The sequence below is a fragment of the Astatotilapia calliptera genome, chromosome 5, assembly GCF_900246225.1.
Source record: "Astatotilapia calliptera chromosome 5, fAstCal1.2, whole genome shotgun sequence".
In the NCBI taxonomy this organism is placed as follows: Eukaryota; Metazoa; Chordata; class Actinopteri; order Cichliformes; family Cichlidae; genus Astatotilapia; species Astatotilapia calliptera.
In genome coordinates this window covers 1-70015 of record NC_039306.1, presented here as the reverse complement: position 1 = coordinate 70015, position 70015 = coordinate 1, and the positions used below count along the sequence as shown (strand labels likewise).

At 41.9% G+C, this 70015-nt stretch overlaps 7 protein-coding genes across 10 annotated transcripts in view; 5 read left to right on the top strand and 2 right to left on the bottom strand.

Annotated features, from left to right (window-relative positions):
• Positions 1-3125, top strand: part of LOC113021778 (V-set domain-containing T-cell activation inhibitor 1-like) — a 6214-nt gene extending 3089 nt beyond the window's left edge. Inside the window, exons 2-3 of the mRNA XM_026166494.1 lie at positions 887-923; positions 2619-3125. Of these exons, the coding sequence (XP_026022279.1) occupies positions 887-923; positions 2619-2685 (104 nt within the window). The 3' untranslated portion in view covers positions 2686-3125. The remainder of the gene's footprint in view (positions 1-886; positions 924-2618) is intronic.
• Positions 3126-16528: 13403 nt separating this feature from the next.
• Positions 16529-19789, top strand: LOC113021777 (butyrophilin subfamily 2 member A1-like). 3 transcript variants are annotated; one of them, XM_026166491.1, is made up of 3 exons: positions 16529-16703; positions 17486-17764; positions 19544-19789. In XM_026166491.1, the coding sequence occupies exons 1-3, from the start codon at positions 16607-16609 to the stop codon at positions 19660-19662; spliced, it is 495 nt and encodes a 164-aa protein (XP_026022276.1). In that variant the 5' UTR covers positions 16529-16606; the 3' UTR covers positions 19663-19789. The 3 variants fall into 3 exon arrangements, 2 of the variants coding, with proteins under 2 accessions (XP_026022276.1, XP_026022277.1); XM_026166492.1 differs by having other exon boundaries at positions 17467-17764; XR_003272355.1 differs by having other exon boundaries at positions 16530-16703; positions 17181-17764.
• Positions 19790-24428: 4639 nt separating this feature from the next.
• On the top strand, positions 24429-32841 carry LOC113021773 (butyrophilin subfamily 2 member A1-like). Its single transcript, XM_026166488.1, has 5 exons — positions 24429-24687; positions 28254-28592; positions 28681-28959; positions 29892-30023; positions 31499-32841. Exons 1-4 carry the CDS (start codon positions 24612-24614, stop codon positions 30008-30010), a joined length of 813 nt encoding a protein of 270 aa, XP_026022273.1. The 5' UTR covers positions 24429-24611; the 3' UTR covers positions 30011-30023; positions 31499-32841.
• A 1694-nt stretch (positions 32842-34535) lies between these two features.
• On the top strand, positions 34536-40937 carry LOC113021774 (butyrophilin subfamily 2 member A2-like). Its single transcript, XM_026166489.1, has 5 exons — positions 34536-34829; positions 36361-36693; positions 36782-37060; positions 37992-38123; positions 39598-40937. Exons 1-4 carry the CDS (start codon positions 34754-34756, stop codon positions 38108-38110), a joined length of 807 nt encoding a protein of 268 aa, XP_026022274.1. The 5' UTR covers positions 34536-34753; the 3' UTR covers positions 38111-38123; positions 39598-40937.
• Positions 40938-42655: 1718 nt separating this feature from the next.
• Positions 42656-45810, top strand: LOC113021776 (butyrophilin subfamily 2 member A2-like). The gene is made up of 4 exons (XM_026166490.1): positions 42656-42935; positions 44467-44799; positions 45330-45608; positions 45683-45810. Exons 1-4 carry the CDS (start codon positions 42860-42862, stop codon positions 45685-45687), a joined length of 693 nt encoding a protein of 230 aa, XP_026022275.1. The 5' UTR covers positions 42656-42859; the 3' UTR covers positions 45688-45810.
• Positions 45811-50132: 4322 nt separating this feature from the next.
• Positions 50133-54786, bottom strand: LOC113021772 (CD276 antigen homolog). Of its 2 annotated transcripts, XM_026166486.1 has the most exons (6): positions 54413-54786; positions 52847-53185; positions 52637-52672; positions 51557-51841; positions 51325-51447; positions 50133-50903 (listed from the first exon to the last, which is right to left on the bottom strand). In XM_026166486.1, exons 1-6 carry the CDS (start codon positions 54477-54479, stop codon positions 50815-50817), a joined length of 939 nt encoding a protein of 312 aa, XP_026022271.1. In that variant the 5' UTR covers positions 54480-54786; the 3' UTR covers positions 50133-50814. The 2 variants fall into 2 exon arrangements, with proteins under 2 accessions (XP_026022271.1, XP_026022272.1); XM_026166487.1 differs by lacking the exon at positions 52637-52672 and having other exon boundaries at positions 50134-50903.
• Positions 54787-66223: 11437 nt separating this feature from the next.
• LOC113021614 (GTPase IMAP family member 8-like) lies at positions 66224-69755 on the bottom strand (the record flags this gene model as incomplete). Its single annotated transcript, XM_026166318.1, has 3 exons — positions 66224-68265; positions 68360-68392; positions 69044-69755. Coding segments are annotated over 3 exons (2667 nt in total), but the record flags the coding sequence as incomplete, so codon positions are not given.
• Between the last annotated feature and the right edge of the window lie 260 nt (positions 69756-70015).

Below are 70015 nucleotides of genomic sequence, written 5' to 3'. Positions count from 1 at the left end.
TAACATCTCAATCTCAAATCAATCTCGTTTTGCATTTCAGAGTAAAAGCCTTTTGACTTTGTTTATAGGAGCTTGTCTTTCCATAACTTCAGAATGGCATTAAATGGAAAGTTCCAGCGAACTCTCTCCAGAGAGAGAGAGAGAGAGCTGTGCATGAAGTGTGATTTTATTGTGGTGGAAGCAAAACGGCAAAAGTCAGAGGGAATTAATGACGACATTTATCAAATGTGAATCGTAGTTTGCTGCTTCTTTTGCTGCTGGTTCAGTGAATTTTGGATGGAGAAAGACAAAACCTGCAGCTCAGAATCAGCACAAAAAAGACGTAAACACAAAGCGCGGAGCCGCCAATGCATCAGAATCTTTGGGCTGTTGGCTTGATAGCCCTGACTATCTCTGATTGGTTTAGACCACGATAGGAGCATAATGTGTCAGTTGTTGACCACATGGAGACTTTCAGAGTTGAGGAGAATTTATATTTTTTATATTTATATATTTATATTAAATTTTTTTCACTCGAAAAGTTGGTCGCACCGGTGTGACCTAGGATTTTTTTAGTCGCACCATGGAAAAATTTGGTCATATTTGCAACCAAATTGGTTGCACTCTAAAGCCCAGTTACACGTAGTTTTCTGCTTTGTATCTGTAAGCAGACCTTAACAACAAAAAAAATTTGTAACTCGTGTATTTTTTACAAACATAAATCTTTTTTACACACAAACAAATGTGCATCTGTAGATGCACAAACATAAAATGTTCACATATTTTAGCTCACAAGGTTACAAAACTCAGTTCACAAATACGCATTTTACGCATTTTATTTACAAGTACAAGATATTTATGACCACAATTTGAGCCCATAGTCATGTGCCTACTATTTGTCTTGCAGAGCCTGTGATGAGAGACAGAGTCTGGAGATATTCCAGGTGAGTAATGATGCTGTTGTCTACATCTGTAACTTGTGTAGCTACACATCTGTTAGCCTCAGCACCTGTCAAACATGTTTAAACTTGCTGTCATGATCCAAGCAGCCAGGAACACACAGGCACAAATGTAATCTTCAAAAAAAATGGGTTTCATTATACCCCCAAAAAGGACAAGATGATTACAAGAGGTCAGGTAACTCAGAAAGAGCAGAAATATAATCAATATAACATATACCTATATAAAATAACAAACAATGCAAAGCAAAGTCTATGCCACCATTTGGGCTATAGCTTAGTGCTGTCATGCATTATAGGTAAACTCAAAATATCAAATTAGTTAACTTATGATCACAGAAGCCTTAGAGCATAATGTAAACATAAGACAAAAGACCAAATGAATATTACCTAAGTATCTCAATTGTGTGGTTGCATGCAGCCATCACACTTGCCATAAACAATTTATTTATTAACATATCACTGAAATGTGTGGTCCTGTCAGTAATGACAGATAAGGAGAAATCTGTCCTGAACCTGACTTCAGTATCACTGTTTATTGTTGTCGCCTTGAAGACTGACACAGCACCCGACCTTTTTTAAAAATGTGAATAGGCTGTTGCTGAAAGTGTTGTGGCGTACAAACCTGGTATATCATCATTCTGTTGCTGCATTTGCACGTCATGTTTAAGCTGACGCACATACAGTATGACTCTCCTGCACTGTAAACACCTGAGAGCAGCAAATATATTATAAACCTGAGAATTAGTATAACTGTGATGTGGATTTGAACATGGCAGTGCAGGTCCTGGTGTCAGGCACATGCTGTGTAGCTAAGTTATGCTGGTTATGCTCGACGTGTCCGTTGTGTTGTGCATTGATTTTCACATCACATCATGTGTCACACAACACAATCTTTGTGGTGCGTCCGCTGGTCTCATGATTTTGCAACTTAATAAGTTGTTGCCACGGCCGCTGCAGTGAACCATGATGTTTAATGATGTTCCAGCACAGAAGCTCAGAGATATAAGGATACATAGATGGAATCGTTGGAACAGTTTGAAAACTTGAGTTTGTGGAAAAAACTTTGCACAACACCCTCGACAAAGTCTTGGCTTCTGATTTTGACGATTTCACACACACACACACACACACACACACACACACACACACACACACACACACACACACACAAACTGTACATTTAAGCATTTTGAACAGGCCCAAGAGCTCCTGTGTTGCAGAAAGTCAGAGTTTGAGTGTGAGAAGTGTTTGTTTCCTGATCCTGTAGCTGCTATGTTAAGCTAACCCTGTGCTAATGTTGTCTATGTCTAAGCCCTCTGTGAACCCACATCAGTGTTAGTTTTTCTTTTTATAAGGACTTTGTGAGGTGCTGGGATCGATTTGTTTCCTAACATATGTTTGATGAATCAGTCAGTTTAAAGACCAATTACCATAATTGTAGTTTTTCTTCAGAAGAAATCACACATTTTTTTTATATTCAAAGTAATTGAGAGCAGTGACACATTAATTTGTTATTCACGTTGTAATTTAGCTTAACAAATACAAACATTTCTTTGCAGTATTCAGCGTTGTAGTTCTGTGGTGTTAAGCAGGTGCTGATTCTTTATTCTTTCTGAGACAATAAAGGAGGTGATAAAGACTGATCAAGTGATTGACACAGCCTTACTGTGTTCACAGGTGCAGCTCCGAAGCCACTCATTCATGTCCTGAACATCACAGAGGACGAGGCGCGGCTGAAGTGTGAGGTCAGAGGTGCTTTTCCAAAGCCTAAAGTAGAGTGGAGGGATGGGGATGGGAACATCCTCCCTGCTGAGGAGCCACAGGTGTCACACACAGGAGAGCGCTATGACATCACCCTCCTCACCACGGTGAACAGGACAAACACAAACCACTTCCACTGTGCAGCCACGCAGGAGGAGCTCAGCCATGAGACTAAGCATGAGCTCTGCATCACTTTCTCTGGTAAGATTTGTTTTTTGGCATTTTGTAGAACAAATACCTGTAGTTGTTGTTTCTGACAGAACGCTTGGAAGAACCTACTTTCTAAGTAACTTGTAGGTTTGTCTACGTGGGAGAACTTTTACTGAACCACAGCAAATATTTATTTGATGTTCCTTTTTTAACATCAGAATTGATAAGGGCTTTGTTTTGACCCTTTTGGAATTTTAAATATTGTGTAACTCTGTTAAATTAAAACCTTAATGTGCTTATTCCTCAAATATTGAATTATTCAGAATCAATCAGAATCAGAATACTTTATTGATCCCTGGGGGAAATTATTTTTTGTTACAGTGCTCCATTTTAAACCAACATTAAGACAAGACAGACAATACGCTAACTAAGAATAGTACAATATATACATATATATACATACATACATACATAAGTCACTTATAAATAAATATTTGGAAAAGAAACATGTGTAGTTGTAGCAGCAAACAGTGTGTTAAGTGGATGCGTTGTACAGGGAGCCACAGGCAGGAATGATTTCCTGTGTCATTCAGTGGTGCTTTTCGGTAATCTCAGTGTGTGTGGGATTAAAAAGGAAAAACACACACATGACTGCATTTACCTAGAACTGCCGAGGACGCCATTGTTACCCCGAAGAAATTAATGCTTGGTTGCCTAGCAACATTATTGTTTATAGACATTGAAGGCTTCTATAATGTGAGCCAGAGCTCTCCATATGAGATTGATAAATGAACACATATGGGACTGTAGTTAAATAAAAGATGAATAATTACTGTCAAGCTGAGGATGAGATTTGAGCAGAGCCAGAGCAGGAACGCTGTGACTGAATGTGCGAAGAACGGGTGGCTTGGTGGCTTTGCAGAACATGCAGCTGAACTGAACAGAGTCCAGATTGTGGAGAACTAATCCGAGCTAATAAAGAGTGAAATCAAGAGCAGAAAACAGGTTTTCAGGCCTGAGCTGAGAAGGTGAAGCTGCAGACTTAGACTTGTTTGTCAAACCTTAACCAGTGCAGGGGCCTCCCTACACCCTGGACTGCATTGTGTGATCTTGTGATTGATTGGGGTGCACTGTAGAGAGACCAGTCAGACACAGGCATTCAATTTGTGGCTCGGACTGCCGCACCATTTATTTAGACACTGGGGCATAAACCACTCCAACTCTGCTACTGCTGGCCCTTGCAAAGCAATCACAGTAAACACTGAGCCAAGATAGTGGCCACGCGAACAAGAAACTTACAACTGCGATGTCGTAGTTGTAAGTGAATTGTTCAAAACTAATTCAACTAAAACTTCAAGCTAATTTTAAAGCTGTGCTTTTCCTCCATATTTGCTACGACATTCAGTGGAATCTATGTGAATTTTATTTTTGGTTAGTACATCATTACGTAAAATTCATGAATTGATTTTGAATGTCATTGGAATACCAACCAGAATTCTTGTAAAGAATACTTTACAACTCCACAACTTTTTTTTTTTAGTGCAAAAAATACCCCATCAATTAAACAAGCAGCTGTTTTTTAAGTGCATTAAAGTTATATAAAAATGTAACAGTGCAAATGCAAATTCTTTGCTGACAGTTTAACCAAAAGGCATTTCCAGTGGAAACTCAGCATAACCATGTATAATATCCACAAAACTTAAAAATAGTTTATACACACACAATACGGTAATATTATGTTGAAGTGCAGTACGTATCACTCCGCGAGGCTCCTGCCTACAATAGCTGTAATACTCCGACAATCCATCAAGCGGTGCAGCTTTGTAGCTTAGCAAAGTCATACTAAAAAAATTTTGACAGATTTTTGAGCGCCGTGTAGCACATCAAATCGTTTTGGTAATAACTGTAATAATGACGGCCTGCTTGCATGCTCTACCAAAAATAGTGTTTTGTTGTGTATCTGACGGACAACAGCTAAACCAGTTCCACACCACTGGAGTTGCAGCATTTTTGCAAACCAATTCTGGTTCATCCGTTTCATTCAACGATCCGCATTCGCCCTTCTTATTCTGCGTCACTGCCATGCTTTTTCCGCCATGTGCGTATGAAAACAAAGGCACTGCGCATGCGCGTTTTACCCATATTCTTTCGCGATATTTCATTTTCTTATCATTGCCCAACATTACAGTGAATGGTATGATTTGTCCCAGTCCTATCATGGGGCGTAGATGATCACAAGAAAGGGATGAAACTACACAGGAGGAGCTTTTTAATGATCTGAAGGTAGCTGGAACCACAGTCACCAACAACACCAATGGTAACACACTAGACTGCAATGGACTGAAATCTTGCAACTACAGGACTGTCTTAAGTTTGCCACTGAAAATATAAGTGAGTCAGAGAAGGCATGGGCCAAAGCTTTTCTGCCGTGTTTGGAGGAAGAGAAATGCTGAGTATGACCGAAAGAACACCATCCCCACAGTCAAACACAGAGGTGAAAACATTCATCTTTGGGGCGTTTTTTTTTTTTTTGCTAAGGGTACAAGATGACTTCACTGAGGGGCCAGTGGAGGGTACCAGGCACCCCAAACCTCTCTTCTTCAGCAAGAACATCGAAGATGAGTAGTAGATGGATGACAATGTCCCAAAACATATCACCAAAAAAACAAAGGAGTAGCAATGGAAAAGGAAAATAAAGATTGCAGAGTGGCCTGGCCAGACTTCAGATATCAATTCTTTAGATAATCTGAGGAGGGAGCTCAAGCATGGAGATGCTACGTAACTGTAAAGAAACCTGAAGGATTTAGAGTTCCTGTAGAACGCAGTGGGCCAAAGTACCTCCTGAGATGTGTGCAAACTTGATTACAAACCATGAGAAATGTCTTATTGTTGTGCTTGCTAGCAAAGGTTTCTCCACCATGTAGTAAGTCATGTGTTGCAGGGGGCCAATAAAATGAAACAACCATAAAGGTTAGACACTGTTTATTTCTGAGCAAACTTACAAACTCAACAGGGGATTTACCTCACATGCTGTACATGCTGTGACATTGCATAAGCTCATTGAAAATATACTGTGTTTCAGTGCTAAGTCAAAGCTAAAGGCAGGTTCACAAAATATTAGTGTGTATGAGACAGATTGATCAAAAGATCAATTTGTCAGATTAGAATCTCCACAGTGTTTGGTTGTGTTCATTGGATTTAAAGTTTCAAAGCTTTTAGGAGCGTTTCTTTTGAGGTTTATTCAATTAATTATATGATTTAAATACATTCTCTGCATCACACAAGGTTTTTGATGTCTTTCAGGCACATGTGGAAAAGTTATCACTGGATCGGCTCTATGGTTCAGTGTAATGCTAGGTTTTGCTTTAGTTCTGGCTGTGCTTGTGACTACAAAGACTATCTCAATACACTTTAACAGAGGTAAGTTGAAGTAATTATTTAATAATATGCTGTGTAAAGCGACCAATATGTTAAATATATTAATGAATTGTAACATTAATATTGTATTATTAATTGTATTATTACGAGGGCAATCCCAAAAGTAAGGTCTCCTATTGTTTTAGAAATACAAACAACCATTTATTTTCCATAATATTTACATAATTTGAAGGGTTGAAGAATTATTTATTTTTCTACATAATCACCATTTCAGTCAATGCATTTTTGCAGACGCTGTGGCAGTTTTATAAATGCCCATGTCATACCAGCTCGCTGTCATGTCCTTCATGAAGCCTTGAACCTAACGTTTCACCTCATCGTCAGAGCAGAATCGCCTTCCGGGCAAATGTTCTTGGGGAATTTGGGGAGCAGGTGGTAGTCACTGGGTGCCAAGTCCGGGCTATAGGGTGGGTGATAAGGTTCCAACCAAAGTTTTGCAGGACAGCGACGGTTTGACAGGCAACTTGTGGACAAGCGTTGTCGTGGAAAATGCTTACGCCCTTGCTTGAACCGGAGAAGACATTCCTCTTCTCCGGTTCTGTATTGCCCTTCTGAGTTTTTTTCAGTATTTCACAGTACCTGTCAGCAGTTATTCTGGTCCCAGCAGGCAGAAAGTCAACCAACAATACCCCCTTTCGGTCCCAAAACACAGTTGCCATGACTTTATCAGCAGACTGTGTTTGTTCGAATTTTCTCGGCTTGGGCGAAGAGGTATGCCGCCACTTGTATGATTGTTGTATGGTCTCAGGTGCAAAGTGGAACCCCTTGGTTTAGTCACCAATGACAATCGAGTCCAAGAAGATGTCCTTTTCATTTGCATAGCGGCGAAGAAATTCACGGGAAGAATCAACTCATTGCCATGGTCTTCTGTCAGCCTGGTACCCGTGTTGCACACACCTTCCGATATTGCAACTTGTCTGTTAAAATCCTGTGGATGGTGCTTTGGGAAACCTCAAGAACTAAAATGCAGTGAGCATCCAGAGTAATCCGCCGATCTTTTCCTCAACCTTCATGACTCTTGGGGAATTGATGGTCTCCCGCTCCTTTGTACTGAAATTCATGCCAAACAACCGGCTGTAAGCTCTCCACACCACCACAGCAAACTGGAAGCTGGTTCCACAGAAGAGGGGCCTGAAAACTGAAGGCTCTGCCTCCCATTCTACTTTTAAATACTCTAGGAACAACAAGTAGGCCTGCAGAGCGAGAGCGAAGTGCTCTAATAGGGTGATATGGTACTACAAGGTCATTAAGATAAGATGGGGCCTGATTATTTAAGACCTTGTATGTGAGGAGCAGGATTTTGAATTCAATTCTGGATTTAACAGGAAGCCAAAACAGGAGAAATCTGCTCTCTCTTTCTAGTCCCTGTCAGGACTCTTGCTGCAGCATTTTGGATTAACTGAAGGATTTTCAGGGAGTTTTTAGGACATCCTGATAATAATGAATTACAGTCGTCCAGCCTGGAAGTAATAAATGCATGAACTAGTTTTTCAGCGTCACTCTGAGACAGGATGTTTCTAATTTTAGAGATGTTGCACAAATGGAAGAAAGCAGTCTTACATATTTGTTTAATATGTGCGTTGAAGGACATGTCCTGCTCAAAAATGACTCCAAGGTTCCTCACAGCGTTACTGGAGGCCAAGGTAATGCCATCCAGAGGAAGAATCTGCTTAGATACCATATTTCTAAGATTTTCAGGGCCGAGTACAATAACCTCAGTTTGATCTGAATTAAGAAGCAGAAAGTTAGCGGTCATCCAGGTCTTTATGTCTTTAAGACATTCCTGCAGTTTAACTAATTGGTGTGTGTTATCTGGCTTCATGGACAGATAGAGCTGGGTGTCATCTGCATAGCAGTGAAAATGTATGCTATGTCTTCTGATGATGCTGCCTAAGGGAAGCATGTATAATGTAAACAGAATTGGTCCTAGCACTGAACCCTGTGGAACTCCATAATTAACCTCAGTGTGTGAAGAGGACTCTCCATTTACATGCACAAACTGGAGTCTATTAGATAGATATGATACAAACCACTGCAGTACCTGTAATACCTACTGCATGTTCTAATCGCTCTAATAGGATATTATGGTCGACAGTATCAAACGCTACACTGAGGTCTAGCAGGACAAGCACAGAGATGAGTCCACTGTCAGAGGCCATAAGAAGATCATTTGTAACCTTCACTAAAGCTGTTTCTGTGCTGTGATGAGCTCTGAAACCTGACTGAAACTCTTCAAATAAACCATTCCTCTGCAGATGATCTGTTAGCTGTTTGACAACTACTCTTTCAAGGATTTTTGATATGAAAGGAAGGTTGGAGATTGGCCTATAATTAGCTAAGACTGCTGGGTCTAGAGATGCTTTTTGAGTAAAGGTTTAACTACAGCCAGCTTGAAGGCCTGTGGTACATAGCCGATTATTAGAGATAGGTTGATCATATTTAAGATCGAAGCATTAATTAATGGCAGGACTTCTTTGAGCAGTTTTGTAGGAATGGGGTCTAAAAGACACGGAGGTTTGGAGGAAGTAATTATTGAAGTTAACTCAGAAAGATCAATTGGAGAAAAAGAGTCTAACTTAACATCAATGGTACTAAGAGTAGCTGTAGATAATATTACATCTGTGGGATGATTATTGGTAATTTTTTCTCTAATGATAAAAATTTTATTTGTGAAGAAGTTCATGAAGTCATTACTAGTTAACGTTAAAGGGATGGTTGGCTCAAAAGAGCTCTGACTTTTTGTCAGCCTGGCTACAGTGCTGAAGAGAAACCTGGGGTTGTTCTTATTTTCTTCAATCAGTGATGAATAGTAAGATGTTCTGGCTTTGCGGAGGGCTTTCTTATAAAGCAGCAAACTATTTTTACATGAAAACTATTCTTAAACTTAGTTACAGCGCTTTCAGAAAGACATCTACTGTGATAAAGTCTACTCTTCACCGCTGTGTAATCAATTATTGTAAAAGTAAATGTTATCAGGAAATGATCAGACAGGAGAGGGTTTTCAGGAAACACTGTTAAATGTTCAGTTTCTATGCCATATGTTAAAACAAGATCTAGAGTGTGATTAAAGTGGTGGGTGGGTTCTTTTACATTTTGAGAGAAGCCAATTGAGTCTAATAACAGATTAAATGCCATGTTGAGGCTGTCATTTTTAGCATCTACATGGATGTTAAAATCACCCACAATAATTATTTTATCTGAGCTCAGAACTAAATCAGATATAAAGTCTGAGAAATCAGAGAGAAACTCTGTGTAAGGCCCAGGTGGACGATAGATGATAACAAGTAAGACTGGTTTCTGAGTTTTACAGCTGGGGTGGACGAGGCTCAGCATCAGGCTTTCAAAGGAATTAAAAGTCTGTCTTGGTCTTTACTTGATTAATAGGCTGGTGTGAAAAATTGCTGCCACACCACAACCTCTGGATAGTCATATTTTGGGGGGTTTAATAAATTTGTCCATATTTCTAGAAATGAGAGCTGCTCCATCCAAAGTGGGATGGATGCCGTCTCTCCTAACAAGACCAGGTTTCCTCCAGAAGGTTTGCCAATTATCTATGAAGCCCACATCGTTTCTGGGACACCACTCAGACAGCCAGCAATTTAAGGAGAACATGCGGCTAAACATGTCACTCCTGGTCTGCTTCCCAGCAAAGCCGCGCATGCTTATTTGGGAGTGGAGGAAGCACCAACTACAACAATGTGGCCAACAGCTGTACAGTTTCTCTATGTCACCACTGTTTTTGAGATCTTACTTTTGGGATTGCCCTCGTATGTGGTTTTTAAAGTATTCTAATCTGATTTTAGAGTGATGCTTTCTGCTCGTTTTGCATTTATTCTGCTTCAATAACTTTTTAATTTTATAGGTTTATGGTAAATGGTAAATGGACTGGTTCTTATATAGCGCTTTTCTACTCATCTGAGCACTCAAAGCGCTTCACACAACTTGTGCATTCACCCATTCACACCCATTCGCACAAGCACAGTTTTCTAAGTGCTTTGTAGCTAACATTCACACACATTCATACAGAGCAATTTGGGGTTAGTATCTTGCCCAAGGATATTTGGCACGTAGACTAGGGGAAGCCAGGAATCGAACCACCAACCTTCCGACCAGTGGATGACCTGCTCTACCACCTGAGCTACAGCCACCCCAATACCGTTTAGCTGCAGGTTTTCTTTGATTCCTGTCAGTTTCTGTCTGTGTGTGTTGAATTAGAATGAAATTAAAATGTTTTTAGAATAGCAAATAATTTCTGTAAGATTTCTAAAAGTTAACTTAATGAAAATGTGTTTTCAGGCTGCCTTGGGAGGGCAAACAGTTCCTCAGAGAAGACAACAGCACCAGATTCTGAGACAGTCCCAGAAGAATTAAAAGGTCTAAATATCTGTAATCCTTGAAGCATTATGTTATGCTATGCTTTTGGAGAACTGCAAAGGGAACACTAATAATGTTGATACCTTTAAGACTAAAGTTTGATTTTGGCTTCTGTGAGAAATCGTGGCTCAAGAGTTGGGTGTTCGTCTTGTAATCGGAAGGTTGCCTTTTCGAGCCCCGGCTCGGACAATCTCGGTCGTTGTGACACTTCACCTACCGCCTACTGGTGATGGCCAGAGGGACCGATGGCGCGATATGGCAGCCTCGCCTTTGTCAGTCTGCCCCAGGGCAGCTGTGGCTACAACTGTGGTTTGCCTCCACCAGTGTGTGAATGTGAGAGTGAATGAATAGTGGAATTATAAAGCGCTTTGAGGGCATAATGCAATCCATTATTATTATTATAAATCTTTGTCATTGTCAGCATTTATGCATATATAATTACCGTGTGTTCATGTCCCGGTGTTTGTATGTGGTGCTTTGTGCATTCCCTCACATCCGTTCCAAGCATTCAGCTCCAAGCACTTGTTTGTTATTTTGCTTGTTGTTTTAGTTTATTGTGTTTGGTGGTTATCCTGGATGGGGGTACGCTTGAGGGTTCGGTACCCTTGAATTTGCGTTTAAAGTTGCCTCGAGCCCGGTACACCACTGAAGACTAGACAGGTAAAGTTTTATTGTTTTTGTAGCATTTCAGGCTGGGAGTTGCACATAGTAAACAAGTGGCACCAAACTCGGCAAGAGGTTTGAGACAATTTGTTAATGATGGTCTGTAGCTGAGGCGGATGGGTCGTTTTTAAGTTGGCATAATGTGTGTTGATGGATGCTAATGAGATCCTCGTGTGGTGAGTAGGGCTGAACGATTATGGAAAATAATCTAATTGCGATTTTTTTGCCCCAATATTGCGATGCGATATGCGATTATTTTTTAAGGTCTTTGTCTTCTGTATTATTAAACAAAGACAAGCAATACATCATATAGTATGGCCAATACTATATTACATTAATTTTAAACTGTTCTTTCCTGGAAGACAGACCTCTGTTATGATGACATGAGGTGATGCATGAATTGATGACTGACATTTTTATTTAACTTCTTCAATCACAACAGTATATTTGAACATACACGATAGTTTATTTTTAGCTTACAAACATCTGAGCATAAAGTGCTGACAAGGAACCCTGGTGTAAACATTAAAATGAAAGTCAGTACAATGTGCAGATTGCAGAAATGTATATAAACAAAATCAGTGGCTTTACCACACTCAGTTTTTCGACATCTGTGAACTACTAGACAGTCATTCAATTAAAAAATAATATTAAATAAATAAAAAATACACACATCTTACTGATCTCTGCAGTCAGTAACATTACACATAAAGTGCAAACATAATAGCAATTGTATAAACACACACACAAACACGCCTTTAAACTTTAAAGGCGTGAAATTGGACGGTCTAGTTCTGATCAGCGTCACCGCTGTCTCGGTGGAGTTTAATAAACTCGGCCGTCTGCTTCTTGCTATCTAAAATATAACCAGACACTGGTGTAAATTCTCGACTGTCTCATACTTCTGTTTAATAAGTTTTCTGTTTGACGTTTAGTCAGCTGTGTGAAAACCAAGGAGGAACCCACCCGGGGGATTAATAAAGTTTTATTTTATCTAATCTAATAACTTTAATCTCAGCCAAACCGATTTACTCACGAACAAACAAAACACTGAAAAAAGCCCAACAATAACATTTTTAGGTTGTCTAAGTGACTTATATATCATGTTTAACCCGAGCAGCGAAACTCCGCGGTGATCTGAAAATGATGTGCCAGGAGTTGTGCCGTTCTCGGCCACATCAGTAACCCTCGAGCTCCCGGCTAGCTGTCGAGCTGGTGGGTAGCAGACGCCTCTGAAAACGTCGAAGCACTTTTGCAAATATGGGATATCTTGATAAACCGAGCAGATATTTGATGTTTACACAGCTACTTTCTCGCCTGAAAATATGTTAAAAGTTTATTTTGTGACCCAGAAAGATTAGTATGAGTAATTTTAAAACTTAGTAGCGGCCGCCATTGCTGGAAACTGGAGTTTGGCTGGGCCGCGCTATGAATTCTGGGATATGGTAGTAATTTGGACAGCCTTCGGCGCGTCGCTGTGACGTAATCGGTCTACAAATGCGGCCTCAGGAGGATGCAGCCCATGAATTGTATAATATAATCGCAGTATAATCGCAGCCTTTGCGGTTAGAAAATTGCACTTGATCATGTCGCGATATTATCGCAAATGCGAAGTTTGATGTATCTGACTGTTTTTGTTTCGCTTAATACGCCTTATAATCCAGTTCTTCTTATGGTAAAAAAAAAAAAAAAAAAAAATGACAAAGGATGAACTGAAGCTCTGCCATCACGTAATGTCGCATACTGCTGTTTCTGATGTCATTTAAAAAAAAAAAAAAAAAAAAAAAGAAAACAGAGATTTTCCGTTTTCGTTTTAAAAAAATAATCCCGTCCACATGTAAAGGCAGAAATGAAGGAAAACGCTGCTAAGAACATGTCAAAGCAACAGGTGGCGCTATATTCCTAACCGTGTAGATGTTGTTGGCCAACAGAAGTCTAGAAGTCTAGAAGCCTCGGTGGGAAATAGTAAACAAAGCTGGGGCATAGAAGCAGAAGCAGAGTCGTATGTGTGGAGGGACAGTAACTGTGTGTGTATGTAAGCATTTAAACACTGCACTCTCACCTTTGACGCTGCATTTTCTCCGTTTTTCTTGTCCACACGTAAACGCAAAAACTCAGTTTTTGAAAATATTCACCCTGACAGGCGTTTTTAGAAATCTCCATTTTCAGTGACCGAAAACGCCGTTTACGTGTGGACGTAGCCTAAACCTTGATTTCATTCTCAAATTTTATTCTATTTTTTATCTTTTTGATCAGTGTTTGAAAACTATCATAACAGCATCATAGTAACATGTAAAAGAATTCATAATGACAATTTTTGTCATTTTAGTGAAAAATGAATTGGTGCATAAACAGTCGCTCATATATCATTGTGACAAGTTTATTTTTTAAAAAATTTTTTTTTCTAAACCACATTTCTTGTATATTTTCGTAAATAGAATGTGCATCTTTTGCACCTTTTTCAATAAAGATACTTTTCTAAATAATTGCTCTGTGTTGTACGTTTGTTTTGTACAGAAGTAATGTTTATTAGTGAAACCATATTATCTTCAAATTGCACTGTCCATCATTACATCTGTTTGCTCTCCACCTTCAGCTTCTTGTGGATGCACCTGTAGATGGAGCACTGAGCTGTGATGCTGTGTGAAGCAGCAAAAGTAAAACAAAACAAAACAGCGCGTTGTACAGCAAAGTGAGGAAATCCTTAGAGGAACATTTTAACTGTTGTTAATCTGCCATCATCACAGAGAGAAACAGAAAAAGTGATGGATGTTAAATTTAATCTCCCGTCACACTGAACAACCTTTATTACAAACTGCTGGGTAACAACAAAAATAACGTCAACATCAAATGTGGAACATCGCAGAAACAAAAGGATGACACGAATTTAATAGAAAGATTTTAAAAAGTAACAGTATTATTTTTACATTTTAAAAATGACAAAATCAGGCTGATGTGGAGCTGGTTAAGAACTAAAATGAACCATCTTTGGCACAATACTCCCAGCAGTTTGATCAGCTGTAAAGACATCTTCACTGAATTTGGAGTTCATACTCAAGGAAAAGAAAGACATCTTTAAGTGGTATAAGGCCTCCAGACAGGCCAATAATTTCTTTTATTTTCTTTGTGAGAGAAAATGAAATGTTTTTTTCTGAAACTGATGTAACTTTGAGGCTAGTTTTGGTTTAGAGTAGCTGCCCATCTTTAATCAGTTCAGTTTAATTAGTAGTTTGTTTGTTGTTTTACTACAAATTAGTGTGAGTCCGTTTCGTGACCGACAGTTGAGATAACAGTAAACGCTGGAGGAACTTTCACTGCTGGGGCGGCTGTGGCTCTGGAGGTAGAGCAGGTCATCTACTGATCAGAAGGTTGGTGGTTCCCCCCAGTCTGCATACCAGATATATGAGCAAGATATGAACCCAAGTTGCTCTCCGATGCATCAGCTGGCATCCATCAGGGTGTAAATGGTAGTTAGTAGGCACTTAGCAGCATAGAAGACAGTGCTTGTGTTGCGTTTGAGTGTAGAAAAGTCCCATAGAAGAATCCGTCCATTTGCCATCTCGTTTTTTGTCTGAATCACTACAATCCATGACCTTACCATACGCAGTTAAAGTGCGCCATCCTGTGGTACTTACTCCACACTCCTGCTATAGATGAATCATTCACTTTCAACTCACTGCACAGACAGTTATTTATTTTTTTAAAGCATTATAGCGTCAAACCTGGAGGCAGGCAAAATTACAGTTTTTACATTTTTACTGAACAGTTTTGAATTTTAAAAAAATCTCGTTGAACCTCATACAAAGTGTGCACTTGCTGGCCACTTTATTAGGTACACCTCCTCAACTATGTGTTAATGCAAATTTCAACCAATCACACTACATACAACTCAATGCAGTCAAGCATGTGCATGGTCAAGACAACCTGCTGAATTTCACAGCTAGCATCGGAATAAGGAAGAAAAAATATTTATGCAACTTTCTCTGCTAGGAAGGCAACAAGAAGTAAAATAACCTATTGTTACAACCAAAGTGTGCAGAAGAGCATCTAAGAACATGAAGAAGCTGGGCCACAGCAGCAGAAGACCAGACTAAGTGCCACTCTGTCAGCTAAGAACAGGAAACAGAGACTGCACACACACACTCACCAAAACTGGACAATAGAAAGCTGCAACAATGTTGCCTGGACTGATGAGTCTCAGTTTCTGCTGTCACATTTGAATACTTATCAAAGAGAAGTGTGTTAAGAAGTGTCACTGACAATCTCTGACCAATCACAGACACGGACAGGTCTACTGATAGCAGAGCGACAGATTTTACACAGCAAGTAAAGCTATGACTTCAGAAAAATATGAAGAGATAAAAAAAATAAACAAAATAAATAAATTTCCTAAATATGGGATAAATGAAGGTTTTCCTGTTATTTATATTACAAGTTAAAAGCAGCAGAGTGTGAGCTTTGAGTGCTTTGGTCAGTAAAACTGGAAAAGAGCTGCTGTGTTGGTGATACAGTTTAGCCTGAAGACAGAATTTCAGCTAACAGGAGAAAAGCAGGTCTGAAAATATTCTTTTTTTTAAATTGATGCTCTTCAGGAAAGTCTTTGGACCCTCCTTCTAGGATTTCACAGTAAGCTGTTGTGATCTCTATAATCTCTGGATCTCGTCCAGCCTGCCCCAGGTTAGGTCTTCAGTGTATGTTGGTGATGTGCACCAGTGAAAAGGGAACCTCCTTCATAACACTGAAAGCCACAGATCGTTCCTCCTAATACAGGTTTATGGTGTCGTTCACGCTGTAGCTTCCAGGTCAGGAAGACTGAAACAGCTCAGAGTCAACAGGAGAGAAACGAGTTCAGACCTCGAAGGCTTTAATCTGTAATCTGTGGTTCTTACAGCGAGAGCTGGAGACGTGTGTTCACATGTTTCATGACACTCTGAGGAAGGACCGGCGCTGAAACATGTCTGTTTTCTTCTTACTGACGTTTAATATTAAACACTTTATGCCTGTAAGTGTGAGCGCTGAAGTTCTCATTCATCAGTTGCATTTATGTCGTTATGCACTCATTAATAACCTGGATTGTTGAACATGTTGATGTTTTTTATGCAAAGCTTAACAGAACTAACACACACACACACACACACACACACACACACACACACACACACACGCTCCTCCCACTCGTGACTGAAGCTTGTTTCCTAAACTTACTCGACCAGAGTATCCGCTGCAGAGCGTCAGTAGCGTGATCGACGCAGCACAGAGGAACGTTTTTACTCCGCGTCATGTTTTCTTCTGTTTTTAAGGCAAAAACTCTGCAGCTTTTATTTTTGTGTCTCTTTCCTCTGACTGTGACTGCAGTAACAACAGGACATGAAAACGGTAAGAACACTAATGCTGAGACAGTAAAGCTCTTCTACTGATTTAACACAGCAGCGAGATGTATCCAAAAATGGTGAATTATCCCTTTAATGTTGGTGTGGATTCGTTTTCCCCACTCATCTTTAGATGGTTCAGAACTGTCAGTGATGAGGTAAACAACAACTAGATTTAAAGATACAAGTGTTGAGTGTTTCCTCACTGCGGTCCGAGCTGTCCCGTCACAGTGGAGAGAAACACTGAAATATCTGCTGAACAGCAATGAAGGAGACGTAATTACTGCTTCAAACAAATTCAGTTCTCAAATCACCACGATGTTGGTGTGAAAACTCAACAAAGACATTTCTTTCTACTAGATATCACTAAGAATTGGTCTTCTGCTATTAAACACAGAAGAAATCATTGGACAAATCGCAGGTTAATGATGATGTCGCAGGTCATGCTCAGCACACTTCAGTTTAACAGCGTTCTACTCTGCAGAGGGAGGAGAGTGACAGCTTATCTTCCAGTGCTGCTGTTTGTTATCGTGATGACAGCAGGAGGAGTTCAGGCACGTCGGCTCGTCACAGCAAGCTCAAACACAGCAGCTGGTCTCTGAGTGGACTCTTCATCCTTTTCAGTCTGTGACATTCTCATTACCATCACTCAACACTGTGCCAAACCACCTCAGTGTGAGCTGAAGGCTAATGCCACTGGGAGGTCACTAAACCAGAAACCACCTTAAAATTCACCTGAATGCTGAAACATCACCCTCCTTGTGCTGTAGCTTCATGCTGTGTTCACAGGTGCAGCTCCGAAGCTATTTGTTGGGATCCTGAACATCACGGAGTACAGGGTGCAGCTGAGGTGTGAGGTCAGAGGTGCGTCTCCAAAGCCTAGAGTGGAGTGGAGGGACAGCGATGGGAACATCCTTCCTGCTGAGCAGCCACAGGTGTCACACAGAGACGGCCGCTATGACATCACCCTCCTCACCACGGTGACCAGGACAAACACCAACATCTTCCACTGCGTGGCCACACAGGAGGAGATCGGCCATGTGACTGAAGAAGAGATCCATGTTCCAGGTGAGGCCACAGACTCTGATTTGTAGGGGTGCAACGATATTCGTATCGATATTGAACCGTTCGATACAGTGCTTTCGGTTCGGTACGCATATGTATCGAACAATACAAAATTTTTAATTTATTTTATCAATTTTCCTTCTGATGATGCTGTCTGTGTTGAGCGCTCAGTGAATCTGCGTTCGACTACTCCGCCTAGGCTCGACAGTGCAGCCTAGGCGGAGTAGTCGAACGCAGATCCACTGAGCGCTCAACACAGACAGCATCATCAGAAGGAAGAGCGCAGGGCAAGCTAGCGAGACAGAAGTTAAGCTCTCCTTACAACATGGACCTCCCCCACTCTCATTCAGATCTGGCGTTTGGAATTATTTTGGTTTTCATGTGACATATGATCCTGAAGGTAAGCGAGTCATGCACTAAAGTAAAACAGTATGTTGGATGTGCCACGCAATGCTCAATTACATGGGTGGGAGCTAGTGTGTTAGCGCAGTTAGCTCGTTAACGTGTTGGCCGTCTAGCCCCATGCACGGAGTGATCGGCGGTAGCTCGTTAACGGAGATTTGCCGTGTTGTGGCGTTAAGGTCATTTCAACGAGATTAACCTGAAAGCACTAGTGGGAACACAACGAATATGACTGCACATTTACGCCGACATCATCCTAGTGCAAAGACAAAAACAACAAGCATGCTACTAACTTTAGCTGAGTCATTTAGACAGCTGTTAGCACATGATTCTCCTTATGCTGCTGAGAATATAGCCCAGAAGAAGCGGATAGTATAGCTTTTATTTTGGAAAGAGACATTTCTCTGTAATAAACTCTCTTTTTCCAAAGATGAGTGATTCCTCAATCAGATACAGGGCTCGCAATATCGCTAGCCCGACGTCCCGGGGCTAGGATCTTTTCAGTCGGGCTACCAAAATCTATCTCTTCCCTGCCCGTCGGGCTATTGTAGGAAGGAAAAATATATGTCAATGCTTTTGCATTCTTTCAGAAATGTAGCTGGGTAATTATGTCATTGGCATCGGTGAGCCACTGTCAATATGTGACATATTGAAGTCGCGTTTGAATTTGCGCTTGTTTTTTTGCTTTCACTTTGCAATGACAGCACTGATCTGTGAGTGATGATAATTTGTGCACCAATTCCTCTGACATTGTCTTATTAATCGTTAGCTTACTATGCAAACATGACAAGTGAAATCTCCCGCAGCTTAAACATGTGAGAGGTTGATCGCGCAGAGAATCGCTGAGCTTATGTGAGTCCGTGTGTAAAAGCAGCAGGATATATATTTTAGTTCTGCTGAGCCAAATAAGACAGGTCAGGGTGAAGAAGTGACAGCCAAAGAAAAGCTTACCACAAAACGGAGAAGTTATGACAAATCAGACTATAAGGCAAAAAGAAAGTGCAGCTTTATGGTTTCATGGACAAAAGAATTTCTGTGGCTGCAATATGATGAGCTAAATAACCAGGGCTGCACATAAGTGGTCCGCAGGTGCGCATTCGCTGTCAAAATAAAAAACACGCACAAGGGTTAGGGTTAAATTTAAAAACTGTACTTTTGAGTTAAAATATATATTTATAATTTTAATAAATGACAAATTAAAAATGCATGAACATTTTTTTTGTATCGAAAAAATATCGAACCGTGACACCAAAGTATCGAACCGAACCGAACCGTGAATTTTGTGTATCGTTGCACCCCTACTGATTTGATTGCTAAAGGTTGTAATTAGTGTGTTTACAAACTATCTTTGTAACAGCAGGCTTCTGTAATGTGTTTCAGATCAGCTGTTCGAGTCCTGCGATGGAGTCGGTGTGATCGTTTCTGTATTTGCTTCTGGATTCTCTGTCACTGTGTTTGCGTCTCTGTTGCTGTTCTCAGCTTGTATTAAATGTTGTTGATAACAGACAGCAGATACTTTCATCTGTATTTTTTATTCTCTGCTCTTCTGTTTCCTCTGGTTTTAAGGCTGATATGTTATTTATACCAACATTGTATTAATGAAAAATAAAGTTGGGTAAATGATGACTCAGTGGATAATGTGGATATGGATGTGGATAAGGTTTTAAAACATGCTAAACTGCTTTAAAAGTGTTTAAACATCACGGTTCACATTGAAACACATTCATGTTTTTATCCCGACTGGATACAAATTGAGGCTCTGCCCTTTATCTGCTCATTATTATGATGAATCCTGATATCAGAGCTGTATTTATAATGGCCAGATGCAGGGTGGTGGACTGATCCCCGGTGGCTAAAACTGGTTTTTGGTATACGAATATCACCTCTCTGATTGGGAGGGAGCCTGGGCTCGCCTCAAGGCTTGGGTTCAGGAACTCTCTGGAGTGAAAGGGTGGGGGAGGGCGTGCTTGTATCACCCTGGTTAGGTGCATGTGAGCTGGGGTTTTCCTACAGGTTATACTGGAGGTCCTGAGTGTCACATATAATTGTACACATGAAAATCAGCTCCGAGTACTTGACCTGCTTGGAGCTCCTGGTGGATGCTTGAAGGTGGTGCAGCTGGAGAGTCTTATTTTTACTACTTCTTGTAGGTACTGGCAGTGAGAGCTGGGTGTTTTATTGCTGAGCTAACCGCAGCTTTTCCATAAAGAACGCCGTGTTTGAGCATAAGGCGGTCGACACAGTCAGTCACGGTTGATGATCAGAGTTTGTAATCAGAACAGTTTCTTCTTACTAAACGCAGAATCCAGCACATGTGATACATGAAACTTTTAATAACTTGTTGCTTGTCAGTAATGGAAGCTGTGATGATGAAGAGGGAACTGCTGCCAGGTCCAGTTTCATTGAACAGCCAAGTTCAATAAAAGTACTAAAACACTGCCTTCATGTTACATTCGGTTGTAATCCCTGTGTAGATGCTGACAGTTACCTGCATCACTGCTCAGGCCTTTAAATTCAGCTGTGATATTTAAATGAGTCAAATGTTTAACATAGTCGTAAATGAGAGTGTCGGCCTGATCCTCTGAGCTCATTAACAGCTGTTTACTCAGAGAGACGTGGTTCCTCACAGGACAGCCACCACAAACATGATTATAAAAAATATTATGCATCACTGAAGATTAAATATTACATATTATTGCCTGCTAATAGTGAGGATCTAGATGATAAATATAGGAAAAAATTCTGAGAAATAAGCTTCCTACAAAAGGTATCAGGGTGAGGGGTTCAGTCATTCTGGAGTAATCAGTCCTACAGATTGAAAGAAGTCAGTTGAGGTGACATCTGACGAAACCCCCCCCCCCCCCCCCCCCCCCCCCCTGCATGTTTTGTGGGTGAGGCTGGAGCCTCCGGGGCAGACGCAGTGTTGATTATGTCTCTTAGCTGGCGTGAGAAAGTCTCTGTGTCCTTCCAGAAGAGTCTGTGGGATATTTTGTGATGACATCCAGCAGAGATGGAGGCTGTTTATAATGGAGCGTGATGATATACAATAAATAAAAACACAGTATTTACCCACAGGAGCTGTGTGAATCCTGAGCGTGTTTTCAACATGCTAACTATGCTAAATCTTTGATCACTGTTGTGCATGTTTCTCATCTTTAATAATCAAACCTAGAAGTGAAAGGCCAGCCTCTGAAATATGAGAACTGTGTTTAAAACTGTCTGTAATTCTAAAACGGTTCAGACTTAAGCTGCTTAAGTAATGAGGCAGCTCAGCTGCTGCGTCAGCCTCTTATAACCGTCCACATTACAAAAACTTGCAGGGACGACTCTTTGGGCCACGAGTCGCTGCTCGTTTGAACACTTTTGTCAGACAAACAGCAGCAAAGTGAGAAACAGCAGCAGGCCACACAGCTCCACAGCTGTGGATGATTCAGGACACAAAGCACCTGTGGATCTTTTCTCGCCTGCTGAGGTCCTAATTAAACACAGCGTTCAGTGTTACATGTTTTCTGTGGGGTGAGCGGTGTGTAATGCAACAAAAAGAAAATGAGCTTTCTGAACACTAAAACACGACCACACGACCCTGCTGTGAGAGTCTAATCCTGCTGACTCCACTTCAGGCTGCAGCTGGTCTGACTCAGTGTTCCTGGTCCTGGTTTAAGTGACCGTTCAGGTCTCAACATCTGCAGAGCAGGTAAAGGCTGATGTTAGAGTCCAGCAGCAGGATGAGATCCTTCCTTGGAAGCAGCTGAGTGTGGAGAGGAGATTTATGTAAACCAGCTGAAGGTAAAACTGGAGCAAGGACGGGTCTGAACTTAAGTATAAGTATAAGTATATTATCTGAAACTGAAGGAGTGTTCAGTTTGAGGGTGACTTTGGGGTCCTTAGGGACTAGTAGAGCGCTATACAAATACAGGCCATTTACCATAAACTGCACATGCTTACAGCCACCACTGCCACTGTGCAGTCCTGGTAAATGTGATGCTGTTCTATGAAAGCGTTTGTTCGTACGCTTTGACTTCTCGTCCGACCGGCTCAACAGACGAAAGCATAAAAAGAGTCATTGTTTATGTTTCTGCTTCCAGCTGCCTGCCAGCTGTGGTTTTCATAACAGGAAATATCAAAGTTATAAAAGGTTTAATGCACTGAGTGCTGTCACACTTTTAATGTGACACGCAGAAACTTGACATGTTAACCACGTACTGGATTTGACAATCTGACACTCACTGTTAACTCTTTCATTTTCAGATGAATTTACAGGGACAACAACCCGTGAACCTTTTTGCTGCCTCGATGGCTGTTATGGTTGAAGAGATGATCCTCTCACTAACAGCGAGGTTTGATTTTCCAGCAGTGGAAGTCAATACTGACACTAATGAACTCACTGAAAATCCTCATAAGATGCAAGAGAACAGGACGGGAATCTTTAAGGGTCTCATCGTCGCTTGACTAAAGATTTTCACACATTTTATAAAAAGCCAGAGATTTTTAACACGACATAACGACTACAACCCTGACTGCACAATGATGACCCTGAAATAATGAAGATGATGGTAATAATAATGAAATGGCTAACCCAGAGTCTGGACATGAAATCAATCGTGAGTCTCGGGGAGATCATCGAGGACAAACCCCGGATACGAACACGTCTGTAACATCAGGCGCTGGTGTACTGAAGACCTAAAATGCTGCCTGTGTGAGCGAACAGAGGTCACTAAATCTGACCGTGACCTCGAGCACTGTTTGGACCCCTCAGGTGATCAGTGTTTGATTAAACACACGGATCATAAGAGGAGTGATGCTTGTGAGCTGTGGACAGACAGATGATGAGCTTCTCCATGACATAAGCTCGGTGATCGCTCAGTCAGGTGAGCAGTTGTTCACAGATTTACAGATTTAATTATTCAGATCTACAGTTGGTGTGTAATCAGTCAGATTAAGTCCTCACGTGTAGCACTAACAGCAGGTGTGTTTCAGTCCTGCCACGGACGCGTGAATCAGTGCCGTCATCTGTGGAAGGTGTGCTGGTCGAGCAGGAAAGGAAGAAGATGTTCGTGGAAGTTCATCCAGTCAGTGCCAAGAACTCTGCTCATCTGAAACACGTGTAACAGTGCAACACAACGTTTGGATCTGATCATGCCCAGAACTAACAGGTCAGCAGTTACACAAACTGCACCTGTAATGCTTCAACATTTACCGTGCTCACAGCATATCCATTCACTGTGGACCCCTCGCTGATTAGAGTGGCCTGTAACAGTGACCCCGGCCTTTTTTCTGGGTTTTCCTAATCAGCGAACACTGACGTCCATCCTTTATCCTGAGCTTATCTGGGTTATAACAGCTCTGACTGTCTGTGTAAGCTCAGGTCAGGTCACGAGTTTGAAATGAAGGGCACGGGACTCCTTTGGGTTCATCAAGCTGTTTCATTTTATCCCGAGTCCCAGGTTTTTAACCCCTAGAGGAGATCTCCCCATGGAGGGGTTCTTGAGCGTATGAGACCCATGCTGGAGGCTAATGAATCTAACTGTGGGTAAAATAAAAATCAAGGTGGAATAAAGCTGTGAGTCATTAAAGAGCTTCATGAGGAGCAAGAGAAAAGAAGTTGAGCTTCACAAACACAGTGTTTGCTTCACGTTTACTTTGTTGGTATCTGGTCCCCTGTTATGTTGTAAGTTATAAATATGATGACGCACACTCTTTACAGCAGCCAGGACTGGTTGGCAGCTCCATCACTGCTGTCTCTCCTGCTTCAACCACCAAACATCAGCAGATGTAGTTTGGACAGACAGTCGTTCAGGCTGTAGGCTGTTGTGTAGATAAACTGAGTCTGCCTCTCTGTGTGTGTCTGTGTTTGCGCTCATTGTGATTTCTCTGCTTATGGCCGTGAGCCCACAGCTCCTGAAGCAGGACCGCGCACGCTTAAAGCCGCCACTCCCACTACGAACTTCTGGGAAATGTGGCGCAGCTGCTTTGTTTTATCAGTGAATGCAGGTCTTTGAAAGTTGAACCTGTTCATCAGAAAAAGGATACAATCGTGTTCCTGAGAGCTGCGATTTCACAGAAAAATTTAAAGTGATGAACGTTTTAATGTGCATGTGAATACTTGCTGAGTGAGTCTGCTGTTTCTACTTCCAGAGTTAGGTGTCTCTCACACACACACACACACACACACACACACACACACACACACACACACACACACACACACACACACGCATGCGCGCGCGCGCACACACACACACACACACACTGACAGTGAAGACTTGTTGGTTCCTGCTGCAGTCTGTGTCCGACCATCTCGGTGTGCGAGCCTTCCCAGGTCTCAGGTTTTGGTCTCCGGTTTGCAGGAACTGCTCCGACTTTATTTGGTGCTTTAACTGCAGAGATTTCACCTCCTAACCAGCTGCTGCCGTTCGGATCACGGGGACGAACAGATTTATTCAGCATCATGTTTTTAGCGGAGCTTTTATCTTTGTGCGTCTTTCCTCTGATGATGTTTGCGGTAACAGCAGGACATGAAAACGGTAGGAAATCATCAATAACTCTGATCATTTCTCACAGAGTCTCCCTGATTCTGTGCTCTGACCTCCTTTATAATTTATACCAGCTGTACATGTCTCCAATACCTTGAATCCAGACTATTGTCTCCCATTCATGTAATTAAAATGTGATGGCGTGCTGTGAACTGCCTGCTCTCACAGCAGTTTGTGGATCCAGCTGCTCCACATGTGAACTGACCAAGTGAAAAAACTCCCCTACAGTCAAAGACACCGGACATAATCTATGAGCTCTCTTTTTGTTTTTGAGATTTGGTTTGTGTATAACGTCAGACGTTTGTTCTAACATTTGTTTTATGATGAAAGTTTTCTTTAAGGACTTGATTCTGTGATCGTTCCCAAAGATGTGACGGGATTATTTACATTAATTTCATGTTCTTCTGTTAAGATCGGTGGGTTTAAACAAGTATAAGAAAAGAATTCAAACTTTAATCTCAAGTATATAATGTACCTAATAAAGTGACTCACTGGACACTTTATTAGGTACATTGTTCAGCTCTCACTCAATTCTCAAATCACGTTAGCCTTTCTCATTGTTTCCACACACGTCACTGCACCTTGAGGCGGCTGTTGTTGTGATTTTATATAAATAAAATTGAATTGAATGAACTTCTCATTAGAAACAGATCCTGATCCATCACGTTCCTGAATACTTACCAGCATCACATTTGTGCTTCCAGTCAAATCACATCAGTGTGACGCTGAAACTGCCTCTCAGGACAAAGCAACATGAACACGTTTATAATAATGTCACACTATTAAGCATCATTAAGGTCATTCATTGTTTATACAGCATACTCCTCTGTAGCATGTCATTATGAATACAGATTGTTTTCTGACTATGATCATTACCACAGATGAATAATCACATCTGTAATTAGAGGCGACATATTAAGGAGGAGGAGTGATTTATAGATGAATTGGCAGAGGTGGGACCAAGTCATTGTTTTGCAAGTCTCAAGTAAGTCTCAAGTCTTTATCCTCAAGTCAGAGTAAAGTCTCAAGTCACTGGTGTAAAAGTCCGAGTAAAGTCTCAAGTCTGAAACTTTTTGAATTTCAAGTCCTTTCGAGTCTTTAAAAAACAAAAACAACAAAAAAAAAGTTGCAGTTATATGTAAATGTAAATATTAGACCATGTGATTTTTAAATCTGTTTTTCTCAACACATGACAAAATAGTGAACTTAGAAAATATACACAAATTGTGAAATTGCACCTCTATAAAATGCAGCTCAATTAAACTTAGCTGAGATAAGCTGCATGTTATTCTTGGATGCGGTTGTAGGACCGGCTTTAAAATAGCATGACAAAAAAATTACACACATGAAAACCAGACAGTACCATCAACGTAGCCTGGACAACATTTGCTAGTTAGATGAAGTCAGCTATCTCATGGTAGCAAAAGAGAAGCTACCGTTCTTTATGCAACTTCAGCTGTCGGACAAAGTTGAAGTTGTTCCGTCTCTGTCTGGGATTCTCTGCTTGCATGTTTTGCATATTGCATTTCATTTTTTTGTTGACTACTTCATAGTTTATGTACCTGAAAAAAATAACTCCTTGCAGCATTTTTGAGCGTTTTTTTTTTCTTCTTAAAAAAAAATCTGGTTAATTTGATTGGCTGTGCTACAGCTCACCCACACATACGTACGGAGTGTGGTTGGAATAAATGAATGAATGAATTGAATTGATGGTGCACATTTTCTATATACTATGTGTGTTAAATTTTAGAGATGGGGGTGAAATATCAAGTCTTTTCAAGTAAACCGGTTCAAGTCCAATTCAAGTCCCAGGTCACTGGTGTAAAAGTCCAAGTCACAAGTCTTAGAACATTTTTTCAAGTCAAGTCTAAAGTCATAAAATTAATGACTCGCGTCTGACTCGAGTCCAAGTCATGTGACTCGAGTCCACACCTCTGTGAATTGGTGAATGATGAATTAAGCACTTTCTAATAGCTTACTAATAACTTAATGATACTTAATGATGCTTAATAGAGAGACATTATTAAAGTGCTGCTGACACGTTCTCAGAAGAGGTGCAGCTGCAAAAATAGAAACACAGACTCTCAGTCTTGTGTCACAGGTGCCTGACATGGCACTGCAATTACACACGAGCATATGCTATATGCTATATATATATATTCACCTACCACTTTATTAGGTACACCTGGCATGTGTTGGGTAGCACCTATTTTTGCTTTCAGAGTTTGATTCATTCTTTGTGTCACAGATTCAGAACAAACTGCTCGTTGGTTTCCGGTTTAGAAATGAAGAAATGTTTATAGTTTAACTGCATACAACATCTGTGTATTAATATAAAATAGAAAACATTTTCTTAAATGAAAAAATATATAAATAATCTCATGTACAGTCAAAGGTCAAAGTCAAATAAAATAATATATCTTCAATCTGAACTAAGGCATAAAAATGTAGCTTGACTCTTCTTAGAAAGCTTGCTGACATTAATTGGAGTCAAGTACTATTAATTTATAATAATATTTCAGTATCCAATTTAACCACCCTCAGCTCAGTGTCTCAGAGTCGTCTGTGTACATTTTTACTGGCTTTTAAAACCAAACTTTTATTTTATATTTTCAAATATTCACGCAGTTTGATCAATAAAATATTTTAACTAATTTCACTTTTAATCTAAAAAATGGTATGAAAGACAAATATAGTCTAGTACACCTCATGCCCCCCTTTAGACTCGCCCCTGTTCTCCATGTAAAACAGGACGGCTGCTGTCGGCGAGCTGCATCATTTAAACGTCTCAAAGACTGAGGGAACAGGTCATCTGCATGTGTGTAAAACAAACATCGGAGGATGGAGCAGCTACAAAGTTTGCTTTTCTGCATGTTAGAGTTTGATGATCAGGAGCTTTGATGAAGGACTTTAAAGGTTTTAATGTTGATCACAGAACAGATTTGTATCTTTAAATCAGCCTGAGCTCTTCGTCTCGGTCTTCACTGTGTGTAAATTCCACGTTAAACTATCGCAGCCTCATCATCACTGCTACTGCTTATCAGTTTCTGTTTATAAGTGGAGGCTGTTTGGCTTTGATGTTGTCAGACCTTTTTCTGACAAGCTGCCCAAAAATATGTTTGCAGGTCTGTTTTTTAGTCACAAATACGGGTTAAACACTTGTTACAGATCCGAGCAATAAACAAAGCATCGAAAGAATTCATGTTGACAATTTTTTAATGAATTTACAGTTTTTCTTGATTGACTTGCCTGCTGCATGACAGCAAAGTCCAAATTTTCCAAACAGTTAAGACACAGGCACAAACTCATCATCAAGGTGACACATTTGGTTTGCAAAAGATGGTTTTGACTGAAAAAACAAACGTTTGTGATGAGCTGTGAGACTCAGACGAGTGGATCAACACACTAGCAGATGTCTTCAGCAGTGAAGCCTGTGCAGGAACAATATGAGTGTGTGTGATGTGCTGGAGGAATGTGATGTTTTAATACTTATCTCTGAATGATCTGCATTTGTTCTGTGTTTAAACATAATGATTTAAATATGTTTCATTCTTCAGGGCGAGGAACCGTCGTGGTGGCTGTATCTGAAGGAAACTACATCATCTTGCCGTGCTCGCTCAGCTCCCAGGAGAGCCTCGTACGAACGCGCTTTCACTGGAAGAAAGACGATGAGCGGGAGGTGTTTGTGTACGACGCCGGCCTCCATCATAATAACAGATGTTCAGGTCAAGATGAGCACTTCAGAGGACGCGTGTCACACTTTTCAGACCAGCTGAAGTTTGGTAACGCCTCCATCATCATCAGAAACACCAAGGTGGCCGACAGTGGAGACTACACCTGTGATTTTCCATTTCATCAGCCGGACAGAGAAACATTTAACGTCACCCTGGTTGTTGGTGAGTCTTTCATTTCTGCAATCATCCTAAGAAGTTATTCCAACCTGAAACAGTATGGAGTGTCCACTTTCTCCTGCTGTGTTCACAGGTGCAGCTCCGAAGCAGTTTGTTGGGATCCTGAACATCAGCGAGGTCAGGGTGCAGCTGAAGTGTGAGGTCAGAGGTGCTTCTCCAAAGCTGAGAGTAGAGTGGAGGGACAGCGATGGGAACATCCTTCCTGCTGAGGAGCCACAGGTGTCACACAGAGACGGCCGCTATGACATCACCCTCCTCACCACGGTGACCAGGACAAACACAAACCACTTCCTCTGTGCAGCCACGCAGGAGGAGCTCAGCCACCGAGCTGCTGACGAGATCTTTGTTCCAGGTTTGATTCCCGCTCATCATGTTTCCATCTGTGATGCTGATGTTTGTATGTTTTAAACAATGCTGTGAAAAAGTATTTATCTTCCTTCCTGATTTCATTGTTTTTTGCATATTTGTCACATTTAGATGTTTCAGATCATCAAACAAATATAAATAACAAAGTAATACAAAAGGCAGTTTTTAGATTATTTATCCAAACACAGACACACACTGTGATTAGGCAAATCTTTTGGAAAGCTGAGTTTAATTTTCCTATTTTAAGCATTAATGCTGCCAGAGCTGAAAACCAGAAATGAATAAAAAAAGACAAAAAACTTTTCTGAAAAAGTGAATTAGACCAAAATCTGACAAAGCAGCGCATCATGAAAGAGAAGCTGAGACAAGTCAGTGACATCTATCGGTGATGTTTGGGTACAAACTCGTGTTTAAGGCTTTATGGCTCACACAGAGAGTCATTATCTACAAACAGACAGGAGTTGGAAAAGTGGTGAAGCAGGAGTCGCCGACCTTACAAAGTTACACTGAGAGCACATCGGTGGCTCATCCAGGAGGTCAGTAAAGAACCCAGAACAACAGGCAGCACTTGTGTCAGTTTAGGAGAACAGACCAGAAAATCCTCCACACTGGTGTGACACACTGTTCATCAGTTATGACAGACGCCTGAGCGCTGCAGAGGGAAATACAAGCACCTGTTTTCACACAGGTTAAAGGTCAGGGTGGGACGTTTTTGTTCCTTTAATAAATAAAAACATCACTTAAAAAATCTTATTTTCTGTTTACTCGGCTTATAAAATAAAACATCAGGAAGGAAAAAAAACGTTTTCACAGACGTGTTTATATTTTTTCATTGATCACAGACGCTGATCTTATTTCTGTGGGTTGAAACTAAACCTGACCTTTAGTGTAACAGCTGGATTGTGTCGTGTGTTTCAGCCCAGCTGTTTGAGTCCTGCAGTGGAGACACCGTGCTCATAGTTTCATTTGTTTCTGGGATTCTTTCTGCGCTCGTCGTTTTGTCTCTCTGTGTGTGTTTCATCTATACTACAGCGTAACTCACCTTTAAAGGTACGTTTGAACATATTCACACCTGTGGACCTCGTCAAGAATGATGCAGTAACAAATAATAGAGACATGAATGAATAAATGACCAGAGAAAGAAAAGCTGACCTCAAGCTGTCAAACAAAAGTCACACTGAGTTTGTTTATTTTGTTTTTTAATGTACAAAAAGTATCAGATGAGGGAACGGTGAGGGAACGGTTAGGGAATGGTTAGGGAACGGTGAGGGAACAGTGAGGGAACGGTTAGCGAACAGTGAGGGAACGGTGAGGGAACAGTGAGGGAACGGTTAGGGAATGGTTAGGGAACGGTGAGGGAACAGTGAGGGAACAGTGAGGGAACGGCGAGGGAACGGTTAGGGAACAGTGAGGGAACGGTGAGGGAACGGTGAGGGAACGGTTAGGGAACAGTGAGGGAATGGTGAGGGAACAGTGAGGGAACGGTTAGGGAATGGTTAGGGAACGGTGAGGGAACAGTGAGGGAACGGTGAGGGAACGGTGAGGGAACGGTTAGGGAACAGTGAGGGAACAGTGAGGGAACGGTTAGCGAACAGTGAGGGAACGGTGAGGGAACGGTGAGGGAACGGTTAGGGAACAGTGAGGGAACGGTGAGGGAACGGTTAGGGAACAGTGAGGGAACGGTGAGGGAACGGTTAGGGAATGGTTAGGGAACGGTGAGGGAACAGTGAGGGAACGGTTAGGGAATGGTTAGGGAACGGTGAGGGAACGGTTAGGGAATGGTTAGGGAACGGTGAGGGAACAGTGAGGGAATGGTTAGGGAATGGTTAGGGAACGGTGAGGGAACAGTGAGGGAACGGTTAGGGAATGGTTAGGGAACGGTGAGGGAACAGTGAGGGAACGGTTAGCGAACAGTGAGGGAACGGTGAGGGAACAGTGAGGGAACGGTTAGGGAATGGTTAGGGAACGGTGAGGGAACAGTGAGGGAACAGTGAGGGAACGGTTAGGGAACAGTGAGGGAACGGTGAGGGAACGGTTAGGGAACAGTGAGGGAACAGTGAGGGAACGGTTAGCGAACAGTGAGGGAACGGTGAGGGAACAGTGAGGGAATGGTTAGAGAATGGTTAGGGAACGGTGAGGGAACAGTGAGGGAACAGTGAGGGAACGGTTAGGGAACAGTGAGGGAACGGTGAGGGAACGGTTAGGGAACAGTGAGGGAACAGTGACGGAACGGTTAGCAAACAGTGAGGGAACGGTTAGGGAATGGTTAGGGAATGGTTAGGGAACGGTGAGGGAACGGTTAGGGAACAGTGAGGGAACGGTGAGGGAATGGTGTGCAGAGTTCCTGTTTGAAGTACAGATGTATTCATAATAACATGTTTTTATTCTGACCAACAGAATTTATTGTGTTTTGTTGTTTTAACAAAATAAAAATTCTCATCTTCACAGGACCAACATTCTTCATGTGTATGTGTGATTTTAAAAGCAGACTTTATGTAATAAGTACTTTTATTTCCTGTTTGCAGCTTCTCAGTGAAACCAGAGACACGATGTTTCTGTGAGGCTGATTTACAGCAGACTCCAGGCTCCAGAACAAAGTTACTGAGGAAAACAGATTCATACCTCAGTGAACTGAAATCCTGCGTTTCCTTTGTCTTTATGTTGATGCAGCTTATTACAGGGAAGGAAATACTCTTGCTTTAATTTATGCCATCTTTTTTAATTGCATTGAGAAGCAGTGCTTTCTATGATGATCATGAAATGTGAAAACAGACACTGCATTTGACATGTTGTTATCAGGAAGTGAACTGTGAAGCAGGCGAAAGTGCAGCTGGTTTTAATTCTGTTCGGTCCTGTTACAGGACGTCTGTGAATGTTTTTAGTGTTTGTGCTCCCAGAACTACTGCTCTCATTATTATTATTATTGTATGTTTCATGTCTGCAGACAGACGGTCTCGGTCATTAGTCACACAGAAGATCGTTTCACAGGTCGTCCCATCTCAAATCAAAGACACAAACAAACAAACAATTTGAAAACATGAACGTTGTGCTGTTTATAGACGTGTCTGGGTCTATGTTGACTGCCTTTTTAAAATTCTGTCACTATAAAAACTGTTCAAGATCCTTTAAATTTAATATCTGATGCAACGACTGGAGCCCCACTCCTAAAGATCCATATTCACAGAGCCATGTTTACAAATGTGCACATATACAGTAACTAACTGTGGCTGTGTGCAAAATGTACCTCTGCTGTGTAATGTACAATCTTCTTTTCAAAACACGTTTTAGAGGCTTCCTCCTCATCATCATCATTGCCCCTCCCACCTCCCATCCTCTGCCCAGTGTTTTCCTGATGAAGGCAACAAGCAGAAACATGTCGATTGAGTAATTCAGTCGTTCTTGTTCCCACGATGCTGCTCGAGCTTCACCTTCTTTAGGCTATCGCTCTTCTCCATGCACCTTGAGTACAAGTGAAGTTGTGCCAGAGATCTTTGTGTTGCCACGGATGTCGTCCTGATCACATCAGCTCCAGTTTTATGTTTTTACAGAGAAACAGACGCTCAGAGCTCCACACGCAAGCTTGATGTGGTCCAAGGATGAGCGAAGTCCCTGTTTTTTACTGTTATTTAGTCTGTGCTGATACTTTCGCTTCCACTCTGTGGAGGCTTGATGCTCAGGACTTTTAAACATTAGTTTTCTCCTTTTTGTTGGTGAAATGAATGAATGAACTTTCTTGTGGGACAACTAGTGCCTTCATGCTCATGAAAAAACATGAAACATTGTCTCAACTTAAAAATAAAACCTTTTCCAAACTCTGTCTTTTCGTTTTTACAGTTAGTTTTCATTCTTGATGTTTCTGTTAGAACAAAGAGCTGTGTCAGCTTTTTTAGCGTCTGTTCTTAAATGCTGAATATTATTCCATCTTTCATCCTGCAGTCAGCTGTAAAACATCTCAACTCTACATCACAGGCTGACTAAATGTTGCTTTGTTCGCTTTATTTAGAGTTTGATTTTACTCAGACTTCTGCACATCACTCAGTGAATTTATGAATATTAAATGCAGTGCTTTTCTGGCGCCCTCTAGTGTCCAAAACTCCAGCATGCAGCAAACAGCAATGAGCTAATGAATTAAATGCAGCCTTTACTGGTCCATTAGAAAGACTTGAAGTCTCCTTCTCTCTGTGAGTTGTGCTGGCCTGTGTCCTGCGGTCCTCCTTGCAGGCTGTCCTATCCCTTCACCTGGCTCTCTGGTTTGGGGTGGGTGCCTCTTTCTTCCAGGATTGTTGGGGGTCCGGGAGTCTGGGGCTCGGGTATCCTGCGCCTTTGGGGGTGGGCCTTGGCACCTGGGTTGTGCTGGCTGGTGCCCTACCTGGCCTTCGGGTCTGTTCACTGTCCCTTGGTGTCTGCGGTGTTCGAGGCCCTTCTCTCTGGGTGCCCTTACTACGTCTGTGGGGTGGGGATGTGCTTGTTGGCTTATACTTGATCTCTGTGGTGACTTTAGACACTGGTTCAGACTTTCATTGTTTCTCAGAAAAAACAGAGACATCTGGTCTTCTTGGCTTTGTGGTCTTTGCTATTGGTCACGACCAATCTGGGGCTTCTGGGCTTTATGGTGTTTGTGTTCCAGTGATTTGGGCGAGCTTGATCGGGGTGGAGTTGTTCATGCAGGACAAGTTACCACACTACCAGGTGTTACACCAGTGTACTGTATAAAGAGCTAAGAGAAAAAAAATGGAGAGGTGGCGAATGATGCTTTAAAATAACATTGATTGTCAGACGCCCCAACCTATTACTGTCATGTGAGCCGAGCGCTGCTCACTCTTAAATTCTTTTCTGCATCCCCCCCCCCCCCCCCACACACACACACAAAAGAATAAAGTACTATAAATGAAATGTGTATTTTTATTCTTTCCACCTTCTTACATTTTTTTTGCCTTAGTGTGGGAGACACGTGGAGCTTGAGTTCTTCATTACCTCAAAATCATCCTTGATTTTATTCAGCTGAGTTTAAATAATGACTTTGATAATGACAGCGTCGGGCTGCTGTCTGAATGTAACAGTAACAGAATCATGTTTCAGCAGCTTTCATTCAGCCGTCCACATGTTGGTCAGATATTTAAGATATTTGTGGTTTTTGTTTGTGGTTTTGGAAGGATGAGGACTGGAGGTGGACTCTGATCAGAACCTGTACAGGTATAAATCTTCTCTGGACTCATGCCTTCTGTGTTTATTGGGCGGCGCCCTGCATTAATTCTTGCAACGAGCCTGCGCATGTTTAAACGTGACATGCCCACAGTGAACTAGGAAATGTGATGCTGTTTTGTTTCAGTGAACTGCACTTCTCTGGAAACAGGCGGTTTTTGCATGTTCCTCTGTCATCCAACCAGCTCGACCGACGGACAGGATGTAACAGCTGTAACGTGATGCATGCATGAAAAATGTGAAGTAATGAAAGGTTGACTCCATGTGTGACGATGGTCTGCACTGCATAGATTTTTCTCTCCAGTCTGTTAAGGCAGAGTTTCTCTCACACACACACACACACACACACACACACACACACACACACACACATACACACACACACACACACACACACCAGGGAAGACCTGCTCACATTCCTGCTCCAGCCTGAGTCACACCGGACTCAACGACTCGTGAGCTCCTGGGATCTTTTTGGATTTCATTTTTTGGGGATTTACAGGAAGTGCTCACTCACTTTTAGAGATTTAAGCTGCTGCTGTTTGGATCGCAGGGAGGAACAGACTTTATTCAGCAACATGTTTTTATCGGAGCTTTTATCTCTGAGCCTCTTCCCTCTGACGGTGTCTGCGGTAACAGCAGGACATGAAAACGGTAAGAAATCATCAGTAGCTGTGATCACAGCGTCTCCCTGAGAGTTTGCTCCGACCTCCTTTTAAGTGAACAAACTCAGAGCTTCACAGCAACTGTTCAAACTCACCTGCAGTCAAAGACACAAGCCTTCCTGCCTTTTTGTTACGGTGTAAATATTAATTAAAACATTATATTTATAGTCACATATAATAAATGCTCACTTCAGAGAGAAGGGAAGAATGAGTCTTAGTCTAAGTTTGTCTGTTTTATATTCCACTTTTAAAATTCAATTTTATTTAATTCAATAAAAGGTCAGATGAACAGGATCAAATTTTGGGATTTACTTACCTGAATAATTGCATTAAAACATCCAGTGAGCTGCAGTTGTCTGGGTGCCTTCATGATGTCAGAGAAGAATGGCGAGGAAGGCAACTCTAATAACCTCTCGTTACAACTAAAGTGGGCAGAAGAGCATCTCTGAACACACTTTGGACCTTGTAGATGGTCTGCAGCAGCAGAGGAGCACACTGGGCCCGCTGTCAGCAAAGAACAGGAAACTGAGGCTAAACTGAGCAAACAGCAGAATAGAAAAACGTTGCCTGGTGTGATGAGACTTTATTTCTGCTGCCATGTTTAGATGGCAGGTCAGAATATGGCGTAAATAAAAGAAAGCATGGCTCCATCCTTCCTGGTATCGTTCCAGCTGCTGGTGGTGTGGGTCTCTGTACCAGCGTCATTACAACTCCACGCTGCCTACCTGAGTTTTGTTGCTGACCGTGTTTATCGATGAATGACTACAGTGCACCATCTCCTGATGGCTGCTTGAACAGGACAGCACTTAAGGCTTAAAGAAGCTTAAACCATCTCCAACTGGTTTCTCGAACATGACGATAAGATCAGTGTACTCGAATGACCTCCACAGTCACCAGATCTCAGTCCAGCAGAGCACCTTTGGGCTGTGGTATAATAGGAGATTCACATCACGTAAGAAAAGCTGACAAAGCTGCAGCAGCTGTGTGATGCTAACACGTCAACATGGACCAGAACCTCTGAGAAGTTAGCTTGTTGACTCTGCACCATTAACAGCTCTGAAGGTAAAGACGGTCCAACTGAATAAGAGCAAGGTTTCCCTGATAAAGCTGCTGTAGGAGGCATGCATGCTTTGTGGATTGCTAATGTTTGGTTTCTATGTTTGGTTGTGGGGTGTGTGCTCCACAGGTAAAGGTGATCACACTCGCCTGTTCACTTCACCTGGGGTTGGACGAACATGAAGTGAGCACAGGAGGAGTCTGTGTGCTTGATGGTTTTCCTGTCCTGGTGTTTGGCATGTTTGAAATAAACAGGAGTGCATCCAGTTTATTTTTCATCTCATGCTAACTTCCTTAAATGATTTGGTCATGTGACTCAAATGCTGAATAAAACTGTTTTCTAACTCGGTTATAAACTGTTGTTGCAGTTGAGATGACGTGTTTACGAGCTATTTATTTTAGATTTAGCTCTGAATTATTCATGTTTTGTTCTCATGCGGTTTAAACTGTGATTCATTCTTTAGGAACTGTCGTGGTGGTGGCATCTGAAGGAAGTTACATCATCTTGCCGTGCTCGCTCAGCTCCCAGGAGAGCCTCGAACGAACGCGCTTTGATTGGAGGAAAAGCGACGACAGGGAGGTGTTTGTGTACGACGCTGGACTTCATTACAACAACGGCCTGCGAGGTCAAGACGAGCACTTCAGAGGACGCGTGTCACACTTTTCAGACCAGCTGAAGTTTGGTAACGCCTCCATCATCATCAGAAACACCAAGGTGGCCGACAGTGGAGGCTACACCTGTGATTTTCCATTTCATCAGCCGGACAGAGAAACATTTAACGTCACCCTGGTTGTTGGTGAGTCTTTCATTTCTGCAATCATCCTAAGAAGTTATTCCAACCTGAAACAGTATGGAGTGTCCACTTTCTCCTGCTGTGTTCACAGGTGCAGCTCCGAAGCAGTTTGTTGGGATCCTGAACATCAGCGAGGTCAGGGTGCAGCTGAAGTGTGAGGTCAGAGGTGCTTCTCCAAAGCTGAGAGTAGAGTGGAGGGACAGCGATGGGAACATCCTTCCTGCTGAGGAGCCACAGGTGTCACACAGAGACGGCCGCTATGACATCACCCTCCTCACCACGGTGACCAGGACAAACACAAACCACTTCCTCTGTGCAGCCACGCAGGAGGAGCTCAGCCACCGAGCTGCTGACGAGATCTTTGTTCCAGGTTTGATTCCCGCTCATCATGTTTCCATCTGTGATGCTGATGTTTGTATGTTTTAAACAATGCTGTGAAAAAGTATTTATCTTCCTTCCTGATTTCATTGTTTTTTGCATATTTGTCACATTTACATGTTTCAGATCATCAAACAAATATAAATAACAAAGTAATACAAAAGGCAGTTTTTAGATTATTTATCCAAACACAGACACACACTGTGATTAGGCAAATCTTTTGGAAAGCTGAGTTTAATTTTCCTATTTTAAGCATTAATGCTGCCAGAGCTGAAAACCAGAAATGAATAAAAAAAGACAAAAAACTTTTCTGAAAAAGTGAATTAGACCAAAATCTGACAAAGCAGCGCATCATGAAAGAGAAGCTGAGACAAGTCAGTGACATCTATCGGTGATGTTTGGGTACAAACTCGTGTTTAAGGCTTTATGGTTCACACAGAGAGTCATTATCTACAAACAGACAGGAGTTGGAAAAGTGGTGAAGCAGGAGTCGCCGACCTTCCAAAGTTACTCTGAGAGCACATCGGTGGCTCATCCAGGAGGTCAGTAAAGAACCCAGAACAACAGGCAGCACTTGTGTCAGTTTAGGAGAACAGACCAGAAAATCCTCCACACTGGTGTGACGCACTGTTCATCAGTTATCACAGACGCCTGAGCGCTGCAGAGGGAAATACAAGCACCTGTTTTCACACAGGTTAAAGGTCAGGGTAGGACGTTTTTGTTCCTTTAATAAATAAAAACATCACTTAAAAAATCTTATTTTCTGTTTACTCGGCTTATAAATAAAACATCAGGAAGGAAAAAAAACGTTTTCACAGACGTGTTTGTATTTTTTCATTGATCACAGACGCTGATCTTATTTCTGTGGGTTGAAACTAAACCTGACCTTTAGTGTAACAGCTGGATTGTGTCGTGTGTTTCAGCCCAGCTGTTTGAGTCCTGCCGTGGAGACACCGTGCTCATAGTTTCATTTGTTTCTGGGATTCTTTCTGCGCTCGTCGTTTTGTCTCTCTGTGTGTGTTTCATCTACACTACAGCGTAACTCGCCTTTAAAGGTAAGTTTGAACATATTCACACCTGTGGACCTCGTCAAGAATGATGCAGTAACAAATAATAGAGACATGAATGAATAAATGACCAGAGAAAGAAAAGCTGACCTCAAGCTGTCAAACAAAAGTCACATTGAGTTTGTTTATTTTGTTTTTTAATGTCCAAAAGTATCAGATGAGGGAACGGTGAGGGAACGGTTAGGGAATGGTTAGGGAACGGTGAGGGAACAGTGAGGGAACGGTTAGCGAACAGTGAGGGAACGGTGAGGGAACAGTGAGGGAACGGTTAGGGAATGGTTAGGGAACGGTGAGGGAACAGTGAGGGAACAGTGAGGGAACGGCGAGGGAACGGTTAGGGAACAGTGAGGGAACGGTGAGGGAACGGTTAGGGAACAGTGAGGGAACAGTGAGGGAATGGTGAGGGAACAGTGAGGGAACGGTTAGGGAATGGTTAGGGAATGGTGAGGGAACAGTGAGGGAACAGTGAGGGAACGGTGAGGGAACGGTTAGGGAACAGTGAGGGAACAGTGAGGGAATGGTTAGCGAACAGTGAGGGAACGGTGAGGGAACGGTGAGGGAACGGTTAGGGAACAGTGAGGGAACGGTGAGGGAACGGTTAGGGAACAGTGAGGGAACAGTGAGGGAACGGTTAGGGAATGGTTAGGGAACGGTGAGGGAACAGTGAGGGAACGGTTAGGGAATGGTTAGGGAACGGTGAGGGAACGGTTAGGGAATGGTTAGGGAACGGTGAGGGAACAGTGAGGGAATGGTTAGGGAATGGTTAGGGAACGGTGAGGGAACAGTGAGGGAACGGTTAGGGAATGGTTAGGGAACGGTGAGGGAACAGTGAGGGAACGGTTAGCGAACAGTGAGGGAACGGTGAGGGAACAGTGAGGGAACGGTTAGGGAATGGTTAGGGAACGGTGAGGGAACAGTGAGGGAACAGTGAGGGAACGGTTAGGGAACAGTGAGGGAACGGTGAGGGAACGGTTAGGGAACAGTGAGGGAACAGTGAGGGAACGGTTAGCGAACAGTGAGGGAACGGTGAGGGAACAGTGAGGGAATGGTTAGAGAATGGTTAGGGAACGGTGAGGGAACAGTGAGGGAACAGTGAGGGAACGGTTAGGGAACAGTGAGGGAACGGTGAGGGAACGGTTAGGGAACAGTGAGGGAACAGTGACGGAACGGTTAGCAAACAGTGAGGGAACGGTTAGGGAATGGTTAGGGAATGGTTAGGGAACGGTGAGGGAACGGTTAGGGAACAGTGAGGGAACGGTGAGGGAATGGTGTGCAGAGTTCCTGTTTGAAGTACAGATGTATTCATAATAACATGTTTTTATTCTGACCAACAGAATTTATTGTGTTTTGTTGTTTTAACAAAATAAAAATTCTCATCTTCACAGGACCAACATTCTTCATGTGTATGTGTGATTTTAAAAGCAGACTTTATGTAATAAGTACTTTTATTTCCTGTTTGCAGCTTCTCAGTGAAACCAGAGACACGATGTTTCTGTGAGGCTGATTTACAGCAGACTCCAGGCTCCAGAACAAAGTTACTGAGGAAAACAGATTCATACCTCAGTGAACTGAAATCCTGCGTTTCCTTTGTCTTTATGTTGATGCAGCTTATTACAGGGAAGGAAATACTCTTGCTTTAATTTATGCCATCTTTTTTAATTGCATTGAGAAGCAGTGCTTTCTATGATGATCATGAAATGTGAAAACAGACACTGCATTTGACATGTTGTTATCAGGAAGTGAACTGTGAAGCAGGCGAAAGTGCAGCTGGTTTTAATTCTGTTCGGTCCTGTTACAGGACGTCTGTGAATGTTTTTAGTGTTTGTGCTCCCAGAACTACTGCTCTCATTATTATTATTATTGTATGTTTCATGTCTGCAGACAGACGGTCTCGGTCATTAGTCACACAGAAGATCGTTTCACAGGTCGTCCCATCTCAAATCAAAGACACAAACAAACAAACAATTTGAAAACATGAACGTTGTGCTGTTTATAGACGTGTCTGGGTCTATGTTGACTGCCTTTTTAAAATTCTGTCACTATAAAAACTGTTCAAGATCCTTTAAATTTAATATCTGATGCAACGACTGGAGCCCCACTCCTAAAGATCCATATTCACAGAGCCATGTTTACAAATGTGCACATATACAGTAACTAACTGTGGCTGTGTGCAAAATGTACCTCTGCTGTGTAATGTACAATCTTCTTTTCAAAACACGTTTTAGAGGCTTCCTCCTCATCATCATCATTGCCCCTCCCACCTCCCATCCTCTGCCCAGTGTTTTCCTGATGAAGGCAACAAGCAGAAACATGTCGATTGAGTAATTCAGTCGTTCTTGTTCCCACGATGCTGCTCGAGCTTCACCTTCTTTAGGCTATCGCTCTTCTCCATGCACCTTGAGTACAAGTGAAGTTGTGCCAGAGATCTTTGTGTTGCCACGGATGTCGTCCTGATCACATCAGCTCCAGTTTTATGTTTTTACAGAGAAACAGACGCTCAGAGCTCCACACGCAAGCTTGATGTGGTCCAAGGATGAGCGAAGTCCCTGTTTTTTACTGTTATTTAGTCTGTGCTGATACTTTCGCTTCCACTCTGTGGAGGCTTGATGCTCAGGACTTTTAAACATTAGTTTTCTCCTTTTTGTTGGTGAAATGAATGAATGAACTTTCTTGTGGGACAACTAGTGCCTTCATGCTCATGAAAAAACATGAAACATTGTCTCAACTTAAAAATAAAACCTTTTCCAAACTCTGTCTTTTCGTTTTTACAGTTAGTTTTCATTCTTGATGTTTCTGTTAGAACAAAGAGCTGTGTCAGCTTTTTTAGCGTCTGTTCTTAAATGCTGAATATTATTCCATCTTTCATCCTGCAGTCAGCTGTAAAACATCTCAACTCTACATCACAGGCTGACTAAATGTTGCTTTGTTCGCTTTATTTAGAGTTTGATTTTACTCAGACTTCTGCACATCACTCAGTGAATTTATGAATATTAAATGCAGTGCTTTTCTGGCGCCCTCTAGTGTCCAAAACTCCAGCATGCAGCAAACAGCAATGAGCTAATGAATTAAATGCAGCCTTTACTGGTCCATTAGAAAGACTTGAAGTCTCCTTCTCTCTGTGAGTTGTGCTGGCCTGTGTCCTGCGGTCCTCCTTGCAGGCTGTCCTATCCCTTCACCTGGCTCTCTGGTTTGGGGTGGGTGCCTCTTTCTTCCAGGATTGTTGGGGGTCCGGGAGTCTGGGGCTCGGGTATCCTGCGCCTTTGGGGGTGGGCCTTGGCACCTGGGTTGTGCTGGCTGGTGCCCTACCTGGCCTTCGGGTCTGTTCACTGTCCCTTGGTGTCTGCGGTGTTCGAGGCCCTTCTCTCTGGGTGCCCTTACTACGTCTGTGGGGTGGGGATGTGCTTGTTGGCTTATACTTGATCTCTGTGGTGACTTTAGACACTGGTGCAGACTTTCATTGTTTCTCAGAAAAAACAGAGACATCTGGTCTTCTTGGCTTTGTGGTCTTTGCTATTGGTCACGACCAATCTGGGGCTTCTGGGCTTTATGGTGTTTGTGTTCCAGTGATTTGGGCGAGCTTGATCGGGGTGGAGTTGTTCATGCAGGACAAGTTACCACACTACCAGGTGTTACACCAGTGTACTGTATAAAGAGCTAAGAGAAAAAAAATGGAGAGGTGGCGAATGATGCTTTAAAATAACATTGATTGTCAGACGCCCCAACCTATTACTGTCATGTGAGCCGAGCGCTGCTCACTCTTAAATTCTTTTCTGCATCCCCCCCCCCCCCCCCCCCACACACACACACAAAAGAATAAAGTACTATAAATGAAATGTGTATTTTTATTCTTTCCACCTTCTTACATTTTTTTTGCCTTAGTGTGGGAGACACGTGGAGCTTGAGTTCTTCATTACCTCAAAATCATCCTTGATTTTATTCAGCTGAGTTTAAATAATGACTTTGATAATGACAGCGTCGGGCTGCTGTCTGAATGTAACAGTAACAGAATCATGTTTCAGCAGCTTTCATTCAGCCGTCCACATGTTGGTCAGATATTTAAGATATTTGTGGTTTTTGTTTGTGGTTTTGGAAGGATGAGGACTGGAGGTGGACTCTGATCAGAACCTGTACAGGTATAAATCTTCTCTGGACTCATGCCTTCTGTGTTTATTGGGCGGCGCCCTGCATTAATTCTTGCAACGGGCCTGCGCATGTTTAAACGTGACATGCCCACAGTGAACTAGGAAATGTGATGCTGTTTTGTTTCAGTGAACTGCACTTCTCTGGAAACAGGCGGTTTTTGCATGTTCCTCTGTCATCCAACCAGCTCGACCGACGGACAGGATGTAACAGCTGTAACGTGATGCATGCATGAAAAATGTGAAGTAATGAAAGGTTGACTCCATGTGTGACGATGGTCTGCACTGCATAGATTTTTCTCTCCAGTCTGTTAAGGCAGAGTTTCTCTCACACACACACACACACACACACACACACACACACACACACACACACACACACACACACACACACACACACACACCAGGGAAGACCTGCTCACATTCCTGCTCCAGCCTGAGTCACACTGGACTCAACGACTCGTGAGCTCCTGGGATCTTTTTGGATTTCATTTTTTGGGGATTTACAGGAAGTGCTCACTCACTTTTAGAGATTTAAGCTGCTGCTGTTTGGATCGCAGGGAGGAACAGACTTTATTCAGCAACATGTTTTTATCGGAGCTTTTATCTCTGAGCCTCTTCCCTCTGATGGTGTCTGCGGTAACAGCAGGACATGAAAACGGTAAGAAATCATCAGTAGCTGTGATCACAGCGTCTCCCTGAGAGTTTGCTCCGACCTCCTTTTAAGTGAACAAACTCAGAGCTTCACAGCAACTGTTCAAACTCACCTGCAGTCAAAGACACAAGCCTTCCTGCCTTTTTGTTACGGTGTAAATATTAATTAAAACATTATATTTATAGTCACATATAATAAATGCTCACTTCAGAGAGAAGGGAAGAATGAGTCTTAGTCTAAGTTTGTCTGTTTTATATTCCACTTTTAAAATTCAATTTTATTTAATTCAATAAAAGGTCAGATGAACAGGATCAAATTTTGGGATTTACTTACCTGAATAATTGCATTAAAACATCCAGTGAGCTGCAGTTGTCTGGGTGCCTTCATGATGTCAGAGAAGAATGGCGAGGAAGGCAACTCTAATAACCTCTCGTTACAACTAAAGTGGGCAGAAGAGCATCTCTGAACACACTTTGGACCTTGTAGATGGTCTGCAGCAGCAGAGGAGCACACTGGGCCCGCTGTCAGCAAAGAACAGGAAACTGAGGCTAAACTGAGCAAACAGCAGAATAGAAAAACGTTGCCTGGTGTGATGAGACTTTATTTCTGCTGCCATGTTTAGATGGCAGGTCAGAATATGGCGTAAATAAAAGAAAGCATGGCTCCATCCTTCCTGGTATCGTTCCAGCTGCTGGTGGTGTGGGTCTCTGTACCAGCGTCATTACAACTCCACGCTGCCTACCTGAGTTTTGTTGCTGACCGTGTTTATCGATGAATGACTACAGTGCACCATCTCCTGATGGCTGCTTGAACAGGACAGCACTTAAGGCTTAAAGAAGCTTAAACCATCTCCAACTGGTTTCTCGAACATGACGATAAGATCAGTGTACTCGAATGACCTCCACAGTCACCAGATCTCAGTCCAGCAGAGCACCTTTGGGCTGTGGTATAATAGGAGATTCACATCACGTAAGAAAAGCTGACAAAGCTGCAGCAGCTGTGTGATGCTAACACGTCAACATGGACCAGAACCTCTGAGAAGTTAGCTTGTTGACTCTGCACCATTAACAGCTCTGAAGGTAAAGACGGTCCAACTGAATAAGAGCAAGGTTTCCCTGATAAAGCTGCTGTAGGAGGCATGCATGCTTTGTGGATTGCTAATGTTTGGTTTCTATGTTTGGTTGTGGGGTGTGTGCTCCACAGGTAAAGGTGATCACACTCGCCTGTTCACTTCACCTGGGGTTGGACGAACATGAAGTGAGCACAGGAGGAGTCTGTGTGCTTGATGGTTTTCCTGTCCTGGTGTTTGGCATGTTTGAAATAAACAGGAGTGCATCCAGTTTATTTTTCATCTCATGCTAACTTCCTTAAATGATTTGGTCATGTGACTCAAATGCTGAATAAAACTGTTTTCTAACTCGGTTATAAACTGTTGTTGCAGTTGAGATGACGTGTTTACGAGCTATTTATTTTAGATTTAGCTCTGAATTATTCATGTTTTGTTCTCATGCGGTTTAAACTGTGATTCATTCTTTAGGAACCGTCATGGTGGTGGTATCTGAAGGAAGTTACATCATCTTGCCGTGCTCGCTCAGCTCCCAGGAGAGCCTCGTACGAACGCGCTTTGATTGGAGGAAAAGCGACGACAGGGAGGTGTTTGTGTACGACGCTGGACTTCATTACAACAACGGCCTGCGAGGTCAAGACGAGCACTTCAGAGGACGCGTGTCACACTTTTCAGACCAGCTGAAGTTTGGTAACGCCTCCATCATCCTCAGAAACACCACGGTGGCCGACAGTGGAGGCTACACCTGTGATTTTCCATTTCATCAGCCGGACAGAGAAACATTTAACGTCACCCTGGTTGTTGGTGAGTCTTTCATTTCTGAAAACAAACCAAAGACCAAGTGTAACAAGCGAAGCACACGTGAACTTTTATAACAGACAAGAGGTGAAATATTCCTTTTTTACCACAATACTGATATAAAAACTTTATACTGATTTGATATCAGTAATATTTGGTGTTTTCTGCTGTTAATGACAAAAGAAATCAAGTGTATCGATCATGCTCCACACTCTTAGTGCTGTTAGTGTTGGCTCAAACAACCCTTTGTGGGGAAAGTGACCGCAGATATTTCTCTCCTGATGCCTCTGCTTGTTCTCGGGATAAGAACAGGGTGTGTTCAGACAGGCTGGCTGGTAGGAAAATAAATCAGCAGAAACAAATCTTATTCTACATTCCTCAGATTCAACAGTCCTGTGTCCTGTGTCCTGTAACCCACTTCAGACGTGTCATGAAGCAGGAACAACAACAACGCAGAACTTTTCCCTGTTTCACTGAAGTCAGTTTTAAGCTGATTTGCTTGTTGTGACTCGTGTTTCCTGCTGCTGTGTTCACAGGTGCAGCTCCGAAGCCGTTTGTTGGGATCCTGAACATCAGCGAGGTCGGGGTGCAGCTGAAGTGTGAGGTCAGAGGTGCTTCTCCAAAGCCTAAAGTTGAGTGGAGGGACAGCGATGGGAACATCCTTCCTGCTGAGGAGCCACAGGTGTCACGCACAGGAGAGCGCTATGACATCACCCTCCTCACCACGGTGACCAGGACAAACAGCAGCCTCTTCCACTGTGTAGCCACGCAGGAGGAGCTCAGCCACCGAGCTGCTGACGAGATCTTTGTTCCAGGTTTGATTCCCGCTCATCATGTTTCAGTCTGTGAATGATGCTGTTTCCATGAATGTGCTTTTCGTTGATCACAGACTAAATTGTGGATGTCATGGAGACTCGTGTTGACAGCAGGCTGGTGTCGTGTGTTTCAGACCAGCTGTTTGAGTCGTGCGGTGGAGACATCGTGCTCATAGTTTCATTTGTTTGTGGAATTCTCTCTGCGGTCGTGCTGATAGCTGTGTACGTGTGTTTCCTCTACTTTACCGTCTAATCGTCCATGAAGGTGCGTTTGAAAGATGGATTATATCAACATGTCTGTAATCTGCAGACACGACTGTACCGCGGATATTAATTTTTGTTTTATTATCTTATTCACAGCTCCTTTTTTATTGGGTCTTTTATTCTGTCTGTGTGTGTGTGTGTGTGTGTGTGTGTGTGTGTGTGTGTGTGTGTGTGTGTGTGTGAGTGATGTTGCCTTAAATATAATTTATTTGTCATGAGGAACTTTCACTGAGCATATTCACATCAGTTTGTGTGTTGTGTGTTTGATTGTTCTGGAAGGTAAAGCAGGAACTTGATGTGTTCAGGTTCAGGTTGATTGTCTGCAGTTTCACACGTTGATGTTTTGTACGTTTTTATCCGTGAACCCAGGAAAAATAGGAGTTGCTACAGAAACAAAGCAAAGTTATGTGAATGATTAAATGACCAAAGAAAGAAAAATATTTATGTTAAGCTCGAGCTCTTTTTGCAAAATCACATTTTTGGTTTATTTGTTGTTGTTTTAATGACCAAAATGAAAAGTATCAGATTCGGGAAGTTTGCATCGTGCCGTGATGTGTTTAAAACAGGGATGATGGGGACAGGAGGTTAACTGGTGTGAGTGTGAGTGGTTGTCTGTGTCTGTGTTGGCCCTGTGACAGACTGCTGATCTGTTCTGGGTTAACCCCGCCTCTCGGCCTATGGATGCTGGGATAGACTCCACCCCCTGCGTCTCTGAGGAGGATGAGCAGAGGAGGAGGGATAGTTGTTTCTCCTGCTAACAGGTGATGTGTTTCTTTATTGAAACTTGGAGTCATGAACATATTATAGATGCAGAATAATAAGCTTCACAGCTGCTTCTGCTCACTGAGTTCATTGTTAACATTAAAATCTTTAGAGTTAAAGAGTTTCACTCACAGTCCAGTGGCTTTAAATGAGATGCTGATAACTCATCTTTTTGGGAGCTCCATTCATCACATGTATGTGTTGATGTAAAAGTTGCTTTTGTGTAATATTTACTTTGATCTCTTGTTTGCAGATTCTTGGAGAAACCAGAGTGATGATCCTTCTAAGGATCCTTGTAACGGTGACACCGAGCTGCCACATCAGACACTCAGAAGAAACTTACTGATTCTAAGTTCAGGACAACAGATTCATGCGTCAGTGAAATGAAATCTTTACTTTTACTCTTGTCTCATATTGAGTCAGCGTGAAGTAAATGCTGCTGTTTTATATTTATTTTAAAATGATGGCTCATGATGAAATGAATGTTTTTTTATTGTCACATGAAGCAGTGACTTCCATGATGATCATGACACATGAAACATGATCATGGCTGTTGTTACTGGGAAATGAACACTAAGCTGCAGTAACGTCCAGCTTTGCTCTGCACTTTAATGTTTGTGCTCTCACACTGTCATTACCTTATGAATGCTACGTCTTATATCTGCAGTCAGATAATGTTAACCATCATTACACAGCAGACTCTCGTGCTGTTTCATTTAATTAAGACAAATATGGCCATCATCTTTTATTCATTCTCTTATTTCTCTATGTGCAGATTTGAAATTTTGTATAAAATCTTTCCTTCTAATTTAAAGATTATTTGCTGCTGTTCAGAAACCTGAAGTAGAGTAGCAGGCCAGTGATGGAAGCATCCTTCCTAATGAGGAAGTTGTACTTTTGCTGAGCAAGTCTTGACTTATATGTGTATGTCTATCACTTGTATTCTTCTTTCTAAAGTCTTTAAAAGAAGACATTTTCTGTCCTTACACCTGACCGTTTACTTAAGCCACGTATGACTGACCCGTGAATCTTTCAAGCCTAAATTGTAACCGTGTGTGTGTATATGGGTACGTTTATCTCTGAGGTATAACACTTCTTTTTTAACTCCCAAAAGTCAAAAAATGTAACTACAAACAGTTCAGACAAAGGCATTTCTGTGTTTTTCACTGACTGATCAAAGAAAAACTAATGATGATCAAAAATGTAAAAATAAATAAATAAAATCTGAAGGTTTAAATAAATTGTTCTCTTTGTGTGTCTGCAGCTCAGACGCAGTCTCATACACTCAGCCCAAACTCCAGACTCAGATGATTTCCCTCGTTTTGTTTTCACTGATTCGTTTACAGTGCAGGGACTAACGTGTTGTTAAGTAAAGTGTTACAGTAACTACATTATTATTGTGGTAACGAGCACGGTAACTAGTTATTATGCCAAAATCAGGAACCCGTCAATCGTTACTGGGATTTAGAGTCGTTATAGGGCTTTGGAGTTGACGTAACGCCGCAATGCATTGTGGGAGCGCAGCACCATATTGGCAGGCCACGACTCAAAGATTCCCTCAAGATTCAAGACTCAAAACTCTTTATTTGTTGCATGCATAGTCATACAAGTACAACACGCAGTGAAATGTATCCTGACCTGCTCCTCGACTGTGCAAAAGAGGGAGAGAAGAACATTATGTGCATTAAGAATATATACATGGGGGGCATTATGTGCAGTAGTAGATTTGTATGCAGCAAGTACGTTAATTATGTGCAGTAAATGAATTAAATAAACATCAACACGTTTCAGAAACTGGAGCAACTCAAATTAATCCAGATATAATTAAGAATCAGACAAAAATTCTCTTGTTAAATGTCAGAGGTCCAAAACACATAATTAGTGTCTTCTCAGGTCCCTCAAGACTATCCAGAACAGAAGAGCAGGAAGTATGTGTGTACTACAGCTGTTTTTATAATCATACATCCAGTCAGTCGTTTCTGGACTTCACATATTTCAGTTCATGGTGTGATTGAGTTGTTATTTCTTTGTCAGGTTAATTGTAATGATTCTGGTTATAATTGTTCGTGCATGTTAAGATTATATGTCTCAGTACTTTGATACTATGTTGCTAAGATATTTAATATAAGATATTTAGCACTAAGTTAATAGCAGCGGCCATAATCCCCACAATAATAACATCCAGCTGTATTAGTTAAAGGACTGTTCGACTGTTTAGTTTAACTGCTGCTAGTTTTACCGTATTTGTGCCTTAATATGAGCAACTTGTAAGACACGTGTTAAAAAGCTTATCTATGGTCTACAGGGACCCCTTGTGGACATTGTGAGATATTGTTGTGTGGAGAAGATGGAGTTACTGTATTGTGATCATAGTTATCTGTGACACGTAAACGACAAGTTCAGTTATGGCTGCACCGCCTGGCAAGCACTTTGATGCAAACAACTCTTCTGTGGGAATTTATTAAAGACCAATAACCCAACTCCTGCACTGCTGCAGTCTTTCCCCAACCAGACCCTGGATCAACAGTCAGGTACGACACATGCTGCGTACTCGGTCTCTTGCATTTACATTTTTCCTTCAATTTTGCGTTTACGTGTGGACGGGATTTTTTTTTTTAAACAAAAATGGAAAATCTGTTTTCAAAAATACCCGTGTACGTGTGGACGTAGCCTAAGATGACTTTAGGAATTCTGTGTCGTCTCTTGTTGTTATCTGTAAATAATAATAAAAAAGGCACCTTCACATACTGTGTATATTTAGAATCCAGACTCTTCAATTTGTTTGCTAGAACATGCATCACATCCAGCTAAAACAAACTGTGACATACTTTGGCTGTAAAGATTTTGTGTTCACACATGATGACGACAAGCTCGTCTATTCGAGGCTGCAACACTGCAAGGCTGCCATCAGTTTATTAATAAGAATACAGTATGAGTATAATACAGAAAACTGATCACTCACATTTAGCATTCAGTCTTTAAAGCAGAATTTCCAGAGATAGATTTTCCCTTCAAGGGGGACAGGAATTTTCACAGAAATTGAAAAAGTGTATTAAACGGGGCAGGACCCAAAACAGAGCCTTGAGGTACACCGTGTTTAAGAGGGGCTATTTTGGAGTTATGGGGGCCCATATTGATGTGAAAAGACCTTCCTGACAAATAGGACTGAAACCACTGAAGGGCAGATCCTTTTAGGCCAGCATGAAATTCTAGCCGTGATAACAGGACGTCGTGGTCGACCTTGTCAAAAGCTGCTGACAGGTCCAACAATAGAGGCAAGGTTACCAAAAAAGTAGTCCCAGAACTCTTGGACCTAACTGTATGCTGTAGTTGTTTCACATGGTTTTTCCATATGAGACGACTACTTTCCACTTCTTTATTAAACAAGATTTAAAAAAAAAAAAGACATTTAAAATCTTTATTTTTTTATTAGAAATTAATTTACGAATGTAAAATGATTTCTATATTTATGGACAGTGATAATAAAGCTTCCCGGTGCTGAGCCAGAAAAAGATGCCAGAGTTTAAAGTTAAAAGTGTTTATTTAGAATACTTTAAAAAGTGTGATGCAAATTTTATAAAATCTGTGTCAAAATGCTTAATAAAATCATAAAATACACAAATATCCATCATTTTGAAAGCAGCTTGATTCTTAAATACATCAATACCAGTTTTAACAGCACAAACGTCATCACTGTGAAAGGCACAGCTGCTGATGACTCTGAATAAAAACAGATTTCAACCTGAGAAATGTTAAAAACAGATGTGAACACCTCCAATACAGACAGACGTTCCTCCAACAAGTCGACTCGACAGGAAGACAAAAGAAAAAGTCAATCTCATCAAGTTTAAATACAGTCAAAGGTTTGCAGGAAACTTTGGTTTGTTCTGACAACAACGTGAAGCTGAGTGATATTTGAAGAAGTCAAAGCAGCTTTTACCATCTGACATCTAAAAAGTAGAACCAGTTTGTGCAGGATCACCAGCACCTGCAGCAGGTTTTGGAATGAAACACTTACAGTTGACATAATCAATATGATCTCCTTGACTCATCACAGACTGCAGTGTGAAACATGGAGACACAACGAGACGGATTTAAAAAAATAATAATAATAATAAAAGGGATGAAAAAACAAAATATTAAAAAAGTAACGGTGACCCCCCCCCACCACACAAACACACTACAGCTGTGACGTTAAACAGTCTGTGAGTGAAGCGTCACCGTTACAAGCTTCCTTAGAAGGATCGTCTCTCTGGTTTCTCTGAGAAGCTGCAAAAGCAGAAAACGTGAGAACATGAAGGATGAGATTATAACATCATGTCTCTGCTTTACTCACAGATGGAGAGAAGCAGCAGTTTGTGGTAACTGTGGTACAAAAACATGTAGTCAGAATAAAATTATGATTTTAGGTTTGGTGGCATTATGTGAAGATGAACAGCTCCATGTTGACATGAACGTGCCTGAAACTATCAGAATAATCCTGCTGTGCACACTCTGACTTAGTGTGTACACCAGGATTATTAATTATTAATAATTATGAGTTTTTATTTTCCTGTTTAAAGCAAAGGATTCAAACATAAAATGTCAGGAATGTGAACTCGACACTGATCAAATCATCTGTTATATGGCTGTCTAACCTTACAGGTATATGAAATAAATCATAAATCATAAATCCATTATTCTGACTCACCTTTCTTGTGTTTTCTGATGCACTTTGCAGCTACAGATAGAGCCAGAGTTGCAGCGACTCCAGAAAACCACAAACCTATGAGCACACCGACTCCATAGCGGGACTTCACCTCAGACGTTTTCTCTGAAACACATGAAAGTTCATGCAGGACTGTAGCAGGACGCCACACACAGCACACTGGATACACACAAACATTAAACACAGTCTAAACAACGACACAATAAGATCTTACCACAGTAACGCACGTCGATCTGATCACGGGTCACATGGCCCATCTCCTCCTGCGTGGCTACGCAGTGGAAGAGGCTGCTGTTTGTCCTGGTCACCGTGGTGAGGAGGGTGATGTCATAGCGCTCTCCTGTGCGTGACACCTGTGGCTCCTCAGCAGGAAGGATGTTCCCATCGCTGTCCCTCCACTCTACTTTAGGCTTTGGAGAAGCACCTCTGACCTCACACTTCAGCAGCGCCTCGTCCTCGCTGATGTTCAGGATCCCAACAAACGGCTTCGGAGCTGCACCTGTGAACACAGCATGAAGCTGCAGTTACAGCACAAATGTGCTGTCATGCTCTCATGTCCTTCTCTTTCCTGATGGAGATGTCGACACATCGTGTGTGAGAGCAGAGAAATAACAACCTTTACTACATGTTACAGCAGAGTTTGGGAGGACTTTCATTTATCAGCACAAACAGGAAACGTCCTGAGTCCAGCTTCACAGAAGTAAAAATGATGTCATCATTATTGAGCTTTCAGACAGGTTGATTTGTTAGACTGTGACCCAGAGTGTGACCTTACAGACTGATCAGAGAAATCTGAAGGCTTGACTGAGAACATCACTGATTTCTACATCTGCGCTCTGTGTGCTACGACTCTGTGCCCCAGAGGGAACGTACCATTACTCACACATTTGGACACCAGCACAGGTTTGATCCCAGTCCACACAGCAGCCTCTACAAACTGCACATGTAGAGCTCAGTGACATCAGAGTCAGGCTCAGCACCGACTCCTCTGATGTACAGGGTGGGCCATTTCTATGGATACTCCGTAACAACATGGGAATGGTTGGTGATATTAAAGTCCTGTTTGTGGCACATTAGTATATGTGAGGGGCAAACTCCTCAAGATGGGCGGTGACCACGGTGGCCATTTGGAAGTCGGCCATCTTGGATACAACTTTTGTTTTTTCAATAGGAAGAGGGCCATGTGACACATCACACTTATTGGTAATGTCACAAGAAAAACAATGGTGTGCTTGGTTTCAACGTAACTTTATAACAGGTTACAGATGCACACATCAGTGACATCATCACTCACCTGGGATTTCTCCTGATCGATCTTTCAAGGTGAGTTCTGAAAGGCAAAAATTAAACATGTGTTTTTTCACACAGCATCATGAACTCATGATGGAGCTGATGTTTCTGCATCACCTTTGTGAGCATCTCTTGGTTCAGGTAACAAACTGATGAGGTGACAGCTTCCAGCAGAGTTATTAAAGGGTTTATTTTCACGATGCTTTCTACTCACCAACAACAAGTTTAATGCAGAACCTTTGTTCTGGCTGCAGATGTGGAAAATCACAGGTGTAGTCTCCACTGTCAGCCACCGTGGTGTTTCTGATGATGATGGAGGCGTTACCAAACTGCAGCTCTTGTGGGAAATGTGAGACCCGTCCTCTGAAGTGCTCGTCTTGACCTGGACGTCCATTATTGTAATGAAGGCCTCCATCATACATGAACACCTCCTGTTTATTTGGTGCTTTTTTCCTCCAATCAAAGAGCTTCTGTTCAAGGTCCTGATTGGTGCTGAGGGAGCAGGGTAAGATGACATCACTTTCTTCTGAGACAACCACTGTGACTCCTGGACCTGAAGAATGAAGCATGTTTGATTCAGTATGTTGAAATATGCAGTTCATAGTTTGACTGTAGCTCAGACTCAGTGTGTTCAGATATTTTACTTCACTTGTCTGTAGCTCAGGTCACTGATAAGTCCAACATACAATCTACTGTGATAGGATCAGCTCTATCGTCTTGATGCCTGCTCAGTCATCCAGGTAAGCAGATGGCAAAAGGTGGATTCTGTTCATCTGTAAGCAGCGTTTTCAGTGGGAGAACTGAACTGAAACTGAAAGCGCGTGAACAGGTGATCAGAATCAACCTTTTGGGATAAACTTTTGCCATCTGGTTGCTTCTGATAGAATACAGGTTTAAGGCATGTCCTCATTGCTTTAATACTTCTAAATAGAAGCTGTGCTGTGGGCAGAACTTTGTGCCATTAGAAACTGAATTTAAATAAGTTCAATTCAAATTACAAAGTTCTGCCCATCTATCATACTATGTTTCATGTAAATGTATAAAAACAACTTACTGTGAAATAACATTTTTCCTCACATTAACATTTATGTGTACCATCATTAATCCTCATAATCTTATCAATAATACTGATGTCTGTCAAAACACATTCCTGGAGACGTTACAGTCATTACAGCTTCTCTGCACTGCTTTAACACACTGTTAGAAACAGAAACCCCACTTTGTCAGTCACAGCACTATTTTAGTGTTAATTATAATCAATACAAAAAATTAGATTTGAGGCGACACAGAGGGGTGTTCAGGTAGAGGAGGTAGAGAGTGCTTTGCTTTAAATTTTGGGGGTTTCCATCAAAGAGGAGCTTCAATGATCAGAGAAGCTGCTGCTATTGTAAAAAAAAAAAAAAAAAAAAAAAAAAGACCCAGCAGAGACTTTATTTCCTCAGGGATACTGAAGAAGGTTCACCTGCTGCTGGAGCAGCTTCTGTCCAACAACTATCACTGAACTCCATCCTTATTCTATTGTATTCTACTGACCGTGTTTATCAGTCTAAACTAAACGCTGCTGACTGTACCAGAAAGCAACAGAATATTTCAAATGAGCTCCAAAAACTGCAGACAGAAGTTTTCTTTAAAGTACTTTTACTCCAAGTACTGTAAAGACCACCCAGATGTACTTAAAGTGAGCGATAAAAGGATCCAATTCCTGCATTCCTCATTTCTGCAGAAATTTAGAATATTTTCGCTCAGAGCTTTAAATATTTACTGTCATTAGTTTTCTTACACTTTTCATTTCCTATAACTGCAGATACAGTCAGGAGACAGATGCACAAAATCCTCACAGACTTCATTTCAGCAAACTGAAAAAAGCAACGGCAGACGGATCGGCCAAGAGCGGGGAGCTGCTCCGAGCGAAGACGAGAGGAGAGTTACAGAGCGCGAGCTGACCGGGCTTTATATACGGCGAAAAAAGCTCCCGACCGACAGAAATGTTCCCCGACCGACGACGGACCGCCTCTTTCCCCGGCCGACGACGGCCCACGGCCCGCCCCTTTCATGACCAACGATCTCCCCGACCGACCAGCTCCCTGTAGTGTTCCCAACTTAGTGACTTTGTCGCTATATTTAGCCAGTTTTCAGACCCCTTAGCGACTTTTTTTCTAAAAAGCGACTAGCGACAAATCTGGCGACTTTTTCTGGTGTTATTGGAGACTTATTTATGACGACTTTTTGACATGAAAGCGCGGATCGCTTTTACTCTCAACAAGCAGCGGTGCTGCCGTGGGCACCTCGCCCGTTCCAAAGCGCTCACGGGCGGAGGATAGTCCTCCCCCCGCTGCTATCAGGGCAGGAAGATGTTCACGCCTGTGCGTCTGAACTGCCAAATGAATCGCGCATGAGCGAAGCCGCTGCTCCGCACTGGACTGTGACGCAGTCAGTTCTTCTTTTACTCTTATGCTGTTTTGTGGGATTCAAGTTTAAAACTACTTTTAAACACACACACAAAGTAACTCCTCCAGGCGCCTATTTCGGGCCACTTTTGCCGGTCCAAGCCCGGGTAAAGGAGCAGGGTTGGAATTGGTGACATTAAAAAACAATAATTGCTAAAAAGAAATTTAATTTGTAGTTCTAAATAACTCTAAATGCATTAGGACATTTTTTACTCACTTTATGTCTCTTCCACGATGTTATTTTCTCTCTCCAACAACGTAGGTTACAATTATATTAGCATGACCAATTTATGACAAATTAGGCGATGACGTCATTTAGCGACTTCTAGCGACTTTTAGGACAGCCAATAGCGATTTTCCTTACTGAGGAGTTTGGCAACACTGGCTCCCCGCTGTAGACCGCAGTCGGTCGGTCTGCCGTTGCTTCTTTCAGTTTGTTGAAATGAAGTCTGTGAGGATGCAGCAGTCTGTCACTGAAGCAGCAACATCTACATGCATGGGGTGGGAGACTGTCCATCAGAGATGCTATTTTGGCCGGAGTCCTTCTGTCTCCCACCACCTGCACTGGGTCCAGGGTGCGTCCCAGAACAGAGCTGGCCTTCCTGATGAGTTTATCCAACCTCTTCCTCTCAGCTGTCGATAAATTGTGAGACTGTGAGTGTGAGAGCCCCCCGGCCTATTCAGCATGAGTAGAAACGAGGGGGGGGTACGTATGAAGAGTAAATGTTATGGGCGTTATACAACAGAATCATATGTATAGATTATAGTTTGAACTAACAATAAATCATGATGTTGACATGATGATGAATGTATATGAATCAAGAGTAATAACATGAAAGAAAAATGACTCCGTATGTGTCTGAAACTTAGGAGTTTTAGGGGAAGTTAGGCCGGCAGCAGAGTTGGGTGTGGTAAAAAGAGGAACTGTAGTGATTTGCCGAATCGATGCTGAAATATCGAGTCCTCCGATACCAGTAATTTATGTTCTAGAATCGATTCTCATATTAAAATATCAATATTTTAGTAATATAGGGCAAATTAGTTTATCATTAACAGGAACACAGTGGAAAGAAACTATAACATTCGGATTGTCTACATTGGAAGGAACTACTTCCTCTTCTGCCTTTCATAGTCATGTGAGAAATATATCTGCATAAATGTGTGGCAGCCTCTGGCGTGCGCACTCACAACAATGGCTGAGCGTAAACGGAGTCATGTGTGGACGTATTTTACCTCCAAAAACAGCCAAGACACGGTTTGCATATGTGGCGAGACGAGGATGGGATATAAAGTAATTACTCTTCACAGTTTTAAAGAATGACAACGCCACCCTGGGAATTTCACCCCAGAGAATACTGTAAGTAACACTAAATCACCGAAAAGGCACTTAAGTTCGCATATACTCAGTCCAGAGACGAGGTTCAATGATCAACAATTAACCAATTTATTAATAATATTTAAACACCATATAAAAGCACAATCATAAATATTCAAGTACAAATATGCTTAAAAAGGTATTCAGAGCTGAGGCTTACCAGTGGAGGGGCAGGGATGCCACACACAAACTAAAGAAAGAAACACACCAAGACACAAGTGCAACACACTATCACACACACACTCACACTAATAAACTAAAACAAGGCAGGTGTGTACACTCAAGGGATCCCACCACCAAGGCACCCTAGTCTCCTCCACGTCGGCACTCCGCATCTGAATAAAAGAAACAAAGAAAATTTTAATATATTACAACAAACTAATGTGTAGCACCGGGGGATAACCCAACTGCAGGACCACACTGGTGATCTACAGCTAGAAAAAGGGCCTCCCACCAGTGGTGTAACAAAAATCCAAACTACAAATCAAAAGCAATAAAACAACATACAATCTGGATAAAACTCTAAAATCTGGAGCAAACGGAATCGCCGTACTGCTCCAACTTGCCGTCCACACGACGACAAGTTAACAGTCAATCAATATGCACGCCAGCTGACTCCGATAACTGGCATGCATATGGCCGTTGTCCACGCCGACGTCCACTGTAAAAGCTGACAGCAGCGGGGAAAGAAATCTCACAACGGGAACAGACGATAAAAGCACAGCAAGGCAAAACAGCAGCACTTCAGTTCACGTAGCTTGGCGCAAAACTAAGGCCCACACTTCCAAATAAGCCGTGTCATAGAACGTAAGCAGAATAGCTCAGGAGGCTTCTATAGCTACGACCAGCCGCGATGGAGACTTCAGAGGAGTAACCCACAAACGATCTCTACCACACCGAGGAAGTCAGGTGACCAAAAAGGAGATCACAGGCAAGCGATGCAGAGACACTCAAATGGCCACTATTTATACCAGCGCCCCCTAATGGGCCAGGCTGAAAGTGGGTTGGACCGAGGGATAACATTCATCCTGCCACACATACATGTGGCAAGATAGTGAGGTGTTGTGGCAACACCACTAACATCGTAAAACACCTCAGAGTAAATCATATCACAGAATATGATGAGCTTATGTTGAGGCGAACTGAAGAGGACGAGCGGGACAGGTGCTGCTAGGGCGAGACAGACGTCTCTTGCGGACTTCTTTAGTGCTGCAGGCAGGCAACGTGTTCAAATAAAGCACAACTTCAGGTTTAGTCTGATGTCCTGTTATAATTATGAAGCTATATTATTATATCATTATTACAATTACATATTACAATTATATATTGTATTATGAAATACAATGAAACATTACATTACAGAGTATTGATATCGGATCAGTATCGTCAATACCACCCTGAATTTACTTGGTATCAGATCGGAAAGGAAATCAGTGGTATCGCATATCACTAGTATTGATTGATAACATCTGAAGCAGATGAATAAAGTCACCCAGTCGCTAGCTGTACCATTACCCAGCATACACCACTCCCTCCATAAATGCAATAAACGATACAAAAGTAATAGCCTGTATTTAATTTATCTGCTGTTTCTCAGGTAGTTGTTTACATATAATTTATTGTGTTCAGTATACATCACTACAAAGTGATTTTGGAAATATATACTGACAACAGGCTCTTCCGCAGCAATCTCTTGTCGTCAATAAGCAACGTTTAGTACGGTGGCTGGGAAGTGCAAATCGCAACAAATTAAAAAACCACAACAAATTAAAAACCTGCAACAAATTTAAAAAACCCGCAACAAATTACAAAACCCACAACAAATTAAAAACCCCACAACAAATTAAAAAACCACAACAAATTAAAAATCCTTGACAGAAAGGATGTCTGAAATACAGGAAGTGACGCAACGATTAGCCTAATAGGGTGGAGTGATATCACGAGAGGGGCGTGGCCATGATTTTTGGTTGAGGCGCCATGTTTCTGGGCCGAACAAAGCGCTAGCGAAAGAGGAGCGAAAGTACACGGATAACACCAGCTATGGTTCGTACTTGCTGTGCGGTCGGTTGTAAAGTTAGATCGCACGACCGGCAAGGAATAAGGTTGAAAATGGTTTATCTTTTCATTCTTTCCCCACCTGGAAGCAACATGAGGCAGCTCATGTATCGGATGTTACCAAAAGAAGGCGTCTAGTCTGGATAGCAGCTGTGAGACCAGCTGATATCCAGTTCTCTTCCATCTCCAAATATCTGTTGGTGTGCTCCAGACATTTTCATTCCGGTAAGTTATAGATATGTTCATATCACTCTTTATCGGTCTTTAAGTCTGACATCACTAGCCGTGTCTTGGCTCAAACGCTGCTGCAGGTCCATAAATCACTGAGAGTTGAAAAACTATCTAAAGTCTTTCATCTGTAATAAAATGATCAGCGTTCTGCTCTACCATGTGTAACAATTGAGTTTATCATCCAGGCATCCATGAAAACGAAACGGAATTATGACATTTAACAGAGTTAGAAATTAGCAAATAGCTCGCTAGCTTCCCTAAACTGAGGGATTTTGGAAACAAATTCAAACGTACAGCTCTGCTATCACTTCCAACATAAATGAAGACAGAAAACTAAACAGCAGTGACGTTTGTAGGGTACTGTGAGTAAAATGCGTTTGATTTTCCGAACATTCAAATTAGTGGAATCATAAATTCATTCATGAGGGCAAATTACAGTGAGACATGTGGAGGCTCTGGCTAGTTCACACTGCACGCGAAAGCGCATCAAATCGACTTTTTTGACCGTATGCGACCCATATCCAATCATGGTACGACAGTGTAAAAACAGCACAAATCCGATATTTTCAAATCCGATCTGGGTCACTTTCGTATGTGGTACTAATCCGATACATATCTGATGTTTTAGAAAGCAACTGCTGTTTGAATGGTCATGTGCAATAAATCCGTCTTTTATGTCACTGACACGAAACATATGCCAATTATCAGCGCTGGAGAAGCACCCGAGAAGACATTGAGAACACATGAGCGCTTCGTGTCCATCCCGTGTAGATGTTAGTGAAACTGTTGGGAAGAAATGTGAACATTTTATTTATACTGTATAATCTGCAGATTCTGACAGAAATCTGCATATCCTTTGAAGCACCGCTCCTCTCTAAAAGCAATAAGGATAATTATTAGGCCATATATAAATAACAAAATAACTTAAAGCAAAATTAGAAGCAAAGTCTGAAACAAGTCTTTATATTAAGGGCCATCAGTCAAACAATACTGTTTGGTCTGGGTCTAAACAGAGCGTGTTGTGTGTGACGTCTGCTTTTGCATGCGGGCCACTTTGAGGTTCACAAAGGAGCGCTGTGTCTGTCACATTTTCTTTGTAGTGTGAACAAGCAGACAAAAAATCAGATATAAAAATCAGAATTGAGCATTAAGACCTGCAGTGTGAACGTAGCCATAGTGAGTTCAGTGCATTGATGTGACATTGTCCTGAAGGATTTAGTTATTCTCAATGGTTAAAGAAATTGCAATTATTTATTCATATTTATTAAATAATCCTAATTACATATCTTGCTTCCATGTTTGTGTCCTGTGTCACAAAAATAAATTTTTTACTACATTGGGGTGGCTGTAGCTCAGGTGGCAGAGCAGGTCAGCCACTAATCAGAAGGTCGGTGGTTCGATCCCAGGCTGCATCCTGGCTGCATGCCAAATATCCTTGGGCAAGATACTAACGCCATGTTTGCCTACTGGTGGTGGTCAGAGGGCCCGGTGGCGCCAGTGTCCGGCAGCCTCGCCTCTGTCAGTGCGCCCCAGGGCAGCTGTGGCTACAATGTAGCTTGCTATCGCCAGTGTGTGAGTGTGTGTGAATGACTGAATGTAGTGTAAAGCGCTTTGGGGTCCTATGGACTAGAAAAGCGCTATACAAATGCAGGCCATTTATAATACATTGATTAATGACCTGCAGAATCTCCTTATCATATTTATGTGTCCATAATTGTCACCCTAAAGTCAAACTTTATGCTTCTCCATCTATGAAAGTTGGATGACATCCTTGCTTAGATACTTTAGGTTCATTTTCTTGAAGCAGGCTTTCTGAGAGGAGAACAGGCAGATTTGGAATATAACATGCAGGTTCTATAGATGGATACATAAAAAATGAAAAATTACATGTATGTGCTAAGTTTCTAAATAACTTTGTTACCATTATGATAAATGGATTTGAAGTAGATAAAACACATTTATGTCGGCCTGGCCTCACTTAGAGTCCTTGCTTTAAATAACTTTGGTATGTTTCAGGTCCTGCACTCTCAAAGACTGAATGAACCAGCCATTGCAAGCCATGGGTCACTGGGAGCATCACAAGGAAGGTTGAAGCCGCCCACTGCACCTGTAAGGCCGGAGTGTGGAGACCTGCAGCCATGTCACCTGCTCTTCTGTTTTAAAGAGAAGCAGCAGGTGCTGGATCTGTGGCACAAGGACCTGTTACAGATAAACCTGCATACTGGGTTTTGCTGGGTAATATGACCAAGATACAGCCAGAGGTTGGCCATAAGATAGACTTCTCCTCTTCAGCTGCCCAAAAACGGCTCTGGAGCCAGACATTTGAAACACCCGGGGCTCATGCATGCATGTGGGATTTTTTTTTTTTTTGGGGGGGGGGGTAGAAATGACTGAAAGATTAATAGGCTCTGTTTTGAGTTTTGTTCAAAAAAGAATGACTTCATATAGGGAAAGATATATATCACATGTGCAGGACACCTTAATCTAGTTTTTTAATAAGCAGCAAGGCAGAACGAAGTCAGGGCTGTATCAAGACATGAGGACTAAACCCCAATTCAACCAGACCCAGAATTGATCCAGAATTAAAACAGGACTGCAACAGTTCAAAATCAGGACTACTGAGGACTTAACCAAGGACAGAACCAGAATCAGAACTAGATGATAGCAGCACTAAAAATCATCATAGACCTGCACTACACTTGTTTAATTCTACCAAAGTCCACTATTTAGATTGAGAAAAGTTTATATAATTATTTAGCCTTGTTGTGCAAACAAGCCTGCAAAACTTAATATAGAATTTGAAAAATAGCAAACCTAAAAAGAAACACTAGGTACGAGATACATGAGGACCTGTGATACGGTGATACTTTGGTAAACAACCATTTGACTAACATGTGTGTCTCACCTGCTCTTGTTCATCTCTGTTCCTCTCTCTCCCTCTTTGTGCTGACAATCATCAAATATACAGTTGAAACCAGATATTTACTCTTCAGATAAAAAACACTTTTTTAATTGTAACATCAAATCAGACTAAATGTTTATTTTTTTAGATTGATAAATATAAAAAAAATATTTGTTAACTTTAAGAGTAAAGAGAGAAACTATCTGTATTTCTTAATTGCAAATGGCACCAAATTGTATTCAAACTTGAGCCACACTTATGAAGCTCCACAGTTCTGTTCCTGGTGTTTGGTTGACATCTCTTGATGTTCCCATGTCACAGAAACAGGCTCTGTGTTTTGCCTTATATGCATCCACAGCTGTGCCACCAGTTTACTCACATGGACTCTACTAACCAATCAGAAGACTGTTCATTGTTACCCAAATAACAAGCCGTGGGTGACTAAGGACATCAAAGCCCTCCTCAACAACAAGAAGAGGGCTTTCAGAGGGGGCAACAAAGAGGAGGTGAGGAAGGTCCAGGTGTTACTAAAGGACAAGATCAGAGAGGCTAAGGACAATTACAGGAGGAAGCTGGAGTGGAAACTCCAGCAGAACAGCATGAGAGAGGTGTGGAGGGGCATGAAGACCATCACTGGATTCAGGCCAACCAACAGCAGGGGAGCTGAGGGAGGTGAGAATAGAGCCGACGAGTTGAATCTGTTTTTCAATAGATTCGACACCACAGTGTCTGCTCCCACCCCCACAACCTTACCTGCAGTCAGCCTGGAATCCAGAGCCACACCACTGTGCCAGCCTCTCTCTTCACATGTTGCCTCCTGTGAGATTCCTGACACCCCTCCCCCACCCATCACCTTCACTCAATACCAGGTTGAGATGCAAATGAGGAGACTTCACTCAGGCAAGTCTGCTGGACCAGACGGAGTGAGTCCCCTTGTCCTCAAGGCCTGTGCCCCCCAGCTGTGTGGAGTCTTTCATAAACTGTTTATGCTGAGTCTGAGTCTGCAGAGGGTCCCGGTGATGTGGAAGACATCATGCCTCGTCCCTGTACCAAAGACGCCTCGTCCCAGTGGCCCCCAGGATTACAGGCCCGTGGCACTGACCTCCCACATCATGAAGACCCTGGAAAGGCTCATCCTGGACCAGCTGCGACCCATAGTAAGACCACATCTGGATCCCCTTCAGTTCGCTTATCAGCCTCGTCTCGGAACAGAGGACGCCATCATCTACCTGCTCAATCGTGTCTACACCCATCTGGACCAGCCGGCGAGCACTGTGAGGGTCATGTTTTTTGACTTTTCCAGTGCTTTCAACACCATCAGGCCGACCCTCCTGGGTGATAAGTTAGCAGCGATGCAGGTGGATGCTTCTCTGGTGTCCTGGATTGTTGATTACCTGACAGGACGACCACAATATGTACGTCTCCCACAGTGTGTGTCTGACAAGGTGATCAGCAACACAGGGGCACCACAGGGGACTGTCCTCTCCCCCTTCCTCTTCACCCTCTACACCACAGACTTCAGCCACTGCACAGAGACCTGCCATCTTCAGAAGTTTTCTGATGACTCTGCGGTGGTTGGATGCATCAGCAGGGATGATGAGACAGAGTACCGGGCTGTGGTCGACTCCTTTGTCACGTGGTGTGAGCAGAATCATCTGCAGCTCAACGTGGCAAAGACCAAGGAACTGATCGTGGACTTCAGGAAGACCAGGAAACACTTGACCCCTGTTTCAATCCAGGGGGTCAGTGTTGACATTGTGGAGGACTATAAATACCTTGGAGTACACATTGACAATAAACTGGACTGGGCTAAAAACACCACAGCACTTTACAGGAAGGGCCAGAGTCGTCTCTATTTTTTGAGGCGACTGAGGTCCTTCAACATCTGCCAGAAAATGCTGAGGATTTTCTATGAGTCTGTGGTGGCCAGTGCGATCCTCTATGCTGTTGCATGCTGGGGGAGCAGGCTGAGGGTCGCAGATGCCAACAGACTTAATAAACTGATCCGTAAGGCCAGCAATGTTGTGGGGATGGAGCTGGACTCCCTCAAGGTGGTGTCGGAGAGGCGGATGCTGTCCAAGATAAAGACAATGTTGGATAACACCTCCCACCCACTCCATGACATGTTGGTCAGTCACAGGAGCTCGTTCAGTGAGAGACTGAGATTACCGAAAAGCACCACTGAACGACACAGGAAATCATTCCTGCCTGTGGCTCCCTGTACAACGCATCCACTTAACACACTGTTTGCTGCTACAACTACACATGTTTCTTTTCCAACTATTTATTTATAAGTGACTTATGTATGTATGTATGTATATATATGTATATATTGTACTATTCTTAGTTAGCATATTGTCTGTCTTGTCTTAATGTTGGTTCTAAAATGGAGCACTGTAACAAAAAATAATTTCCCCCAGGGATCAATAAAGTATTCTGATTCTGATTCAATCAGAAGCTTCTCAGCTCAGAATGGAATCGTCTGCAGTTTTCTTATTAATTAACAATAAACTTAGTGTACATGTACTCCTACATTTGATCAAAGTGATAAAAAATAGACAGCTCTGTCTCTTTATTCTGACATTTAACTAATTCAAAATATATTTCAATATTTATCTAAAACAAAAGTTACTCTAAATTGATGTTGTACAGTAAAAATGTTTTCTCCCTAAAGTGTAAATATCTGGTTACAAATGTGAATATCCTGCTGTGTACTGAAATTCTTCTTGTTTTGCATAGAAATATACTGAACAACATACAAAGCATAATATATAAAATAACATTTACCTGAGTTTTTTCTTTGAAAGAAGCCTCGAATGTCCATTCTTATATTTCAGTACATAACTGAAACAGATTTAGTCGGGAGGGTAAGAACTGAAAATATGAAATAAACACACGTAAGCTAAGAATCTCTTAAAAAAATAGCATTTGTTCGGCTTTTCATTTCGCCATTTGTGATTCACTTGAAGAGCAAGTAACTAATATTGGTCAAGTGATCAGTTTGATATCAATCTTTCGTGATGCACCGTCATATTTACATTATTTGTACGGTACGAATGATTTGCTTTGGTACCTGCTCAAACTTAAGCTCTCCTTAGTATGGCTGGCTCCGTCTCTACAAACAGCGCACACAGGCAGCAGCTGCCCCGCCCTCTCGCTCAGTCGCTTAGTGCCTGAGCTCGGATCATACCAATATCAGGGGGGATTCACGCACAGTCGTAAATTCCCACAGTGTGCACTATGTGCTTCGAATATTGTGTGTACTTTCTGTTCTATACAGTTGTCAGCCAGACATCTAACTATGAAAAAATTTCACTCCAAAAGACACTGGCTCTGACAAAACAACCCGGGCTTAAGCCCAGTAAGCCACCCCCACGCTCCGCCCCCTGCTCTGGATCAAAACATAAACAGACCATCCATATTGAAAGATAAAAGGAGCCGTCCCCAAAAACGAAGAATACCACCTGCTAATGTGGAGGAGTTGTCACTGCTATTGGATACTTTGCTGGAACACAGTAAAGCTGTGGGTTGTTATGACATTAAAGAACGTATGGACATTTTAATTCTGTTTTTATTTCAGTCTCCAAATGAGGAGAAAAATTGATTATGAAAGAGAGTGACAATTTATACCGCATATTAAATATTGTACATCAAAGAATTTACTTAACATCGTCCACCATGCCAATGTCACACATACTGCAGATGTACATTCTTATTAGTCTTATTAACTGTGCATAATCTAAATATTTAGCCAGACTTGTCAAGAACATGGAGTCCTGTACATTTGAATCAATCTCCAAAATATTGGAAAAAAAAGTTGGACAAAAATATGAAAAAGTACTGAAGAGCTATCATGTTCATGATCAGAGGATAATACAGCTGCTCTCCATATTTCTTTTTTAGAGCCTCTATTTCTTCCTCATGCGTTTTCTCCAAGTCCTTAATTTGTTCTTTTGAGAGATTTTTCTTTGTAACTGGAGAGTTCATCCAACTGTTTGTAATCTTTACTGTGTCTCACGGTCTGTCTGCTGCATTTCTCTCTCATGTTGTTGTTTCAGTTTCTTTTATTTCCTCCATGTGTTTTTTCTACCAGAGCTGTAAAGTCTTTGGTGTATTTCTTCGTCTGAACTCGTTGAATCTTCAGCCTGTTTTCTGGCTTTCTTCTTCATATTTTGTCTTCATTTCTTGCAGTTTTTCTTATAGTTTTCCTCCAGTTCTTTCCGCTCTCTCTCCTCTTGATCTCTTCTCATTCGATCCTCTTCTTTTCTCTTGTTTATATATTTTTTCTTTTTCCTGGTCGTATTCTTCTTGCATTTTTGTAAGTTTTGCTTGTTTCTCTTCATTTTCTTTGATGTCGTTTGTACCACCACTCACTCCTTCCTTTCCCACTTCTCTCGTTGGTTTCTCATCTCCTCTCTGCTTTGTTCCAGCTGTCGGTCAGTATTTCCTTTTCCTTGATTCTGCCTTTAGTTTTTTCTCCAGATCTATACGCTTTTGTTCCAACTCTTTTTGTTGAAGTTCATCTTGTATTTTCCTTTTGGCGGTCCTCTGCTTCTCGCCTTTCTGTTCACTTTTCTCTGTTCACGTTCATTCTTTATGTTATCCTTCATTTTTTTAAGTTGTTTTTCAATCCGTTTTCTCTGCCATTCAGTTTCCGCTCTCTGTTCTTCCATTCTTTCTTCCATTGCTTTTATTTGTTCCTCATGTTTTTTGTTCAAGCTCTTCTTTCTGTCTCTTCATCTCCTCTTCCTTCTCTTTTAGGATCCTCTCCACTTCCTTCTTTATTGCCACCTCAGCCTCTTGGAACATCTCGCTGGTGTAGCAGCTGCCTCCATTTTCGTGCACCATTACCTCAATCTTTGTCAGCAGCTCACTGACCTGAGCCCGATTCTTTGCATCATTATTATTAAAGACATGATATCTGTCTCCACAATCATGAATCAGTTTTTGTACAAATTCATCACAATCATCTTCTATGTAACTCTCAAATGTTTGACCTTTCAGTTCATCTTTCCTGGTAAATGTAACAATGATGAAATGTTGTGAATTTTTCCCAAAGTATTTCTTTATCAGTTCAACAGTTTCTTTTTCTTCGTTTGTAAACCGGCCGATTGATAGCACCAGTAAGATCACATGAGGTCCAGGAGCCAACATGGTGATGCATTTAACGAGCTCTTGTTCAACTTCATTACTGGACAGACTCGTGTCAAACAGACCGGGGGTGTCGACCACAACAACAGGACGTCCATCAACCTCTCCTTCTGCTTTCTCACAGAACTTTGTCACAGACCTCCCGCTGGGCTTAGATTTAAAATGTTTTTTCCCCAGAATGGTGTTTCCAGTTGCGCTCTTCCCACTGCCAGTCTTTCCAATCAGAACCATCCTGAGACATTCCCTGTTCTGATTTCTATCATCAACACACATGGCCCTTTCTTTTCTTAAATCCATTTCAGCTTTAAGTCTTGTGTTAATGTTTTTCTGTTCTACCACTCTCTCCATCTGAGCTAATATGAACATGTCTTTTGTGAAGGATTTGGGTCCTTTATCTCTCACCTTTTCCACAGCTTGGACCAGCTGTGGGATCTGCTGTTTGTCATTAATGTTGAGAACAACAGATCTTCCTCCACAGCTCTCACAGAGCTCTTGGATGTCCTCCTTGTCTTTTAGAAAGTTAACTACAGCTGGATGTGTAGGATCTGAGTCCACAGTGAACAGAATCATGGAGAAGTCATTGACTCGAGAGCTGAATGTGTTCTGGATGGTCTCTAACTCTCCCTTGTCTTCATCAGTGAGGGGAGCCACAGTTAGGACCAGGATGAAGGCATGGACACCCTCAGGATCACAGAGGGAGATACACCTGAGTGATTCCTCCATCACTGCCTCCTGAGGTTTTTCATACAAGGCAGGCAGCTCCACCAGGGAAACCCAACGTCCACACACCTCTCCCTGATGTTTAACACACTCTGATGAGTTGGAGTCTGAATGAAGCTCAGTCTGACCTAAAATGGCCTTGGCTGCTGACGTCTTCCCTGCTCCTCTCCTCCCACACAGAACCAGGTTTAGAGCTGGCTTGATGAGTTCAGACGTCAGTTGTGTGGTCTCTTCAGTGAACGTGAGGAATTTTCCTTTATTTTCATTCACAATGTCCTCAATCTTCACCATTAACTGTTTGTGGTCTTCCTCAAACATGTTATAGAATTTTCCTCCACAGTCCCAGAGGAGTTCATTCACACAGGAACTCATTGGGTTGTCATGTGTGTTGATGACCATCGAGTGTTTAAAGGCATTTTGATCAAACAAACTCAGGATGACCTTCAGAGTTCTTCTGTTCTCTTCAGTGAAATTAGAAGGTTTCACTAACAGCAGCAAAACGTTTGGTCCAGGAAGGGAAAGACTCACACAGCTTCTCATCTCTTCAATAATTGCTTTCACAGTCATACTAAACATGTCTGGGGTTTTCACCACTGTTACTGGTTTTCTTTTCCATTCTCCACGAGCCACCTCACATTGCTTGTTCGGGTTGAATTTAGAGAACTGAAAGTGTTTTTTCTGCATGATGAATTGGCAGAGCGTTTTCTTTTTGTCCTCACTTTTTCCAAATATCACAATTCTGAGTCCAGGTGCTGTAAATTAACAAAAATACTAAGATTAAGATACCAGCAAGCATATATATATATATATATATATACACATATATATAAAATGTGATTTACTTACACTGTTGGGAATATTCACTGGGAGCTTTGAGTTCTGTAAAAGACAACACAGCCTTATTTCAACAGTACAGGAAGTATGATTCCAAAGTGATTTATAGTCATTTTACAATTTCCTGTTTCTCTGCACTGACGAAGGTTGCATGGACCAAAACTGTGTAATACAAATAATGATAAGCAGGGCATTTTGGTGAGGTTATAATATACGTCTTTCACTAAGATTTTTTCTCTCCTATGCACCTGTCATCAAATCAAGTGTGCAGAGTTTCCTAAATTTGTTGTTTGAAAAAATGCAAGTACAGAAAATACCAGGAAGCCAGGAAACATAGAAGAGAATAAATCAGCAGAGATAAGACAAAAGGAGTTAACAAAAGCACAGAGGACAAAACACCACCAAAGTAAAACAGAATGTAAGTAAACAGATGGCAGAATCACTTACATATGAACTTAACACAGAAACAAAAACGCAGTCTTGATATATTGAAGTAAATAAACATAGAGACAAGACTAGGGTAGACATGGGAAGATAAGGGAGCCAAAAATACAAGGAAATATAATATAAACTGAAACCAGGAAAACCAAACCTGGGAAACATAAATAAACAGAAACCGCAGGAAATACTGACAAGAGACAAAACTTAAAATACTGGGTCCTAGACCCAGGGATCATGACATAAACAATAACTTACCAATTCCCTTTGTTGGACCAAATGGAAAGGTTGATGTTTTTTCTTGTTTGAGGTTTTCCTGATCCAAAGTCAGACCTGTTGCTGCATCCTCAAATACATCCCAGACCAGGTGTCCATTGTTCTCTTTTGCAATTTGAACCAAGCGTGTTAGCAGCTCTGCACGTTCGAGGTTCTTCAGCTTCAAATGTCTGTATTTGCATTTTCTGATAAAGTCCTTTAAGGGTTGATCTTCTTTCATGAAAGCTGAGCTCTTCTCTCTGGGAGTTGATTTCAGAACCAATGAATGATCAAATGATTGATCACTGAATTCTTCAAGGACTTTGCAGAGCCTCCGATTTTGCTCCTCAGTGAAGTCTTCAGGCTGTAGAACCAACAGGAACACGTGAGGTCCAGGAGCAGAGAGCCTCACACAGGTTTCTACATGCTCCTTCAGTTTGGCATCAGAAATATTGGGAAGCAACAGGTCTGGGGTGTTAATGACAACTATTCGTTTTTCCTTGAAGGGTGTCCTGAATTCCACACAGCAGTCTGGTGCTTTTTCAGTACAGAACTTCTCCTGTCTCAGTATCATGTTCCCCACTGCTCTCATCTCTGACCATTTGTTCCCCAGCAGAACCACCCTCAGCTCGGACACTGGGAAGAAAAGTAAATCACTTATTTCCAGACAATTAACTGAAGAGAAGCAGAACAGGAAATTAATTAATTTATCTAATTAAGTCACAAAGTTTTGTACATATACAAATAGCATAAATAAACAAAGAGAAGAGAAGAGTTGTAAACTCAGAAAGACAAGAAGCCTGCTTAACATGCAAGGGCAGATCATTCCACAACAGGGATATTTTTCTTCCACACACATCTATAAAAATACACATCAAATAACAGATACATTATCACACACAGTCATTTAGGTAGAAGCACATATACGGACACAGAAGAACAGATACAGAGACCTGCACCCCGACTCGCATGCAC

Bases quoted from the DNA above. Each gene is read 5' to 3' on its own strand.
- LOC113021777 (XM_026166491.1), top strand. From the start codon at position 16,607: ATGTTTTCTTCTGTTTTTAAGGCAAAAACTCTGCAGCTTTTATTTTTG. The intron at 16,704-17,485 runs GTAAGAACACTA...CTGTGTTCACAG, and splicing joins AACAACAGGACATGAAAACG to GTGCAGCTCCGAAGCTATTT. The intron at 17,765-19,543 runs GTGAGGCCACAG...AATGTGTTTCAG, and splicing joins AGAAGAGATCCATGTTCCAG to ATCAGCTGTTCGAGTCCTGC.
- LOC113021773 (XM_026166488.1), top strand. From the start codon at position 24,612: ATGTTTTTAGCGGAGCTTTTATCTTTGTGCGTCTTTCCTCTGATGATG. The intron at 24,688-28,253 runs GTAGGAAATCAT...TTCATTCTTCAG, and splicing joins AACAGCAGGACATGAAAACG to GGCGAGGAACCGTCGTGGTG. The intron at 28,960-29,891 runs GTTTGATTCCCG...CGTGTGTTTCAG, and splicing joins TGACGAGATCTTTGTTCCAG to CCCAGCTGTTTGAGTCCTGC.
- LOC113021774 (XM_026166489.1), top strand. From the start codon at position 34,754: ATGTTTTTATCGGAGCTTTTATCTCTGAGCCTCTTCCCTCTGACGGTG. The intron at 34,830-36,360 runs GTAAGAAATCAT...TTCATTCTTTAG, and splicing joins AACAGCAGGACATGAAAACG to GAACTGTCGTGGTGGTGGCA. The intron at 36,694-36,781 runs GTGAGTCTTTCA...CTGTGTTCACAG, and splicing joins TAACGTCACCCTGGTTGTTG to GTGCAGCTCCGAAGCAGTTT.
- LOC113021776 (XM_026166490.1), top strand. From the start codon at position 42,860: ATGTTTTTATCGGAGCTTTTATCTCTGAGCCTCTTCCCTCTGATGGTG. The intron at 42,936-44,466 runs GTAAGAAATCAT...TTCATTCTTTAG, and splicing joins AACAGCAGGACATGAAAACG to GAACCGTCATGGTGGTGGTA. The intron at 44,800-45,329 runs GTGAGTCTTTCA...CTGTGTTCACAG, and splicing joins TAACGTCACCCTGGTTGTTG to GTGCAGCTCCGAAGCCGTTT.
- LOC113021772 (XM_026166486.1), bottom strand. From the start codon at position 54,479: ATGAAGTCTGTGAGGATTTTGTGCATCTGTCTCCTGACTGTATCTGCA. The intron at 53,186-54,412 runs GTAAGAAAACTA...TTCATTCTTCAG, and splicing joins AGTTATAGGAAATGAAAAGT to GTCCAGGAGTCACAGTGGTT. The intron at 50,904-51,324 runs GTGAGTCAGAAT...CTGCTTTTGCAG, and splicing joins CATCAGAAAACACAAGAAAG to CTTCTCAGAGAAACCAGAGA.